The 72,089-nt window shown below is 38.0% G+C and overlaps 5 protein-coding genes, 1 non-coding gene and 1 pseudogene across 6 annotated transcripts; 4 read left to right on the forward strand and 3 right to left on the reverse strand.

Annotated features, from left to right (window-relative positions):
- Window positions 1–205: 205 nt before the first annotated feature.
- Window positions 206–11,173, reverse strand: LOC121238809 (annotated as a pseudogene).
- Window positions 11,174–37,110: 25,937 nt separating this feature from the next.
- Window positions 37,111–43,711, forward strand: LOC121239664 (cysteine desulfurase 1, chloroplastic). The gene is made up of 10 exons (XM_041136936.1): window positions 37,111–37,432; window positions 37,903–38,036; window positions 38,302–38,461; window positions 40,296–40,482; window positions 40,635–40,780; window positions 40,859–40,931; window positions 41,034–41,097; window positions 42,442–42,541; window positions 42,972–43,130; window positions 43,330–43,711. The coding sequence occupies exons 1-10, from the start codon at window positions 37,169–37,171 to the stop codon at window positions 43,498–43,500; spliced, it is 1,458 nt and encodes a 485-aa protein (XP_040992870.1). The 5' UTR covers window positions 37,111–37,168; the 3' UTR covers window positions 43,501–43,711.
- A 1,628-nt stretch (window positions 43,712–45,339) lies between these two features.
- Window positions 45,340–47,728, forward strand: LOC121238861 (feruloyl CoA ortho-hydroxylase F6H1-3-like). Its single transcript, XM_041135925.1, has 2 exons — window positions 45,340–46,031; window positions 46,780–47,728. The coding sequence occupies exons 1-2, from the start codon at window positions 45,535–45,537 to the stop codon at window positions 47,351–47,353; spliced, it is 1,071 nt and encodes a 356-aa protein (XP_040991859.1). The 5' UTR covers window positions 45,340–45,534; the 3' UTR covers window positions 47,354–47,728.
- A 1,526-nt stretch (window positions 47,729–49,254) lies between these two features.
- Window positions 49,255–51,195, forward strand: LOC121238860 (bi-functional coumaroyl CoA and feruloyl CoA ortho-hydroxylase F6H2-2-1-like). The gene is made up of 2 exons (XM_041135924.1): window positions 49,255–49,877; window positions 50,540–51,195. Exons 1-2 carry the CDS (start codon window positions 49,255–49,257, stop codon window positions 51,111–51,113), a joined length of 1,197 nt encoding a protein of 398 aa, XP_040991858.1. The 3' UTR covers window positions 51,114–51,195.
- Window positions 51,196–51,626: 431 nt separating this feature from the next.
- Window positions 51,627–55,824, reverse strand: LOC121238859 (translation initiation factor eIF-2B subunit gamma). Its single transcript, XM_041135923.1, has 13 exons — window positions 55,664–55,824; window positions 55,373–55,468; window positions 55,023–55,100; window positions 54,106–54,186; window positions 53,809–54,028; window positions 53,671–53,729; window positions 53,399–53,448; window positions 53,212–53,299; window positions 52,865–53,119; window positions 52,648–52,740; window positions 52,381–52,485; window positions 52,082–52,198; window positions 51,627–52,001 (listed from the first exon to the last, which is right to left on the reverse strand). The coding sequence occupies exons 1-13, from the start codon at window positions 55,727–55,729 to the stop codon at window positions 51,930–51,932; spliced, it is 1,380 nt and encodes a 459-aa protein (XP_040991857.1). The 5' UTR covers window positions 55,730–55,824; the 3' UTR covers window positions 51,627–51,929.
- Window positions 55,825–55,885: 61 nt separating this feature from the next.
- Window positions 55,886–55,958, forward strand: TRNAA-UGC. The gene has a single exon. It is a non-coding gene; the product is annotated as a tRNA-Ala (tRNA).
- A 7,029-nt stretch (window positions 55,959–62,987) lies between these two features.
- On the reverse strand, window positions 62,988–64,983 carry LOC121239596 (F-box/kelch-repeat protein At5g26960-like). Its single transcript, XM_041136871.1, has one exon. The coding sequence runs from the start codon at window positions 64,773–64,775 to the stop codon at window positions 63,489–63,491; it is 1,287 nt and encodes a 428-aa protein (XP_040992805.1). The 5' UTR covers window positions 64,776–64,983; the 3' UTR covers window positions 62,988–63,488.
- Window positions 64,984–72,089: the final 7,106 nt, after the last annotated feature.

The raw sequence follows: 72,089 nt of genomic DNA on the forward strand, positions 1-72,089 counted from the left end.
AAAACTAAAACTCGAAATGCACCTTCCATCGATCAAATAGCGTAACAAGTGCAAATCCCCCCAGATTCTCAAACAAGCCCACAAAGAGAGAGTATTGGTGCAAGCAAGTGCGTGATCACTTGCAATGAATAAGTTTAATAGTGAGTTTGCAAATTTATTATAGAGGAAGGGAATGCAAAAGAAAGATCGACATTGACAGCGAATGGAAAGGAAAAGAAATATTGACTCACGCATAAATACAATGAGAACTAGCACGTCCATACAAGCTTTTTACAAAAGGTAAGTTACAAGGAAATTTGGCAAGTCTTGACTCAACAAAAAGTGAACTAAAAAATTCAACTAAGAATACAGTTGACTGACACATCAACATGTAAAATCCTTCTATAGGATTCCTATGTAGACAAAGTAATTCCAAAAAAAAAAAAATGTTTTCAAAGAGTTGATACTGTCACAAGGAAAGATGAATCTATCAGATCCAGAATTATACATAAAAGGCTTAGAATCTGTTCCGGATGAGATTTATTTACATTTATTTCATAGGTACATGCCTTCAATGCTCATATTTACTTCATCTCAGCTTGAAGATCTTCAGTCACCTGAATATACCAAGGAAATATTATTAGTGACATAAATTGAGCACCACCAGAATCTAAGATCCTACCTTAACCAGTTCATATGGGAGCATTGGCATATTAATAAACAATATCTTCATTAGAAGGCTATGTTTTGCAGGAGTAGAGGTCATACAAATATGAGCTGCATATCGTGGACCCCAAAATTTAGTATGTTTTACATCTTGAGCACAGTTTCATGCATGAATGTTAAAAATAGATCTCATGTATCTGAAATAGTCATCACAACATGTTAGTATTCTACTTAAATTGAAGGGAAAAAAAGTGCGGAACATGGGACTTACAAAACATTGACAACAGCTGGTATCTAATCATTTGCCAATAAATAAATATGGTGCTTGAAACACGGCTGTGGATGGTATAATAAAAGCATAATTTACATTTTGCAACCTGAGATACCCTTCTTTTTCAATTTGCTCCCTAAACTACCAAAACTATCCATTTGCATAATCAATTAAGTTCTGACCATTACGAATATGCCACGTATCCTATTTTTCATTGATATTAAAGTTATTAACAATCAGATCTTGACCGATGAGAAAATTGTCAAAATTTGGTTGTTTAGAATGTAAATTTATAATTTTGGTAGTTTATGGTACAAGTTCGAGGGATAACTCGAGGGTAAAAAATTATAGTTTCACCTATAATGAAGGAACACATAAGTACTTTTATTAACATCTTTACATAGGAAATGGATGTTATAAGTTTGGCCCTGTTTGGACTTTAGAAGTCGTCTCTTACATGCATTCCTGCATAAAACCCATAATTCCAGACCAATCTCCTTCTGGCAGCATCAAATGGGAATGGACATTCAATCTCTCAACCCTTTATTTTTATTAACAGTTAAAGTCAACTAGCTGTCCTAAGAGATCCTATCAGGACATAATTGTCATTTTATGTATAAGGACAGAATTGTAATTTCGTTTATTTTTTACTTCTGTAATATAGCACACTTGCCGTATAGCTTTTTTCTTCCCTTTATTTCAGCTTGCATAAATAGGTTACTGTACATGAACCTTAATGCTTAATTCATTTTCCCACGACTCTTTTCTCCAGAAGCCTCTTTTTCTTTTTCGTCTTCTTGCTCTGCTAGGGTTTCTGTTATATGAGTATTTTCTACACTTTACATGGTATCAGACGTTTTATCTTCTTCTTAACTCATTTTTTTTTCATGGCTCCCGCTACTAAATATGTTTCTGAGGATGCAACTTCTCCTTATTTCCTTCATCCGAGCGATAGTTCTGGTGTCCTTTTGGTCACTCGGCCTCTTCTCGAAGAAAATTACCATGCATGGTCTCGATTGATGTCTCGATTGATGTCCATGGCTCTTTCTGCAAAGAATAAGCTAGGTTTTGTCGATGGATCTCTCCCTAAGCCTTCAAATCCGGCGGGATTCTCATTCCAATCCTTGGCTCCAATGCAACAATATGATGATATCTTGGTTTTTAAACTCTGTTTCTACTGAAATTTCTTCTAGTATCTTGTATATTGTAACTGTTTATGAGATTTGGTCAGACCTTAAGGAATGATTTTCTCAAAAAAATGGACCTCGCATTTTTCATTTACAGAAATCGATTTCCTCTCTTACTCAGGGTTCTCTTTCGGTGAGTGACTATTTTACTCGTCTTAAGGGCCTTTGGAATGAACTCTCTAATTACAAGCCTATTCCTGCTTGTTCTTGTGGTGCTGTACGAACGTTGAACTCCTATGTTCAACAGGAACGCATTTTACAGTTTTTGGTTGGATTAAATAAGTCCTTTGCACCAGCTCGCGCACAGATTTTACTAATGGAGCCTCTGCCTCCTCTGAATAAAGTTTTTTCTCTTGTTTTACAAGAGGAACAACACGAGATTTCCTCTATCTCTTTGCCTTCTGTTGATTCTCATGTATTTTCTTCTCATGTTGATAACACCAGATCTGTTAAATCCTTTTCAAGGAATGATAGACCAATTTGTAAACATTGTGAAATTACTGGTCACGTGATTGAAAAGTGTTTCAAATTGCATGGTTTTCGCCTTGGCTACAAGCCAAAATAGAGGCAACAGTCCATGGCTAATACTACTATCCTTAGTGATAGTAAACCCTCGGCTGTTTCTCCTTTTTCATTGACTGAGGCTCAGTATCAGCAGCTTTTGTCCATGCTACCTTCTCCTAAATCTGTTGATCCAGCTACTTCTACTGTCAATACAGTTGTTTCAAATAATTTTTCTGGTATTATTTTTCCTTCTAATAATACTCATTCTATTTTTCTGCTACTCAGTGTATTCCTTTTGATTCTAATTCATGGATTTTGGATATTGAGGCCACTAATCATATGGTTCCCTCTATTGATTGTTTTACTTCTTCTGCTTGCTCTGTTAATGCTTCTGTGAAGCTTCCTAATGGTCAATCTGTACTTGTTACACATATTGGCTATGTTTCTATCTCTGAGCATCTTGTTCTACATGATGTTCTATGTATTCCAACTTTTCATTTCAAATTAATTTCTATTAGCAAGTTAACAGAGTCACTGACTTGTTCCTTCTTATTTTCCTCTGACATTTGTCTCATACAGGACCTGATTCGTTGGAGGCTGATTGGAGTGGATAGATTGCATGGAGGTCTTTACATACTGCAACAATCAGGCTTTTCTAATTCTGTTTCTACTTCACATATTGCCTATTTACCTGAAACAATTTATACATTTGTTTGTTCCAATACCTCCAAATGCTCCAATTATGAGCTTTGGCATAATAGACTTGATCATCCTTCTAATTCTAGAATGCTGTTTCTGAATAATTTTGTTTCTAAATTGACTGCTCCATACCATCCTTGCATGATCTGTCATTTAGCTAAACAAAAAAAAAATTACCATTTCCTAATAATGCTCGTTTGTCTGCTGTTCCATTTGACCTAGTTCACTGCGATGTTTGCGGTCCATATTTAGTACCTACTGTTGAAGGTTATAAATTTTTTTACTATTGTTGATGATTCAACTCGTGCTACATGACTTTATCTTTTTAAACATAAATCTGAAGTGTCACATATCTTTACAGTTTTTTACAAAATGATTAAAACACAATTTTCCTCCTAAATATGATATCTTCAATTTTTTGTCTTATGCTAACCTTTCTTCTTCCCATAAATCCTTTGTCATGTCCATCTCTACCGATATTGAACTTGAGTTCTATCATCAAGCTATCAAGCACTCTCATTGGACAAATGCCATGTCAGTTGAGATTGCAACCCTGGAACTTAATAATACTTGGACTGTTATTTCTTTACCTCCTGGTAAGAAGCCTATTGGTTGCAAATGGGTTTTTAAAATTAAATATCGTACTGATGGATCCATTGAGAGATATAAGGCAAGGCTGGTTGCCAAGGGTTATACCCAAACTGAAGGCTTGAATTATTCTAAAACATTTTCCCCTGTTGCTAAAATGGCAACTGTTAGATCTCTTTTGGCCATTGTTGCTGTGAAAGACTGGCATCTTACACAACTTGATGTTAATAATGCATTTTTGCATGGGGATTTATTTGAAGAAGTATATATGGTTTTACCTCCTAGTTTTCACATTAAAGGGGAGTCTCAAGTTTGCAAGTTGAACAAATCACTCTATGGTTTGAAACAAGCCTCACAGCAGTGGTTCTCCAAGTTTTCCACTTCTATCCTCAGCTTGGGTTTTCAACAATCCAAAGCTGATTATTCTCTTTTTACCAAGATTGAGGGTTCATCTTTTATTGCCCCTATTGTCTATGTTGATGATATTCTCATAGCTAGTAATGATATGCAAGCTGTTGAGTCTTTAAAGTCCTTGCTTAATGAGAAGTTTAAGCTTAAGGACCTTGGCAAACTCAAATATTTTCTTGGTTTGGAAGTGGCACGATCTCTTGCTGGTATTTCATTGTGTCAGAGAAAATATTCATTGGAAATTCTTCAATATGCTAGTCTCCTTGCTTCTAAACCTGTTACTTTTCCTATGGAGCAAAATATTAAGTTGAGTAAGGATGTGGGAGATTTGTTGCCCGACCTTACAATTTATAGAAGGCTTGTAGGGCGCCTTCTTTACCTCACAATAACTCAGCCAGATTTGTGCTATTCTGTCAATAGACTTAGCCAATATATGGTTCAGCCTAGATAACCTCATTTACAAACAGCCTACAAAATTTTACAATATGTTAAAGGCACTCCTGGCCATGGACTTTTCTTTCCAGCTGACAATACATAGTCTCTTAAAGCCTTTGTTGATTCTGATTGGACTTCTTGTCCTGACAGGAGGAGATCTACAAGTAGTTATTGTGTTTTTCTTGAGAATTATTTGGTTTCTTGGAAGAACACGAAACAGACAATTGTTTTTTACATCTTCTGCCGAGGCTAAGTATCGATCAATGGCCTCTACTATTGGCCTCTACTACTTGTGATATCATTTGATTTCTGACCTTATCTAATTTTGGTGTTTCAGATTCTCATAGTGCTCAACTTTTTTGTGATAGTTAGACTGCCTTACATATTGCTGCTAATCCAGTTTTCCATGAAAGAACGAAGTATATTAAGCTGGACTGCCATTTTATTCGGGAAAAAATACAAGCTGGTGTTATAAAGACCTTCCATTTGTCTTCTGGTCATCAACTTGCTAATGTGTTAACCAAACCTCTTGGTTATCACCAATTTCATCATTTAGTTTTCAAGAGGGGAATACATTCTATATACTCTCCATCTTGAAGGGGGATATCAGGACATAATTGTCATTTTATGTATAAGGACAAAATTGTAATTTTGTTTATTTTTTACTTCTGTAATATAGCACACTTGTCGTATAGCTTTTTTTTCTTCCCTTTATTTCAGCTTGTATAAATAGGTTACTGTACATGGACTTTAATGCTTAATTCATTTTCACACCACTCTTTTCTCCAGAAGCCTCTTTTTCTTTTTCGTCTTCTTGCTCTGCTAGGGTTTTTGTTATCTGAGTATTTTCTACACTTTACAGATCCACAAGAAAATCAACACTACAAATCAAAACAGAGCAACAGTGTTCTGTAATTGATACCTAGCTAAGCAATAGAGCCTGAAGGGGCATCAACATTCAGCAATGAGATTGAGCTGCTGCAACTCCTTGAAGTTCAGCCATGGCTTCTCCCATATCTTGGCTTCATAAACTTTCTTCTTCCCACTATCCGTTGCCTCCAGTGTTATATAGTACATTGTTCCAGAAACCACCTGCTGTTTCGCCTCCACTACCCTTCCAAACTCCAGAAGTGTATTCTGCACCACAAAACAATAACAAAAGTTCAACAAAGAATATTCACACACGGATATAGTATTGCACCAGGCTTTTCCTTGAAATAAACGGAATTTTGGCAAGCTGATGAGAGGTTAATAACATGTTGTCGCAAAAAAATTAATCAAAAATTACCGTCAAAACTTCGTGCATATAATCATGGATGAAAAAAAAAACATTAAGCTCGTTTCCATTGATCTCAAATCCAAATTAGACATTAAAAAAAGCCAAATTTATCTAGAAATGGGGCCTAAGATTTCTACAGCTAATTCCATCACAGCATCCATCCACTCATGATTTATCGTATTTTGCAAAATCTTAAACCTGATAAATTTCCAATAATCTAAATTAAAATCAATCATCATAACTCAAGAAATCATAGGTGATAATTTGCAAGAAAATATAGAGCATCTTGATCAGTTTGACTTTATATGTAGTTCTCTAAAAATCAACCACAATTTTCTCTGAAAAAAAAATGAAAGAAAAAATGAAAGATTGGGGAATCAGCGAACCTGTTTCTTGTTGTGCTCATCGACGGCAAAACGAGCGAGACTGTCGAACTCCAGGCTGTTCTCTCCTCTCAAATTAACTTCCTTAATTCCTCCGAGTCTCGCCATTTTTGTGGTCCTGCTCAGCAGCTGTATCCGTTCATGGATACGAGGGGCTTTATAAAAGAGTAGGAGGAAGCGATTAGCAATCAGGCGGAGATAAGAGCGCGTGGGATTGAGGGCATCTTTAAGCGGAGAAATGCTTGATTTTCTTAACAAGGAGCGCACAACGCGTGGTCAATGTTTATGCATCCTTAGTGGTTAAGCATTGCTAATGGTCAATTGAAAGGACGAGGAACATATCCAACTGCGAATATTATTTTACGGAAAATGTCAGTGGATTCTCTTAAATTTATCGTTAAATTTTACCGTATATGTATTTAATTTTTTTTATTTTTGACACTAAAGAAATGATTATTAATAAAATTATATATATTTTTCTTAATAATTAAGAATGTTAAAAAAAATTGAAAAAAATTAAAAAAAAAATGTTATAACTAGTGAATAAAAATATTATTACTAAACTAATAACTTAATTAGTTGCACTCTTAAAATGTCTTGTAGGAAATTGAATGGATGTCTATTGCTTTATTAAAAACTAGAACAATTTATGAATTATTCCTATCTATGATATATGCCATATTTAAAAAACTTATGTTCTATTTATTTTATATATATATATATATGCATATATTGATGGTAATGAGACATTTTTGTTCAACATAAATCTATATATCTTTCCAAACAATTATATTATTTAAAAAATAATTTGTACAAGTCTCAAATAGATAAGTTTCATACAAGCTCTTATAAAAAAGTGGATCCTATCTAAAAAAATTGTAAAAAAAAAAACTATCATTTATTAATGAATCAATGTGTTTAGACATGTATATTAATGCCCAAGCAATGTCGATTACATAAACATGAAACTAACCATTCCAACAATCATAGCTCTAGTTTGAAAATCTTTGAAACCGTTAAAACTTACAAGTAGGGGGTACATATCAATGATATCTGTTGATGCGGTAAAAATCGCTCAACAGGTCGGAAGGGAAGAAAGAGTCATTCACGGCCCACTGGAGCGATTTGGGCCTCGTTCGGTGTTGTTTGGAACCCCCAGTAGTGTTTTGATGCGGTTGTATGGCGGAGGTGCGTACGTCCATGGCGGTGAATGGAAAATATAAGTGCAGAGAAATAAAGAGATTAACACATTAATTTACGTGGTCCAACATAATGCCTACGTCCATGGGCCTTTGGGGAGGAGAAATCTACTATAATATTCTTGTTTACAATCTCTCATGGTTTCTCATATCTCTTTGTACAATGGTGATGTTGAATGTAAATTTACTGGAGAAAGACATTCGTTGGAGCTCTCTCTGTTCTCTGGTTAAAGGGGAGGTCGAAGAAGAAGAATGAGAACTGAAGACGAAGAAGAAGAAGGAGAACTGATGACGAAGAAGAAGCAGACTTGGAAGAAGACCCTCCTCCTTTATTTATCTGAATCACTTTTCCCGCGTGCGCCTACCAAGCCTGTTTTGCATGTCTGACTGCGCCCCCTCTGCCAGCCTCTGCAGGTACGGCCAAACCTTCTGACCGCATGTCCCCTGACATGCCCCTGATGTCCCCTACTGTTACCTAGGCCTTGCTTTTAGCACTTTCCGCGTGCCTCCCTGCCCCTTTGCCCCTTACTGGGCCCAAAGCCGATATCTTTATTTTTACTCCCTCACAATATTATTCAAACATTTTTAGTTTTCAATTGAACAGTCCGTTTGGATTCAGAGATAAATTGTGATGTTTTATGAATAATAGTGAAATTTTTAATGAAAATTAGATAAGATGAGATGATATCACCTCTCAATCCAAATGGGCTCTAAACCAGTCTTTGAACTTACTCATGAACATAGCAAACTGTTTGAACAATATCGTATTTGTTCGAAAGATCACTCATTTATAACGTCTAGTGTTTCTTGCTAAATCACACTCCTTCATTGTTGACGGTGGCTTTTCTTGGATTGATATATCTATTTTTGTAACGAGAAACATCATTTTTTGTAATGACTGAATAACTGTCGCAATAAGATTTTTCTACAACAACACAAGTGAATCTTTGCAAATTTTGTGTTTTGTACAAACTACTAATAATGATTTAAAAAAAAAATATTGAAGCAAACTTTCCATCATTTTACCACGAAATTTGTTTTTCAATTAAATGAATAAAAATATTTAATTAGTACAAAAAAAGGATAACCATTTGGTGTTGAAAATAAGATAATTAGGATATCCAAGGGAGAATCTTGGTGCAAGCGAGTGATCACTTGCAATGAGTAAGTTTAACAGTGTGCTTGCAAATTTATAGAGGAAGGGAATGCAAAAGAAAGATCGAATTAGACAGGGAATGGAATGGAAGGGAAGGGAAGGGAAAAGAAAGATTGACTTACATATTGTATTCATGCATAAATACCAGTGTTCAAAGAGTTAATACAGTCACAAAGAAAGATGAATCCACCAGATCCTGAATTACATATAGAAGGCTCAGAATCTGATCAGGATAAGATTTATTTACATTTATTTCATAGGAACATGCCTTCAATGCTCATATTTACTTCTAATTCAACTTGAAGCAAAGCAAGATGCATCTGATCTTCAGTCACCTAAATATGCAAGAAAAATTATCAGTGACTTGAATTGAGCTACAGCAGAAACAGATTCTCCTCTAAGATCCATAAACAGTTCATACAGGAGCATTTGCATGTCAATAAACAATATATTCATTAGATGTCTCCGTTTTGCTTGCAGGAGTAAATATGCAAGGAAAAATTATCAGCGACTTGAATTGAGCTACAGCAGAAACAGATTCTCCTCTAAGATCCATAAACAGTTCATACAGGAGCATTTGCATATCAATAAACAATATATTCATTAGATGTCCCTGTTTTGCTTGCAGGAGTAAAGGTCATTTTCATGTCTGAATGTCAAAAAATAGATCTCAATGTATCTGAATGGTCACCTCAACATGTTAGCCTTCTTCTTAAATTGAATACAATAAAGTGCGGAACATATCTTACAAAACATTGACAACAGCCCGGGGCAAGGGGAGCAATTAGTTGCAAATTAATAAATATGGTGCTTGCAAACCTGGCTGTGGATGTATAATAAAGCATAAGTTACACTTTGCAACTTAAAATACCACAATTTTCTCAATTTGAACCCTAAACTATCCATTTGCATTCAAATTACCAAATTGTGGCAATTTGCATAATCAATCAAGATCGGACAGTTACAATCATTATGCCAAATATCCGGTTTTTCATAGATATTAATAACCAGATCTTGACCGAGGCACAAATTATCAACATCTGGTTGTTTAGAATGCAAATTTATAGTTTTGGTAGTTTATGGTACAAGTTAAGAAGATGGTAATAGCTCGAGGGTAAAAAATACCGTTTCCCCAATAATGAAGGAACACTTGATACTTACATTAACATCTTTACTCATATAGGAAAAAGATGTTATGATTGTTGGGCCCTGTTTAGACTTTAGAAGGCAATCTCGTACATGCATTCCAGCACAAAACACATAATTCCTAGACACAGTCTCTTTATGGCAGCATCAAATGGGAATGCGCATTCAATTCCTCAACCCTTCTAATCTTATTAACAGTTAAGTCAACTTGTAGTCCTAATAGATCCTCAAGAAAATCAACACCAGAAATCAAAATAGAGCAACAGTGTTCTGTAATTGATACCTAGCTAAGCACTCGAGCCTGAAGGGGCATCATCGATGAGCTTGAACTCCTGCAACTCCTTGAAGTTCAGCCATGGCTTCTCCCAAATCTTGGCTTCATAAACTTTCTTCTTCCCGCCATCTGTAACCTCCAGTGTTATATAGTACACAGTCCCAGAAACCACCTGCTGTTTCGCATTCAGCACCTTCCCATACTCCAGAAGTGTATTCTGCACCACAAAACGATAACAAAAGTTCAATAAAGAATAGTCACACTCGGATATATCTCACAACACGAATTTCCCCCAAATAACCAAAATATTGACGTGCTAATAAAATCCATTAAAATGTTTGGGCAAAAGACAAAAAATAAAATAAAATAACCCTAAAAACTTCGTGTATATAATTAAGGTTGAAAATGATTTAAATATTAATCTCAATTCAAATTATACATTGGAAGCCAACTTTAACTGGAAAGGGTCCTAAGATTTCTACGGCTGATTCCCACACAGCATCCATCAGCCCACGATTTAGCGTATTTTACCAAATTCTAGACGTGATAACATTAATTCGATAAAATTCCAATCACCTAAATTAAAATGATTCGTCATAAATCAATCAATCAATCTTTACGTGCTAATATGCTTGGAATTATAGAGCATCTTGATCATTTGACTATATAGAGTACTATAAAAATCACCCACAATTTTCTGAGGAAATAAAAATGAAAGATTGGGGGATTAGCGAACCTGTTTCTTGTTATACTCATCGACAGCAAAACGAGCGAGACTGTCAATCTCCAGGCTGTTCTGCTTCCCCTCATTAACATCGCTAATTCCTCCAACTGTCGCCATTTTTATCCTCCTGCTGGAATGTAAACACTCGTCGATAGGGGTGGGGTAGCTTTATAAAGAGGAGGAGGAAGCGATTGTCAAGCACGTTGGAGAGAGCAGAGCGTCGGATTGAAGGCACCTATGGGCGGAGAAATGTTTGACTTTGCTACGACGTGGCGTACATTGCTTGGTCAATGTTTAGGCACACGATAACTTCTCGGTGATCTTCCTTAATGGTTACGCATTCCTAAAGTCAAATGAATGGACGAGAGGAACATATCCACATGCAAATATCTAATATCTTATTTTGTCTTTTGTAATCTTTTATCTTTCGTGACGAATCCAAATCTCTCTTTTGATAATTGGATATTTACAATTTAATATTTTTCTTTACAAGGGAGTTTAGTATTATACCCTCCCACCACTTCTTGTCACTTGCATTCTTTTAAGATTATACAAAGATTATTAATAAAATTCTTAAATAAGAAGTTTGAACCTAAAAACCAATTTTGCTAATTCGTTGGAATTGGCTCAAGAAGGTGCAAATCTCGTTGGAATTGCCACCATCGATTCAAAACAAATATGGGCGGTTTAGGCATAATCAAGCATTGGATTGGTTGGATATTGCTAGTTCCGACACTGGTAGCCAAATTCAGCGTGAATCCGATGTCAAGGTGGCACAAACCAACCCAAGAGGGGTGGATTTAGCACTCCACCATCGGATCCGATAGCTTTGGCACTGAATGGCTAGGAAGACACTAGATTTGTAGGGTCTCGTGCCTCCTCAACGTCAGATATATCATTTGGGGAAGGTACTAGATTTATTTTCTGACACATATCCAACTACTCCCCACTGCTAGATGGTCTGTTTGGCGCCTCCCCGGCAATGCGAATGCACTAGATCCAACATATGTGGTGCTGGAGGTGGCTACCAAACGCTGTGATACCCCGTTTTGAGTAATAAGGGTATGTGGCATATGTGACCTTACATTGTTTAGAAAGAAAAAGTTCTTAATGAGGCTCTAATTATATCATTGACTAATTCTTTGGGAGTATAAGTTATGTGGCTTAGACCTTCCTGTTGTGAAAAACGATGACAATAAAGTAAATTCAAACACGGGAAAACAAGCAATCACACACGACACAGTATTTACGTGGTTCGGCAAATTGCCTATGCCCACGAGAGCTGCAGAGGATTTTTATTACTTGAGAAATCACAATACAATGTGTGTAGGACGGCTACTATTCACTATGTTACAGTACAAGTCAAATAATATCATATATATATGTTATGCGGCGGAAACCCTAAATTCAGCAGAATTAGTGATGTTCGCTCGAGCGGCGTGTCGAGCCCGCATCGAGCGAACCTGTTTCCCGCAATTGCTCAAGCCATGTGTCGAGAGGCGCCTTAAGCGAAGCTCTCTGACTTCCCTCCGCTCGAGCTGTGTGTCGAGCGGTGTCAAGCGAAGCTCTCTGACTTGCCTTTGCTCGAGCGGTCTGTCGAGCTATCTTTGAGCGAAGCTCTCTGACTTGTATTAGCTCGAGCGGCTAGACCCTACTCTCGAGCGGCGTGGACCAGACTTCAAATACTCAACAATTCTCCCACTTGGAAACTGGTACACCCACAGTATCGCCCTCTGCCTCAAACATGATATCCTCTACCTCTGTAACTCATAGCTCCTGTCTTCATGCAAGAAGACCAACTGAAGTTGCGCACAACTTCAGTTTCTCAAGTGTAACACCCTTTGTCAACATATCAGCAGGGTTCTTACTTCCACAAATTTTCTCAAGTAGCAACTGTCCATCATCTCCTGATTTGAATGTGCTTAGTCCTGGAATGAAATGCTGGGTTCTTGGCAAAGAATATGGCACTCTGACTGTCACTGTAGAGAGTGCTCTTCTGATTATTTTTACCCAATTCCTCCAAGAAGCCCTGTATCCAAACCATCTCCTTTTTTGAAACTGCAATATACTCAGCTTCTGTAGTAGACAAAGAAACTGTCTTCTGTAGATTGGAACCCCATGAAACTGCAGTATCACCCAGAGTGTAAACAAACCCTGTGGTACTTTTTCTGCTATCAGTATCTCCAGCTAAATCAGCATCAACATAGCCTTGCACCTCTAAGCCCTCTCCTGAGAAACACAAGCACGTTTCTGAGGAGCCTTTTAGATATCTCAAAATCCACTTCACTACTTCCCAATATTGTTTTCTAGGGTTACTCATGTATCTGCTCACAACTCCCACTGCATGGGCAATATTTGGTCTGGTGCAAACTATAGCATACATAAGTGAACCAATAGTTGAGGCATAAGGAACCTTACTCATATAGTCTTGTTCCTATTCTAACTTTGGTGTCTGGTCCTTGCTGAGTCTAAAGTGACTACCCAAGGGTGTGCCAACTGAGGTTGAGTACCTTTTTCACATACTCAGCCCGTGAGAGTCTCAACGTGCCTCTGACTCTGTCTTTGACAATTCTCATGTCAAGGATTTGCTTCGCAGCTCCTAAATCCTTCATTGCAAAATGCTCTGACATCTGCTCCTTCAGATTATTGATCTTATCAATATTTGCCCCTGCAATAAGCATGTCATCCACATATAGCAATAAAATAATGTAAGAATTGTCAAACTGCCTGACATAGTTGTAGTGATCTGCCTGACATCTGATGTACCCTGCACTACACATGAAATTGTCAAATTTCTTGTACCACTGTGTTGGAGCTTGTTTCAGGCCATACAAGCTATTCTTCAGTCTGCAAACTGAACCTTCCTTTCCCTGTACCATAAACCCCTCAGGTTGGTGCATGTAAATGTCTTCTTCAAGATCTCCATGAAGAAAAGCTGTCTTCACATCTAGCTGCTCAAGAAATAGATCTTCAGTAGCAACCATAGCCAAAACTAACATGATGGTTGTGATCTTTACCACAGGTGAAAAGATCTCAGAGTAATCAATGCTCTGTTTCTGCTGAAGGCCTTTTACAACAAGTCTGGCCTTATATCTCTTACTGCCATCATGCTCAATTTTTACCCGGTGCACCTACTTGTTGTGTAATACCTTATTCCCCGATGAAAGTTTTGTCAACTCCCATGTCTGATTCCCTAATAAGGAATCCATCTCATCCTTCATGGCCAACTCATACTTGCTAAAATTTTTATCTTGCAAGGTTTCTTTATAACTCTGCGGTTCTCCACCATCTGTCAATAGAATATAATTTAAAGCAGGTGAGAAACGCTGTGGAGGACGAATAGTCCTAACTGACCTGCGAACTGCAGCTGTAGGAGTGGAAGGTGCTGGATCTGACTGCGGAATAATAGGAATGGGTGCACTGGGCCTACTCTCCTCATCACTCATTTCTCTACATTGCATTTTGACCTCTGGTAGATCATCCAAACTCACAAAGTCAGACTCCTGAGGAACTGCTTCAGCAACTGTCTAGACTTGTCCTTGTACACAATCTTCTCATTAAAGATCACATTTCTGCTTCTTATAATCTTCCGACCCTGATCATCCCAGAAATGATAGCCAAATGCCTCGTCTCCATAGCCAATGAAATAACATTTTCTTGACTTAGCCTCAAGCTTACTACAAGCATCAGAATCAATAAGAACAAAAAAAAGACAGCCAAATATTTTAAGATGAGAAAATTTGACCTCTTTCCCGCTCTAAGCCTCCTCAGGCAATCCACAATCCAACAGAACTGATGGCCCTCTATTTATCAAGTATACTGCAGTGCTAACTGCATCTGCCCAGAAAGTAGGTGGTAGCTCAGCATGCAGCTTCATGCTTCTAGCACGCTCATTAATGGTTCTGTTCATGCGCTCAGCAACTCCATTTTACTATGGTGTCCCAGAAATGGTCTTCTCCATTCTGATACCCTAAGTTGCACAATACTCATTGAACCCACCATCAATATACTCACCACCATTATCAGACCTCAAACATTTCAACTTCAAGTCTGTCTTTGTCTCAACCATGGCTTTCCAAATTTTGAACACATTAAATACATCAGATTTGTGTTTCAAAAAATAGACTCATACCTTCATACTGTGGTCATCAATGAATGTAACATAGTAACGAGAACCTCCAAGAGATGCTACTGGAGAAGGTCCCCATACATCAGTGTGCACAAGATCTAGTCTCTCTGACTTTAGTGTTCTGCCACTCTTCAAGAAACTGACCTTCTTCTGTTTCCCCATAATGCAACTCTCACACATACTGAGATCAACTGACTTCAGTTCTGGTAGCTTGCCTCTAGACAGAAGTTCTTTCATGCCCTTCTGACTCATATGGTCAAGCCTGCAATGCCACAAATCTGCTGTGCTCTCTGCAACGGTAGTAGCAATAGTGTTATCCAAACCAGTAGTCATATAAAGTGTACCAGTTTTCTTACCCCGAGCCAGTACCGATGCCCCTTTGGTGACCTTCCAGGTGCTATTTGAAAACACTACTGAATGTCCACAATCATCAAGCTGCCCAACAAAAATGAGATTCTTCTTCAACTTAGGAATGTGTCTGACCTTTTGTAAGGTCCATTTATTCTTGTTAGGAAGAAAAATATCAATATCTCTCATCCCTACAACATTCAAAGCCTCTCTATCAGCCAAATACACCTTTCCAAAATTACCTGCAACATAATTCTGCATTATCTTCCGATGGGAAGATGTATGGAAGGAAGCCCCTGAATCAAGTATCCAGTCATCAACTGGACTATGAACTGCAAGTAATAGTGCATCCTGTACTTCTTCAGTTACCACATTAGCACTATCATTCTCGGTCTTCTTGGGATTTCTGCAATTCTTCTTTATGTGGCCAGCTTTGCCACAATTCCAACAAGTTGCCTGCTGACCAGACCTTGACTTGCTTTTTCCCCTGTTCTTTAATTTTGATCTGCCTCTGTTTGAGTTACTGCCTTGTGCTCTCCCCTGAGAGTCAACATTCAATGCTGAACTCAAACCTGAGGTCTTGCCTGAATCTTTCCTACGCACCTCCTCAGCCAAAATCAAATCACGAATATCATCATATTTCAACTTTGACTTACCGGCAGAATTACTAACAGCTATTCTCATGACTTTCCAACTATTTGGCAGTGATGCTAATAGTATCAGTACACGTATCTCATCATCAAATTCAATTTCAACAGACGACAATTGATTTGTGATAGTATTAAAATCATTCAGATATTGTGCAACAGACGTACCATCTTCAAATTAAATAACTTTTTCATCAGATGTACCTTGTTATTTGCTGACGGCTTTTCATACATACCTGACAAAGCCGCTATGAGATCCGCAGTCGTCTTCTCCTTGATGACGTTGTGTGCAACGGATCTCGACAGTGTTAATCGAATAACCCTCAGGACCTATCTATCCAACAGGGTCCAATCAGCAACTGACATGCTGTCCGGCTTTTTCCCAACAATGGAAGATGAAGTTTCTTCCCACGGAGGTAGTCCTCTATCTGCATCCTCCAGTATCCATAATCCGTGCCATCAAACTTCTCGATTCCCGATACCTTCACTTCCTCTCCGGCCATGGTTTTTCTCAGACTCGAACCTTAGCTCTTGATACCAATTGTTGTGAAAAAAATATGACAATAAAGTAAATTCAAACATGGGAAAACAAGCAATCACACATGACACAGTATTTATGTGGTTCGGCAAATTGCCTACATCCACGGGAGCTGCAGAGGATTTTTATTACTTGAGGAATCACAATACAATGTGTGTAGGACGGCTACTGTTCACTCTGTTACAGTACAAGTCAAATAATATCATATATATATGTTATGCGGCAGAAACACTAAATTCAGCAGAATTAGTGATATTCGCTCAAGTGACGTGTCGAGCCCGCATCGAACGAACCTGTTTCCTGCAATTGCTCGAGCCATGTGTCGTGCGGCTCCTCAAGTGAAACTCTCTGACTTCCCTCCGCTCGAGCTGTGTGTCGAGCAGTGTCGAGCGAAGCTCTCTGACTTGCCTTTGCTCGAGCGGTCTGTCGAGCTATCTTTGAGCGAAGCTCTCTGACTTGTATTCGCTCGAGCGGCTAGACGCTCTGCTCAAGCGGTGTGGACTAGACTTCAAATACTCAACACTTCTAACGTGATGTTACAAGTGGTATCAGAGTCTATCCTAATAAAAAATGTAGAACTTAAGTCATTCCATCTACGACGGACATACTCGACGAGAATGTCAGGAATATAAAAGGGTGGAGATCCTACCTTGTTTTGGAAATGAGAAGTTCTTATTTTTTTTAATGTTCCAATTAGCTTTCAATTGCATCATTAACTAATTATTTTAGATATCAAAGTTACATATGCTCACCAATTTTTTGTTTTTAAATCTTTGTTTAATTAGTTTATCACTTGTTAAAAAGTTGAGGTGTCACGTTTTGATCGGAGGGCTACATTTGGTATATAAATTCATCTCAACTCATCATTACAACTTTTTCAAATCCAAACACAAAATATAATAAACAATTCAACTTTTTCAAATCTCAAAATAATAATAATATTAAAAAATAATATTCTAATAATATTTTATCATCTCAACTCAACCCAGTTCAACATCCAAACTCTTATTTGAAGTTAAATTCTATTTGCAAACTAAGACCATAGTTTGATACACATACAATGGATGGATGCACGTGCTTGATCTTCCCACTTGATCATGATGTGTTGGATGATTTAATTTGAAAGATACTTTCATATCCAACCGTACATGAAAGAAAAATTAATAGATATTTAAGAAGTTTTTAATCAACTACATAAATTATCAAAAACTATTGCTATAAGAATAGCCAAATTTGATCAGACGCAGCTCTCAATTTTTGCGTGGGAAAATGTCCAATGAATAATTAGTACATGTTTGGGGTTGTTGTTGGTATTAGTGCTTTATTAAAATGTTCTAACATTAAAAAGTCATTAATTGTTCGGTAAACATACGCTTCAAACGCTTTTAAAGTTATTTAATTTTTACGTTAATTATAAAACTTTTAGACAAAAACTTAAATTTAGTACTTTTTAAAAAAGTTGATTTAAGTGCATAAAGTTTTTTTTTTAATTTTACCAAACATAACATTTTTCTACGAAAGTGTTTTTAGACAATTAAAATTACTTTTTTAGCTTCCAAACTTAAAATTAAACCGTTGGGTTTTGGCCAAAGTTGAGTACTTTTGCATAGTTTTTAGTTGTATGTTGCGATTGGTCACGGGTTGGAGTTCTTCTATAGAAACATCATTGCTAATGTAAGAATAGAGAGAGAGAGAGAGAGAGGTGAGAAGAAGAATAACAAGAGTGAAGGTTGATGAAAAGGGGCAACAGCTTTTCATTCATTGCGCATGATCTTTTACAGACTATTGCGATCTATATATAGCAAAAATGCAACCAGCTAACAGATTATGAATAAAAAATATTTGTACAATTCACTACCTAATTCTGTAAATATAAAATTCTACATGACGCCTCATCCATTTGAGGGACTTTCTAGTAAACTATTTACAATAGAATCACTGCTAATTAGTGCTGAATGCAAGGACAACTTCTGCAAGTCTGGTGCAATATTGTTGCCACATGTAAGTTGATCATCATGGTCTTGCAGCTCCAAGGTAGTGGGACATTGTGGTGCATACTGCTCCAATTGTGGTACATGCTGCTCCAATACCCCCTCCCCCTAGCGCGCGTGCAAGATGAAGAATAGAGATTTACTATTCCCATCTTGGAGAGGTGTGAGTAGAGAAGGTAAGAAGGCAAGGACTTTGCAAATATGTCAGCAAGTTGTGAATGAGTTGGAACATGAGCAGTTTTGATGTTGCCTTCAAGGATTTTGTCTCTGATCAAGTGGCAGTCCACTTCGATATGTTTGGTTCTCTCATGGATTATGGAAAACGGGGTTAGCTGCTATGTGAATTGCAGCTTGATTATCACATTACAAGTCAACAACTTGTGGATGAGAAATAGAAAGGTCAGAGAAAAGCTGTCTAAGCCAAGTAAACTCTGTGAAAATGGAGGCCATGGCACGATATTATGCCTCAGCAAAAGATCGAGAGACAATAGTTTGTTTTTTGGATTGCCAAGAGATGAGAGAGTGGCCTAAGAATATGTAATATCCAATGAAATATTTCCTAGTTTCAGGGCAAGAGGCCTAGTCAGAGTCACAATAACCTTTAAGGTGAAGTGAAGATGTTGAAGATAAGAGGATACCTTGGCCAAGAGCATTTTTAATGTATCGTAGAATTTTGTGGGCTGCTGCAAGGTGAGTGGAAGATGGATGATTCAAAAACTGACTAAGAACATGGGTAGGATAGCTGATATTTGGTCTGGTTAAAATAAAATATAACAGTCTGCCTATGAGGCGCCTATAAACAGTGGGATCAAGTAGAAGGGAACCATAGGACATGCTAAGCTTGTGATTTTGGTCCATTGGAATTTTTAATGGTTTGGAAGCTAAATGTCCTGAATCGTCAAGAATGTCTAATGTGTATTTTCTTTGGCAAAGATGGATATCAAATTGTGATCTAGCAACCTCAATGCTAAGAAAATATCTTAAGTAGCCAAGGTCTTTGATTTTAAAATGGTGATTGAGAATGGTTTTGAGAACATAAATTGAATGAAGAGAGTTGCTAGCCACTACAATGTCATCCACATAGACTAAAAGGGCTGTGAAAGTGTTAGCATTGATACAAGTAAAAAGGCTATAATCTGCATTAGATTGAGTGAAGCCAAATCGAATGAGAGAGTGAGAAAATTTGTCATACCATTGGCGTGAAGCTTGTTTAAGGTCATAGAGACTTTTGAGCAGTTTGCATACTTGAGTGGGAAAGCCGTTGTGATAGCCATGAGGTCTTTTCATGTAAATTTCCTCTTGGAGGTCACCGGAGGAAGGCATTGTTGATATCAAACGGTTGAAGGTGCCATCCCTTGATAGTTGCTAAGGCAAGAAGTGTTCTCACAGTGACCATTTTGACTACTGGTGAAAAGGTCTCATGGTAGTCTATTCCTTCTTATTGAGTGAAACCTCTAGCAACCAACCTAGCCTTCTTTCTCTCAACAGTACCATTTGAGTGGTATTTTGTTTTGTAAACATACTTATAATCAATGGGGACCTTGCCAGGAGGTAGATCAGTGAGGACCCAAGTGTTGTTTGATTCTAGAGCCTCAATCTCAGTTTCCATTGCCTTACACCAGTCAGGATCCTTCACAGCTTGTTGATATAAGTGTTGGGATCAGTGTGTGAAGAGATTGTGGCAGAAAAGAATGAAAATTCAGGTGACAATTGATCATAAGAAATGGATGCAGACAAAGGGAATGATATACCTGAGAAAGAAGGTGATGAGACCAGAGATTGAGTAGGTGAGACAGAAGAAATCTGCTGGCGGTGGAAGTCTTGGAGATATTGGGGAGCTTTTCTCATTCTTGTTGATCTTCTGAGAGCAGGTTGAGGGGAAGAACCTAAAGGTGATGACAGAGTGGAAGGTGATGCATGAAGGATAGGTTTAGAGGATGGAGATTGTAAGGGAGAGGATGAAGGAAATGATGGCATAGAATGGGTGGTAGTTTGTGGAGAAGTCGAAGAAGAATTAGCAGGCATAGTAGGATAGGAAGGAGAAAATAGAAAGTCATGAAAATCTGGCAGCTGGGAAGTGGGTGAGGGAAGAGTTTGATGATGGAAAGGAAAGACATGCTCATAAAAGGTGGCATCTCTGGAAATAAAAACTACATTAGTATCAAGGTCAATAAGTTTATATCCTTTGACTCCAAAATGGTACCCAAGGAAAAGGTACTTCCTGCCTCCAAGGTCAAACTTTTTTCTGTTCTGAGATAAGGTTGAGGCAAAACATAGACAATCTAAAATTCTAATGTGGGAATAAGTTGGGGGGGGGGGGGGTGGGGAGCTCAAAAGAGGTTTTGTTGGAAAGCAATGGGCTAGGGCCCTATTGATAATGTAGGCTGCAGTGAGGATGCAGTCACTCCAATATTTTTGTGGAAAATTGGATTGTATTTTAAGAGCTCGGGCAATGTTTAAGAGATGTTGGTGCTTTCTCTCGAGAATTCCATTTTGTTGTGGGGTCTCCACACAAGTTTTATGGTGTATGATCCATTTTTTATTGAAAAAACCTTGTCATCTGGAATTCAAGTCTATTATCACTTCTGAGAATTTGGACTTTAGTGTAAAATTGAGTTTCTACTAAGTTGCAGAAAGCTTCCATACAAGGTCTAGTATGTTATTTTAGCTTTGAGTAGATAGATCTAAGTACTTCTTGAAAAATCATCTACAATGGTTAGGAAGTACTTGGAACCATCATAAGCTGTAATAGAGTTGGGTCCCCACATGTCACAGTGTATGAGCTCAATTTTTTTTTGCTTTTATGAGTGCTAACGGGGAAAGGGAGTATATGATGCTTTGCAATGGGACAAATAAGACAAGGTTTATCACTAGAAATAAAAGATAAGTGATTTTTTTATAGAAAGATCTTAAATTACATGTAATTTTGAAATGGATGTGTGGCCCATTCTACAGTGCCAAAGATTTGAAATTAAATTAACAGGTTTGAAAGTAGTGGAAACAAAAAGACTTTTAGGCAAAGCAACAGAAAAATGATGAAGAAGAGCTGCTGGTGAAACTGCAGCAACGACCAAATTATATTGGCCATTCTTCATCTCACCCATGCCAATTGTGGTCAATGACAAAAGGTCCTGAATAAAGCAATGTTGTGAAAAAAATATGAAACATCAAGAAAGGGAATTAGTCAATTGTTTTGCTGAGATCAAGTAGAAATTGAAAGATGGAACACAGAGCACATTGTGTAGTACCAAGGTGTTGGTGAGTTTGACAGTGTCTATGTGAGAAACAGGTGTTGTGTTACCATTGGGAAGTCTTACTACAAAAGAAACATGTGAAGTAATGATTGAAAAAAATGATGTGCTACAGACCCAGTGTCAATTGTCCAGGGTGTTTGAGGTGTTGTGTTGTGTGCTTGAGTGGATGAAGTGAGGCAAAAAATAATACCATTCATGAGAGAAGGAGTGCAATCTGTTTAGACATTGTTAACTGAGTGGTTGGCAATGGAGGCCTCCTTTGACTGCAATAGGGACAACAAATGCTGATATTGGTCCTTTGTGAAGGTCAATTTCCCATTTGTAGAGGCTATTGGTTCAACTGAGGTGAGATTGACAGATGAAAAATCAAGAGAATTATTCTTAACATGCAGTTTATGCCCAAGTGGGTAGCCATGAAATTTATAACACTTATCTGTTATGTGACCTATCAAGTGACAATAAGTGCAGGGGTTGTGCATTGCCTGCTTTGAAGTAATTTTCGAGAATATGGCCTTGTATTTGTAATGTGTACAAAACGATATGTCACGTTTTTGTGAGGTGGGTGGTCCTAATGATGTTTTGAATGGGTTGTATGGCTGCCTAACAACAAGTGCCATAGAATCAAGGGAAGGCAAACCTAGAAGCATAAGGTTCTGCATTTCTTGCTGCTGAATCATGGAAAACATTTTGTTAATGGGAGGCAATGGGTCCAACAACATGATTTGGTCACGAGTGACTTATTGAGACCCATGAGAACCTGTATTACACAATTTCTTTGATATCTATCAAAGAGAACAGTTAGGTTACCACAAGTACAGTCAGGCAAAGGGTCATATATGGTGAGTTCATCCCACAAGGTCTTAAGTTTGCCAAAGTAAATACTTACATAATCATGTTCTTGGTGCAAACCTATCAAGGCCTTTTCAATTGAAAGATGCGATTCCAATTTTGCCAAGTAAATTGATCATTAAACTCAACCCAAATATGTCTAGCATCATCAACTAGTGCAATGCTTAATTTTAGATATGGACTGATTGAGTTTTGGAGCCAAAAAACAAAAAGGTCATTACAACGTTCCCATGCATCATATAGAGGGTCAGTGGGGGTTTGTGGTTTTAACAAAGTACCATTGATAAAATCAAGTTTGTTTTTGGCTCGGAGAGCTCTACACATAGCTCTTGACTAGGTGGTGTAATTTTCTATGGTGGTTCATGAATAGAGGGGTTGTCCCCATGGTCAAGTCGGTAAGGGTTGATGATGTTGATAAAGTATGTAAATAAGGAACTGTTTGAGTCGTCAACCATGGAGGAAGAAGAATTTCACTCTTATGGCTCTGGTACCATGTAAGAATAGAGAGAAAGGGGGGAAGAAGAATAACAAGACTGAAGGTTGATGAAAAGGGGCAACAAATTTTCATTCATTGTGCATGATCTTTTATAGACTATTGCTATCTATATATAGCAAAAATGCAACCAGCTAACAGACTAGGAATAAAAAAATATTTGTACAATTCACTACCTAATTCTGTAAATACAAAATTGTACATGACACCTCATCCATTTGAGGGACTTTTTAGTAAACTATTTACAATAGAATCACTGCTAATTAGTGTTGAATGCGAGGACAACTTTTGCAAGTCTGGTGCAGTATTGTTGCCACGAGTAAGTTGATCATCATGGTCCTGCGGCTCCAAGGTAGTAGGACATTGTGGTGCATGCTGCTCCAATAGCTAATGTAATTTGAAAAAAACAATTTTAGATTTTAGATCTAATTAGGAGATTTTCCCCCATTTTTGCACCACAACACCCCCAAATTCTCTCTTGCAATGTCACTACTTCACAAGCTCTTCGTCATTCTCAGCCATTTTTCGACGGCCTCTCTTCCCTTGGCGACAATATATATTCTCTTGACGTCGATCGATTGATTGCCCAAATATGCAAATGCAATGATGAGTAATTAGTGGCAATACAGTAACAACATTGTTATGCTTTTCCTAACTCCTCCAAACAATCCCATCCCAAAAGGCCATCCCACTCTTTCTTCGTTTTTTTAGTTTTGTTTGTCTTCTTCCATTCTCCTTCTTTCTTTCTTTTTTTTTTTTTTTTTTTTGTGTGTGATTTTTTTTTGGTTTTCTCTCCCCCCTTCCCTTTCCACATCGATGTATTTATCATTTTTTAGCTCATTGTTTACAAGACTTGGCATCATGTATTTCCCATTTTTTGAAGATAATGACACTAAAAAATTTGTGTAATAAAACAAAATCGTTATACCTCAAACTACCGCTTTTCATCAATAAAATTATACCTACTATTAAGATGGACAAAAATATTTGACGAGGCATAATTTCCATGAACAAATATAAAGGGAAAATATTTTATATGCCAAAATGTGAAATGCTATATATATTTTATAGAAAAAAGAGTTTTACAATTTGTTGTACTACATCAAGCAACATTAGTTCGTGCATTTACTTTTATGAAGCATGAACTGAACATTTATCCAAAAGTTTTCCTTGAAAAGAAGATAAACATAAATTATACATCTAAAGTAAAAGATAAATAAGTAAAGTGGGTAGTAGTCCCTTAGAACACTAATATTTTCATATCATCTTTTCTTAATGTCGGAGAGATATTATAAGACCAACTTCAAAGTTTCATCCGATATAACTATCTCCTAAAACAACTCAATCACACCAACATTGCCCTCATCTTAAAAATAGACACTCTCATCCAAGTCGCCCACTTCATACCAATAAGCCTATACAATATTGTATACAAAATTATTTTGAAGAATGTGGTAGGTGTGTGGCGCCCACGACCCCCATGTAAGGAGACACGGGAATCGAGATGCCGGGATGATGACAACAGGGTCACACATTCCAACGTTAGTGCCAAGTGTGTGTACATGTAACAGTGTACAAAAACAACGCAGCGGATAATTAATATAACTAAGTATCGGAATTGTTAATATAATTTAAACAGTCTAGTAAAAATGTTTAAAAATTATACAGTCATCCAAAATAAATATTTTACAAGTCTCAAACCAAAACGAGTGATCCCAGATCACTCCTCGGGCGGAGCCGAATCCTCAGGCTCACCATCAGCCTCATCTGCACCGAAATCTGCGTTACCACAAAATGGTACCGCAGGTAAGTATAAACCAAACAACTACGAGATAAAAGTACATTAATGCGACCAACATGCATGCATATGATGAAATATGCATTATTCTCAAAAATACTATTTTTCCTGAAAATATATATTTTCCAACACATGCCAAAATCTCATTTTGGCCCAAAAAGAATACTCCGTCATTTTCCCAGAAAATGACCCAAATCAATAAAACCTCATTTTTCCCAGAAAATAAATTACATAAAATCCTTTTAATCAACACACGCTATTTTTCCAGAAAACAGCCCATTATTCCATTAACCAATGCACAATGATCTCCCCTAGGGATCATCCGCACGTCCTGGCTTTGTAGCGATGCTCAGTTCTGAGCCCAGCGCGTTCATGGTCAAGCACTCACTACGCAACGAGCGATGCCCAGTTCCGCGCCTAGCGCGTACGTGGCCAAACATCCTCTAGCCCCCGCCAGCAGAGGGGCCACGGAGTCGGCACGAGTCCATTTCGTCCAATCCCGTTGTCGCCCAGCGACAACCCAGGGACGTCACTCAGTATATTCCTCTCCCGAGTGACCAGAAGAACTCCACTGAGATAATGCCCCATCTCGGCTTGGGGTCGTGATACACACGCACCTAAAATCCTTTAACACATGAAAACTCAGTTTTCATAAAACACATGAACATGAATGCATGTACATGAAAATCCAGTTTCCTTTACAAACATGATCATGCGTGCAATATGCCATGTACATGAACAACACCATACCAATAACCAACATTTCACAATACCAACCAAAAACACAATTCCGTCCACAATCCATCCGACTCCCGAACTTCTCGGACTCAGTCCGGCATGTCCAACCAGTTCACAATAATATGAGTTAGTACAAAAATATATTTAAATCACAATAGTTCTTTGGAAAAATACTTACAGCGCTATATAATAATTTCTAAAGGATCATGGAACTGCAAAAGGTGGCGACACAGCAACGTAACAGTATAAAATACATTGTGGCCGTGGGTCTCAAAAACTCACTTTTGAATGGGGACAAACTAAGACCCGAAATTGATAGGGTAGGGCCTAGAGAGGTCGGTGAAGCCAATGGTGGTGGTGGTGGTTTGCCGTGGGTGGCGGCGCAAATGGTGGTTTTAGGCCAAAAATACCCAAATCGGAAATGAGGTTGGATGTGCTTCACCAGTGACGGATCGGAGCTAGGGTTGGGTCCATTGGGTTGCTAGGAGGTCAAGGATGAAGTGGTAAAGAGATGGTGGCCGGAGGTGGCGTGACGGCGGCGCTGGAGCTCAAGATGCGCAGCGGCTTGGTGTGGTGCGTGGGGGCTATAAGCGGCAATGGAGGAGTTGGAAATGGAGGGAGGTGGTCGCTGGCTGGTGGGGAAGCTGATGGGAGGGGCGGTGTCGCGCACGGCGGCGCGACGGCGGTGGGTTGGGTGGAAGGAGAGAAGCGCACGGGAGAGGAGGGGAGAGGGTGTCACGTGCGCACGGGGAGCAGCATGGAAAGAAAGAAAAAAAAAAAAGAAAGAAAGGAAAAGAAAAGAAGAAAGAGGAAATAGAAAAATGGAGGGAAAGAAATGAGGTCCAATCCTCACATCTTGGGTCACAAAAATGATCCAATGGAAAAGATTTTAAAACTGCAAGTCAATTAAAATAATTTAAACGTAATGATAAAATGAAGATAAAATAATTAAATGCAACAATCAATTAATTTAAAATAAAGAACAATTTAAATGCATCACAATAATAAATATTAAGAAAACATATCAAATTTAATTTTCACAATTTAAAGATCATAAAAATAAGCCATTTAAAATATCCGATAATTTTAAAATAAGAGAATAAATTTTTGAATTATTAAAATAATCCTTCAGTAAAAATACACTAAAATACGGGGTGTTACATCCTTCTCCCCTTAAAAAAAATTTCGTCCTCGAAATTAGCAAGGTCAAATATAAGGCTAAGACAGGAATAAGATTCAACTAGAAGCAAACTTAAGAACATACCGCCAGAATCAATCGAACAAATACGAGTACTGCTCTCTCATATCAGCTTCTCTCTCCGAAGAGAAATCCTGAGCCATCGAATCGCCCCATGACACCTTCACCAAAGGTATTGTCTTAGACCTTAACCTTTGCTCTTTCCCATCCACAATCTGCGTCGGTGCAACTTCATAAAAAAGATTAGGCCGAAGTTCAATACGTTCAGAGTCGACAAAACGCGGCTCTAGCTGTCCAAAACTCTTCTTCAAAGACGACACATGGAGCACATCATAGACATCCCCAAAATAATCCGGCAGGGCAACTCTATAAGCAACTAGCCCAACTTTCTCTATAATCTGGAAAGGACCAACATACCTCGGACTAAGCTTTCCCTTCTTGCCAAAGCGCTTAACCCCATCATAGGAGAGACTTTAAGGTAAACCCAATCACCTATCTCAAATGATAAGTCTCTTCTCCTTGTATCTGCATAACTCTTTTGGCGACTTTGGGCTTCCGCCATTTTAGTCCTTATAAACTGAACTTGATCCTTCATTTCTTGAATTATCTCAGACCTAATCAATTTACTTTCGACTACTTCATCCCAACACAACGGTGATCTACACTTCCACCCATACAAAGCTTCATACGGGGCCATTTGAATAGAGGAATGAAAACTGTTATTATAAGCAAACTCAATTAGCAGCAGGTGATTCTCCCAACTCCCCTAAAATTCCATGACACAAGCACGCAACATATCCTCAAGAGTCTGGATAGTACGCTCTGATTGACCGTCTGTCTGAGGATGATATACAGTACTAAACTTCAACTTAGTGCCTGCACACTCTTCCAAAAATGGGACGTGAACTGCAGGTCCCCATCCGACACGATACTCTTGGATACTCCATGCAAACGCACTATCTCCTTAACATACAACCGAGTCAACTTACTCAAAAAGTCAGTGTTATTGATAGGCAAGAAATGGGCACTCTTGGTCAACCGATCAACTATCACCCAAACTAAGTTCTTTCCACTAGGAGTCCTCGGCAAACCCACAACAAAATCCATAAAATATGATCCCACTTCCACTTAGGAATAGGGAGAGGTTGAAGTCTACTAGCAGGTCCTTAAAGCTTAGCCTTAACTTGACGGCACGTGGCACATTTCTAAAACAAAAAAAATATAGCGATATCCAACATACTCGTATTAGTCCTCCAGGGCACATCATGACCAGTATTCCTAGATGACTATGCTAACCAAAATCTCATTTTCCACAAGAACCTTAATACAATATCCAGAAAATTCCAATGATCAATAGCTCCAACAATAATCCATGCTAACCTCAATCAGCTCTTATGCTACAACTTCTAAACCTCCATTGAATTCTACATTTGGTAACCTAATGGCCACTTCCAAGGTTAACCATCAACAACAAATTGCACAACTAAAAGATTAATCTCCAACTGCAAGCATCATCTAAAAATTCAAGTCACCACTAATTCCTCAAGATCAGTACAAAATCCGAACTCCTAACTACAACCACAAATATCACGCTTCTGCTGCACACTCTGATAATTCGTCACATGCATAAAATTTATGTCCTCATAAAAACTAGCACCATTGAGTACAAGGTGGCTCTATACCTACTAACCAGAAAACTCTTACCACCTTTTGGTAGAAAATACTCATTTTCCCAAAACCAGGAGTTATCACTCAGATTCCTCAATTAACTCCCGCTGCCTTGATCAAAATCAATATTCCGTAAAATACATTCATGATCATAGACAGAAAACTAACCTCAGCATCTCAAATTAAAAATAAGCAACCTCAACCCAAATTACATCCATCTCATCTACAATAAGGAGCATACTTTAAAAAGATTCGATTCCAACCCGACCAACCAAAAAGAGCACCTATAAACTTCTATCCAATAATTTAAACCCAAAAACTCATTACCGACATTCAGAATAACATCTACTCTAGCGGTGACTAAACTCATTACGAACCATCATTGACTTCACCAAAACATTATCAAAACCTATTTGATAACTCGCCCGCCTACTTCTACTCCTATAAGCTAGTATTAGTACGACTAGTTCCTTCAATAACACATCACTATTAAACCTCAAGGCCAGCCATATTGCTTAAATCATCAATCCACCAAAAGCCAATGCAAATCACCCAAGGATCCTAATGCTTGATTAACTCACATACTTGATCATATTATTCATCGCTAATGCCTAAACTTCAACTTCCAAGATCTTATCATACACCAAACATGATGACCCATCAATCTCTCTTCAAGTTAAATAACAATGTCCTTAATTCAACTAGCTGGATGCTCAATCTCCAAAGAAAGTATAACCTCAAAATTTAAATTCCTAGGTAACCTCAAGTCACAATTAATTCCTATAGATAATCACAATAATTATTATCAAGTTATCAACCGTCATTCCATTGACTAATCCGTTTCGACTACACACTCCGATTGACTCATCAAAAACTCCAAACTAAAATCTCTTGAATTTAATAATATTGTATTTATTCATCTTCAACACCTACCCAAGACACTTCTTCCAAGCCAAAAATGAGACAATGACCCCTGTACTCTCCGAAATGCATACACACTCACCACTACTACGCATCGATCTCATGCACACTTAGCCAGAACCAATAATCCTCCAAACATGCAAGTGATCTGCCACTACCATTTCCATCATCTGGGCCTATATCCTCGAAATCAATAAGAATCATTTCCTACGTCCGCACCATCTATTATTCCTTAAAATTGATATGTATTAAATCCTCAACCTGTCACTAACCTCGAGTTAAAAAACAATCATTATCTGAATTAGATCAACATCTTCAATCCTCGAAAAATACACAAACTAGATCATTACCTTCCATCTCCAAAGAAGTTCTCTCCTAAAAAAAATTCTCATATCAGTAACTCAACTCAGATCAATCCTAATTTAATGGTTACCAACTAATCAATTGATAAAATAGACCAAGCTAGCGTACCAAGTCTACAAAACTAAGAACTCAAATCCTATTATAATTCAATCCTTCAACTCTGCAATTCTAAAACCTTAAACCAGATAAAAATCATTTCCCAAAATCTTAAAGATCCATGACCTTAAATCTAAAACATTCACCTTATAAAACTTGTAAATTCTAAAACCCCAAATGTTATCAAACTGCTTATCAAAGTCGGCAAAATCGAAAACTTCTAATCTAACTAATCCTTCGAATGCTTGTTGAACCTATCACCTTAAATCCAATAAACTTATTTCCTAAACACTATAAGCCTCAAATCTTCGCTGACCTTCTAAAAAATCTAACCTTGGAATTCATTGATCTTACAACCTTTACTCCATAAACTCGCTACATAATTTCTACGGAGGCTACAACCTCAATTAACCAAAGCGATTTAAGACTATTTCCCTCCTCAGTTGCGACTTGAGTTCCTACTCCAAAGAGTTCACCCAGATCATGCCATTCCCTTCAAGCCTCGATATTAAAACAAACCAGTTGCCAAGAGTTCAGGCCTACTACACTAAGTGTTCAAGTCTAACAATGACATTCACAATCGTACCATCTTCCTGCCATAGCACAACTCTTAACCCGCTTTTTAACTCCGAACAAAAAAAAAATAAATAAAATTTCATAAATAAATAATATACAACAAAATGAATGAAACCAACAATAAAATATCATAAGATAAAATGAATAAAACAAATGAAGTAGTGCACAATAAAATAATTAAAAAAATAAATAAATAAAATAACCTACCATAAAATAAAACAAATAATATAAAATAAACAAACAAGTAGTATACAATAAAATAAATAAAACCAACAAAATATAAAAATATAAATAAATTAAAACCATTAAAATAACATACTTCAAACCAAATAATTTCAAATAATAACTTTAAAACTTTCTGGTACTCCACCTATGGGACATGTGGTTTTACCCAGGGCCGAACTGCTCTGATACCACCTGTGGCGCCCACGACCCCCATGTAAGGAGACACGAGAATCGAGATGCCGGGATGATGATAATAGGGTCACACATCCTAACATTAGTGCCAAGTGTGTGTACATGCAACAGTGTACAAAAATAACGCAGCGGATAATTAATATAACTAAGTACCAGAATTGTTAATACAATTTAAACAGTCTAGTAAAAATGTTTAAAAATTATACAGTCATCCAAAATAAATATTTTACAAGTCTCAAACCAAAACGAGTGATCCCAGATCACTCCTCGGGCGGAGCCGAATCTTCAGGCTCACCCTCAGCCTTATCTGCATCGAAATATGCGTTACCACAAAATGGTACCGCAGGTAAGAATAAACCAAACAACTACGAGATAAAAGTACATTAATGCGACCAACATGCCTGCATATGATGAAATATACATTATTATCAAAAATACTATTTTTCCTGAAAATAGATATTTTCCAACATACGCCAAAATCCCATTTTGGCCCAAAAAGAATACTCTGTCATTTTTCCAGAAAATGACCAAAATCAATAAAACCTCATTTTCCCAAAAAATGAATCACATAAAATCCTTTTAATCAACACACGCTATTTTTCCAGAAAACAGCTCATTATTCCATTAACCAATGCACCATGATCTCCCCTAGGGATTATCCACACATCCTGGCTTCGTAGCGATGCTCAGTTCTGCGCCCAGTGCGTTCGTGGCCAAGCACCCACTACGCAACGAGCGATGCCCAGTTTCGCGCCCAGCGCGTACGTGGCCAAGCATCCTCTAGCCCCCGCCAGCAGAGGGGCCACAGAGTCGGCACGAGACCATTTCGTCCGATCCTGTTGTCGCCCAGCGACAACCCAGGGGACGTCACTCAGTATATTCCGCTCCCGAGTGACCAGAGGAGCTCCACTGAGATAATGCCTCATCTCGGCTTGGGGTCGTGATACACATGCACTCAAAATCCTTTAATACATGAAAACTCAGTTTTCATAAAACACATGAACATGAATGATGTATACGAAAATCCAGTTTCCTTTACAAACATGATCATGCGTGCAATATGCCATGTACATGAACAATACCATACCAATAACCAACATTTCACAATACTAACCAAATACACAACTCCGTCCATAATCCATCCGACTCCGGAACTTCTAGGACTCAGTCCGGCATGTCTAACCAGTTCACAATAATATGAGTTAGTGCAAAAATATATTTAAATCACAATAGTTCTTTGGAAAAATACTTACAGCGCTATATAATAATTTCCGAAGGATCATGGAACTGCAAAAGGTGGCGACACAGTAACGTAACAGTATAAAATACACTGTGGCCGTGGGTCTCAAAAACTCACTTTTGAATGGGGACAAACTAAGACCCGAAATTGATAGGGTAGAGCCTAGAGAGGTCGGTGAAGCCAATGGTGGTGGTGGTTTTGCCATGGGTGGCGGCGCAAATGGTGGTTTTAGGCCAAAAATACCCAAATCAGAAATGAGGTTGGATGTGCTTCACCGGTGACGGATCAGAGCTGGGGTTGGGTCTATTGGGTTGCTAGGAGGTCAATGATGAAGTGGTGAAGAGATGGTGGCCGGAGGTGGCGCGACGGCGGCGCTGGAGCTCAAGATGCGCCGCGGCTTGGTGTGGTGCGTGGGGCTATCAACGGCGATGGAGGAGCTGGAAATGAGCCAAGATGGTCACCGGCTGGTGGGGAAGTTGATGGGAGGGGAGGTGTCACGCACGGCGGCGCGACGACGGTGGGTTGGGTGGAACTGGAGAAGCGCACGGGAGAGGAGGGGAGAGGGTGTCGCGCGTGCACGGGTAGCAGCAGGGAAAGAAAGAAAAAAAAGAAAGAAAGGAAAGAGAAAAGAAGAAAGAGGAAAGAGAAAAATGGAGGGAAAGAAATGAGGTCCAATTCTCACATCTTGGGTCACAAAAATGATCCAACGGAAAAGATTTTAAAACCGCAAGTCAATTAAAATAATTTAAACGTAATGATAAAATGAAGATAAAATAATTAAATCTAACAATCAATTAATTTAAAATAAAGAACAATTTAAATGCATCACAATAATAAATATTAAGAAAACATATCAAATTTAATTTTCACAATTTAAAGATCATAAAAATAAGCCATTTAAAATATCCAATAATTTTAAAACAAGAGAATAAATTTTTGAATTATTAAAATAATCCTTCAGTAAAAATACACTAAAATACGGAGTGTTACAAGGTGTGCTACCCGCACCCCCCGGCTTAGAAGAGGCGGAGAAGAAGAAGAAGGGAAGAGGCAGAAAAAGAGAAACAAGAGAAAAATCGAGGATGATGGCCACTAGCACTGGGGCGTGAAAGCCTAACGGACGTGGGAGAAAAAGAGAGGAGAGAAGAGAAGAGAATAAGAGAGAAATCAAGAGAGGGGAAGGGAGGATGACGGTCGAGAATGGGAAGGAGATAAATGAGAGGAGGGAGAGAAAATGTGTTATTTATAGTTAGGAACTTGGGGTTTTGTTATTTTTTAATATATATAATATTATGATATATATATATATATATTTAACTCTATAATGAAACGACATCGTTTTAATGACATCCAAAATCTATTATATATATATATATATATATATGGAGGTCAGACTAGGGATATCCTATGCATGCTTGGGACCCAACCCAAGACTTGTCCCCGCTTCCTTCATAATGTGCAGGGCCCTCGTTCACACCAAGCGGGGATCGGACATGGGGAGTGGGTGGGGGTGGGGGTGGGGGTGGAGTGGACAGGCGGCCTGCCACCCACCCTTAATTTTGGAAAGAGAAATGATATTTGTAGTGTTGGAGTGTCTAGTCCTGATTCCTTGTGTACTCTTTTTGAAAAAAAAAAAAAGTAGGTAAATTTAGGACAAATATGAAAAAATTATTTTTTTAATGGTGACCCACTCTTTTTTTTTTTAAAGTGAGTACGCAAAAACTGCACACTCGAAGACTGCATATAACATTACCCATCCCTTGACCCCGTTCTTTAAAACTTGAAACTCTGACATAATAATATAATTGATTTTAGATGTTTATTTCTTGAAGGTATAAAATATTTTTCTTTATTTGGTTCTATTTGTCTACTAGTCGTTCAAGATGCAACAATTTAACTATTATTATATATACATAAGCAAGTTGGATACATACAATTAATGTGTTGATGAGAGAGTCCTTTATACTATAGAAACAACGAAAAAGAGAGATAGCATGAACTTTGGACAGTATCCCAAAGATGAGGAGGTGGTCTGTTTTGTCAAGTCACGTTAGTTTTGCTATCATTACAATGGATTCTATTTGGTTTCTAAGAAATCAAGTCATTCACCATCATCCTTGTCAATCTCCCATCACTTTCACACAATCACTGATCAAGATTTTCAAAAAACACCAACTCGTGTGGAATACAAAGACCCAAATGAAAACAAACCTACTTGATTGGATCCCTCCCCCAGTAGGCAAACTTTCATTATTGTATGATGTAACTGTAAGGAACAATGGGTTTGTTGCAACTGCTATTTGTAGATCAAATTCAGGAGACATCATCTTTGCTGCTACCCAACATATAGATTCAATTAATCCAAACTTTGGAGAAGCCATGGAAGCAAAAGTGGCATTTTTTTTTTTAATGAAAACAGACTCATTTTATTAATGAACCGAAGTTACAACTGTGACTTATCAATACATGAAAAAATCCAGACTATAAACCAAACTACACATCAGCACTGGGGCTTCCCCACACACAAATTTTTTGTGACGGACATTATCTTAACTTCTTAACAAACTCTCTCGTAATAGAGAAGCGCTCTGCAAAATAGAACTTAAAAACCCCTTATGTCCTTTCTGAGAGGAAGAATAGGGGATACTGCTATGGACACTAAATCCAATAGCCTATTTCTATTGTATTAATAACTAAAATAACAAAAAACTACAAATAAAACACATTAACAATTACCAACTACAGAACCACAAGCACCAGTGTGACCCCAGACGTCATGCCTACTGCAAGCATTGGCATCTCGAACCCTGACGACAATGGCACCCAGCTCACACATGGACAAAAGCAGCCTCCACTACGCAGGCATCACCTACACACGAGCACTAGCCGTATGGTCACCAACCATAGCATCACCCATCACTCTCGAACAGCTCTTGCCCTAGATTACGTCCGATCCAAAGGATCAACACCTCACTCGTGTCAACAAAACAACAAAAATGAAAAAACATACAACAACAAAAACAATGGAACGGAGCAACAAAAAAAAAATGAAAATCAAAAGCAAATGAACAATGCACGATTTGTCGGTAGAGGCATGCAGGGCACTGGTCACTTGGGGAGGAAAGCTGACTGTCAATCTTGAAACCCCTGGAGCCAGGGAGTCCAGAGAAGCCGAGCGTGGCGTCGGCAGAGGGCTCCTCGGTGGTGCTTGATGGCCACGCACCTACAAGCTTCGAAACTTCATCCCGCGCGTGCGGGCTACGCTCCATTCCGATGGATGTCATATTTGGTGGTCTTGAAGATTGGCGGCTGGGCATCATTCCGGTAGGGCGCGTGTAGACGGGCGACGGCTGGAAAGATCCGAAAGGCGATTCTCCCTTATTTGGCCTGAAAAAACAAAAACAAAACCAAAAAAATACTACACAGAAAATAAAATAGACAGAAGAGAAATGAGGGAGAAGGAAAGAAGAAAGAGGGAGAGGAGCCGAAGCTCCCACTCCTTTCATTTGATTTGAAATTTGAGAAAGTTTAGAAAAAAGTACGAGGATTTTTCCCACAGAGAGTTTTTCGGTAAGGTATAAAAGTTTAGATATCAAGCTTGTTGCTTTACTCAGCAAGACCTCTTTTTCAGCAAAACTGGCAATTGAAGAAGCAGCTCATCGACAATTAGCCAACATCATTATTGAAGGTGACAACCAAGTGGTTATATCTCCTATAACAAGTCGTTCAACATCCCCTGACCAGTCCATCTTCAACATCTTCACTGACATTTCAAGCTTACTGAATTCATTCCAAAAATGGTTTATCCAAAAAATTTATAGACATCAAAGTCAATGGGTGCATCACTTGGTGCTATGGACCCAACAAACAATGTATTTCCCTTTTATATATGCTACTTGCTGAGGAAAAAAAAAAAAAAAAAAAAGGTGCACGCTAGTAATTGCACTACGTAAAACATTTGTGGTATTCCAGTCCACATGCTCCAGTTTTGCCGGGTCGTGTACACACAGCTTCAACCACTAGTTTACTGGATTCTAGGAATGCAACAGTGCAATCACTATTGTATCGAACAGTTTTTTTGTTTCACAAACTCCGATCAAACACTGAGATCATAAGCTTTGTTCCAAGTTTGTAGTTCCTTCTCCTACTAACAAAATGCCGGGTTCTGTCATGCCCATACAACCATATATTAATATGGTATAAACATATCATGAAACATAGCAAAATAATAAGGATGGTGCTACCGTTCTAGTGGGCTACCGCTAGTTATAAATTTATTATTTTTTTTTAAAAAAAATATTTTTTTACATTTTTAATCATTAAAAAAAATAAAAAAATATATATAATTTCACTAATAATCAATTTCTTAGTCATTAAATAAAAAAATAAAAAAATTAAAATACATGAGTAGTAAGATTAAGCGGTAAGTTTGAGGAACTCCACTAACATTTTTCAAAAACTAAAGATTACCGCGAATATATTATCATAACTTGAGAAACAAATCCTATTTCACCAAACCACAAAGGTTATCGATCGATGTCTGGAATTGTGGAGATCTGAAATTGCATCTGACAATTCTAAAAGATTATAAAGTGCACATTTTAAAAGTTATTTTATAATAACTTAATTATTTTAGAAATAAAATATATTTTGAAGTTCTTAAATTTTTTCAAATATTTTTTTAGATTTTTAATTTTAAATCTTGTTTTTGGATTCTTAATTTTTTATCAAAGATATTTATATCAAATTTTACTTGGGGGTACATTGCAATTTTTTAATAGTTCGAGAGAGTAATCGTCAAAACTGATAATTTGAGGGGATGATTGTAATTTTCTGCAATTTCGGGAAAAAAAAATTAGAGGAAAATTGAAATTTAGTTTTTTTTTTTTTTTAAGAATTTATATTAAAAATGACGTGGCGCCTAATCCTTATGGCTGAAGCCTAAAGGACGGCTGCGGAAGCATCTCGTTGCTGAATGAATCGCCGAAGAACGAATTTTCGGTCACATGCCGTCTACTCTTCTGCAACTGTGCTGTTCTGCTATGGAAACCCTTGCTCCTAAGCTTCCATCTTTGAAGGTCCTAAACCCTAGTTCATCCTCTTCCTCCCCCTCCTGCTCTACAGCTCGGAGCTCCTCATCTCTGCGGGCCGGGTTACGCAGGCCTTTTTCTCTTTCCATATCGGCTTCAGCAGTCCGAGAAGGCGACCCGGCTGTCGGATCCGTTTCGCTTGGTCACGTCACTCGAACAGATTTCCCCATTCTCCACCAGGTACTCACGCGGATTCTTCGTCAATTTTATGCTCTGTTTGGTTGCTAAGGAAGTTCGAAATTTTATATTTTAAAAAAAGAAATTGATCGAAATTTGGATTCTATGGTTTTAAATAGTTATTGGTTTCTTAGTTGACAAAGAAAAAAGCTTTCTTTTGCATCATTTCATGCCCTATTGTTTCTTTTTCTGTGTTGAAATGATGCTGTTTTCACTGTTTTCTTTGCACGTTGATGAACTTTCAGAACTATAATCACTTTGAGGCGCTATTAAGTATTAACTACAGAACTCAATTGTATTAACTGAATAAAATGCTGTTCGTATGGCTCTTGTTTATTACTCATCTAAACTCCTTACCGTATTCGGATTTAACACATAATAGACTTCTTGCTTAGACTCCGTGCAGTTTCTTTCTAGTTTTACATGACATACAGAGTGAGAAGTCTTAACTTTATTATGTTTTTCCTTTTCAGGAAGTCAATGGCTCAAGACTTGTCTACTTGGACAATGCTGCTACTTCTCAGAAGCCGACTGCTGTTTTGAAGGCTTTACAGAATTATTATGAAGCTTACAATTCAAATGTGCACCGTGGGATTCATTTTTTGAGGTAATTGATCATAATTTTTTTATATACGTAGTGGGTTTTTCAGAGAGCTGGAGTTCCCTTTTCTTGTTTTCTTTTTATTGATGTTATAAAGCTTTCAATGAGATTTTCCATCATGTGTTGATGCTCTTGGTAGTGTTTTCTCAATATTTCACTTCAATGTGATTTTATGTGTCCTGTTTCCATTTTTTTTTTCTGGGGTGTGGGGAGGGGGGATATTTTTCGGTCCTATATGATGCAAGTTACTCACTGGATCTTCTGAATAAAGTTCGAAGGCAACAGATGCGTATGAGTTAGCTAGAAAGAAGGTGGCAGCTTTTATCAATGCATCGGAATCTACAGAGATTGTTTTCACGAGGAATGCTACTGAAGCCATCAATCTGGTAGCTTACTCTTGGGGCCTGTCAACTTTAAAACCAGAAGATGAGGTTTATGCTTTTTCTCTCATATTTAATTTCATACATTTTTTTTTTTTCATTTTCTATTGTACAGAAAAACGAATTTAACCTCATTTAACCTTCTATTCCATTTAGCTTGCCATAATATATGAATTCAAAAGGTTTGCATCCAACCCTTATACAGTCCTTGTTAGGAAATTTAAGTGAGTTGGGTTGCTATAGCGGCACAAGACTGCTGGAAGCAAATGTAATTCGTTTTGATAGGGTGACTATTGCATGGAACTTTAAGATTAAAGTTGGAAAATACAAGTATGGAAAGATTGAATATTGATGGGTTATTTTTCTGGCTAAAAAGTATGATTGAAGTTGCAGGGTTTTAGGGGCAGTCCTTTTGGGGCACTGTATTATGGATTTTATAGTCAGAGAAGTGTTGCTAAGATTTGGATGTTCTGGGGTTGCAAATGGAATAATAGAAAGAAATAAGTTTAGAATGGAACTATGGTGAGAAAGGGCTAGAATTAGGGGCTGTTTTGGCTGCACTTAATGCTATGAAGTAATTTTATTGTTTGGTTGTTTGGGAGCTTTGTGATTAGAAAATGGCTTCAGTTTATATCATTTGGGTTTCAGGAAAATTAAGTCTAGGTTTGACTGGAATTGGATGGAAAATTTCTAAAAACATTCAAGGGAAAAAAAAAAAGGAAGAAGAGGAAGAAAATTAGGATTGCTATTAAATTGGAAGTATAATGTCAATATATAGAGGCTACTAATTTCTTTATCGATGGGACTTGGGCCAATAAAATTTGAACACTAAACCCTAACTAACAACTGGTATGCTTTGGAAGTAATATCTAAGAATTTAAGGAAAACAATAATCGGACCAATGGACCAAAAATACAGAAACTATAATGTCACCTTTCGTTCGATTAAATTAAAGGTATTATGTCAATAAATGAAGGCTACTAACTTCGTTACTTCTGATAGATCCTAGACTCTATAAAATTTAACTACTAGATGCAAACTAAAGTACACACATCCAAATTGGACCCATGGACCAAAATTAGAGCCAATGTCAAGAAATCGTTTGGTTAAAGAAATGTCCCAACTTAAAAATAAAACTAAAATTTAAATGAATGTAAAAATGAGTTCTCAATGGTAACTGATTTAGCTGAAGGAGGGTGCCAATTAGGCCTCGCATTGAGTTTAATCCAGACATAACTTTTTTGGAGCTTATCGCTTGCCATATCCAATGCGTTTTATGACTTCTGGACTTTGGCTTCATCAATTTCCTGCACTTGGTTACTCCAACATTGTGTATCCAATGATTACTGTGAAATAAACAGTGATTATAGGAACACGTTGCTGTTTTAGTGCACAAAAGTTGCAAAAATTGTGGTTTTCATGGGATATAGTGGTTACCATTTTTTGCAAAAGAAGTACAAAGTTGCCTTCAAATATATGGAACAAAGGCCTTAGATTTTCATTACGTGAACAGATGCATAGAGCTTTTGTGGGCTGGAGGATAATTTCTTGGAGCTAGGCTAAAATTAGTCCTCTCATCTGAATGATAATCTCCACACTTTCATTACCTTTGAATCATATGATGATCATTTATATTATTGAAGAAAGATAATGTGTTTTTATTTTGGTATCCAAGCTTGGAAATAAAATCCCAATTGACTAAAAGTATATCATTGTATTACAAAATTTTATTTAATGTAGCTATACCATTATTCTTCAATTTAGTCTCTCCTTTTTGTTTCTTGGAAAAAAAGATTAGGAAGTTGAAATAATTATCATTTCTCGTGTTTTACATCGTCAATATTATTATTCTTGTACTTATAAAAAAATATTATTATTCTTGCAGGTAGTCCTCACAATTGCTGAACATCACAGTGCCATTGTTCCTTGGCAACTTGTAGCTCAAAAGACTGGTGCTGTTTTAAAATTTGTGAATTTAGATGAAACTGAATCTCCCGATATAGAAAAGCTAAGACAAATGCTTTCGAGGAAGACAAAAATTGTTGTTGTTCATCATGTCTCAAACGTGCTTGGTATAGTTCTGTCTTGAGCTTCTTCAATTTGATCCTTTATGTTTCCAAATTGAAACTTGAGTAGTGGCTCGTGCATGTCGGAAAAAGATGTTCAAACTCATTGGATTTTTCTGTTTTTAAAATCAAATAAATTTATATCCGTTATTATGTAGCTTCTGTTCTTCCAATTGAAGAGATTGTGGGTTGGGCACATGATGTTGGGGCAAAAGTTCTTGTGGATGCTTGTCAGAGTGTTCCACATATGGCCGTCAATGTCCAGGATCTTGATGCGGACTTTCTTGTTGCTTCTTCTCACAAGGTCAGGGTACTGCCTTATATGTGAGTTCTTATCCTTATGGTCGAGTAGAATGAGTTTTAAGAAATAAACATTCTTCAGATGTGTGGGCCTACAGGCATGGGATTCTTATATGGTAAGAGAGAGCTCCTGTCGGCCATGCCTCCATTCCTAGGTAAGTAATTGGGAATTAAATATAAGGGTTTGTCTGTTCTGCTAGTTTAATTCTTATAATTTGAAGCTGATACTAATACTGGTCCTTTCCCTCTCTTTCTAGGTGGTGGAGAAATGATATCTGATGTATTTCTTGATCATTCCACTTATGCAGAACCTCCGTCCAGGTTAGTGAGCTTATTCATGTCTAGACCAAGTTCATGTTTTTAAATGAATGTTTGCATCGAGTGCATTTGGGTTTAAGTTGGTGGACCTTAATGGCAATCTTGATGTACAAGATCATACTCAGTTTCATGAAGACTAATTAAGCAATTGGCATGGCTAGCTTGGAGTTTTCTGTGAAGTTGAGGTTTGTGATGAAATCCATTTGCATGGCAAATATGAGTTAGTTGCCATAAAGTGGGATACGTCAGAAATACTTTTAGAAGCATGAGGGATGATTATGAAGCCCGTGGATAGCATGTGGGGTCTGGAGACCCAGAAAATTTGAATTCCCCTTTTTTCTGGGTTTTGTTTTTTTCATGTTGCCATTTGAAAAAACTTGTAGTTACTCTTACTGCTTTCATCTATTCACTTTTCCTCTCTAATACTTTTTATAAGTACTTTGCCCCTATTATTTTTAGCAATTGATGTACTCCTTTTATTCTTTGGATGTTAAGTTTTTAACAATATTGAAATAGGATGAAGATGATCAATTTTTGCTGGTATTAATATCTGCTGTGAGACATTATAGGTCATAGAGATGTCTCCTTTGTCATGTCCATTAGTGAATCTTAAATTTGCCATTGCAAAAGTGATTATTTTGAAAGTATGGTTTCTTTTCTTCTTGTCAGAAAAAAGATAGTAGGCTTTCTGTTTTAATTTCCCTTGGATTGTTTTAGGTTCTGCTTGGATTGTGTATTAATAACTCTGCAATATATTCAATCTATTTGGGCATGGTAAGCAACCATTACCTTGCCATGGGTCCTATGGAGTGCCAAATGGTATTGCTGCCTTTTCAATCTCCATGTAGCTCCTTGATCTTGAACCGGTTCAATTTGTAAATATGCAGTCATTACTTCATTGTCCATGTAGATCTTGGATTTTTAGTCAAAAGAACTGGTCACTAATATCATTGCATGCAAGCAAAGCATCTTAATCAACCCTCACATTTTGTTAGACTTCTTATTAGATTTCATTCTGTAAGAAATTCTTCTATTCTTGCATCCTATTGCTACAAGTGTCTTGGGCTTTTATTTCAGGATAATTTATATTCACGTTGTCTCTTTTCTTGATTAATTCTATGATATATCACTAGGTTTTTGCCATTGTTAGGCACTTTAGAACTGGTACCTATACTAATTGAAATTTCAATTTTATTTGGAGTATGCTGTAATAAAGTTACCAGAAGTTGAATCCCCCCCTGGCCCCTTCTTGTTTCTTTACCCTTGGGATGGCTGTGTCAAAGTTTGAATGCCGTATTCTATAACATTACTTGTCTTTGTGTATAATCTATTCTTTGACTGCATTAGATTTGAGGCTGGTACACCTGCAATTGGGGAAGCAATTGGATTAGGAGCAGCAATTGATTATTTATCAGGAATTGGCATGCAAAAGATACATGAATATGAGGTGAGTTGAACTTTGATGCCATATTTCTCTCTTATTTTAAAATTAGCAAATAGGAAGCAGAAATATGTCTGCTGTATAATGTTTATATAGATACTTGTCAAAAATAGTTTTTTTTCTTTTAATTGGCACTGGGTGTCCAGGAACAACGTCCTGACTAATCCCAGGGGTGCACAAGCTCTCGGCAAAGAGTTTCCCGCAAGTGCACCTCAGGTGATTCAAGGGAAAAATCCCTCAGTCTGATAGCCCCTAGAGATTTTTTGCACCCAAGTTGATTTGAACCTTAGACCTGGGGGAGCATACCCCCAAGCCCAAGGCCTTTACCTCCTGAGCCAACTCTTAGGGGTTGTGAAAAATAGATACTTTTGACAAGTGTACAATGTGAATGTATATACTCCCAATAATTATTGTTATTATTGTTTTTTTTTTTCAGTTGGAACTGGCTAAATATCTGTATGAGAACCTTCTTTCAGTCCCCAATATTCGCATCTATGGCCCAGTACCGTCGGGAAATACAAACCGTGCTGCTCTCTGCTCTTTCAATGTTGAGAACATTCACCCTACAGATATTGCAACTTTTCTTGACCAACAGGTATTGGAACTGGTGTAACCTTAGAAATAATGGTAGATTTGCAGTCTTCCATAAATGTCATTTCTCCTCAGCGTTTTTACTATGTAATTTTAAGAATAATAGCTTGTAGAAGCCTAAATGTTCAAAAACTTATAGACCAATTCTTTTTCTGTTATAGAAGAAAATTATATTGGAATGAATCTAACGTATTTAGTTTCAGCATGGAGTGGCTATCAGATCAGGTCACCATTGTGCCCAACCCCTTCATCGTTATTTAGGAGTCAATGCAAGCGCACGCGCTAGCCTCCACTTCTATAACACTAAAGAGGACGTTGACGATTTTGTCCGGGCGCTCAACGACACAGTCAGCTTCTTCAATTCTTTCAAGTAGAGTTGATTGTTCTGCTCCCTGACCGGGTTTAGATTTTTATCTCAACTATCCTGCTAATACAACTAAGTTTTATAGGTGGGTCTTTTTAGTTCTGTTTCACCCTCATTTAGTATTGTATCTGCATCCCTCACCCATGATGTAATCTATTTTATAAAGTGGGACCAAGGCATAAGATATTTGATATCCCAATATAATACATGATTTATCTTTATATCTATCGTCTAATGGCACCCTATTTTATGAGGGCTATTATGAGTTGTGTGGATTTTGCCAAAGAGAGTGCTTTTGAGATCGAGATCCCATTTTTGGAACATTGGACTTTGAAGTAGTTTGTTGAAATTGATTAGGGGTCATTTGGAGATAAATTGCAGTTTTAAGGATTCTGATTATGGAATACTGAAAAAGGATTTGAACGTAAATCAGATTAGGACTGTGTTTTGCAATCAATCTATGTCATGGGGTAGAAATACTTTATTTATTTAAATTTGGTGCACAATTAATATATCTTAATGTGATTATACCATTTATAATTTTACTTAATAATATTAAACCTATTAAAAAACAGTTACATTACTCGTAGCAGGTTTTTCTTGTTCTATTTTCTCATAATGTGCACCTCTCTCCATTCCATGATTTATCGAGTGAAACTAGAATTACTGGATTGTGATAAACATAGAACTCTCAGTCTTGTAAACACGAAATGGTTAATAATCTTTGGGAATGCTTTTAGCCATCATAATTCCACATTCACAGTGAATGTAGAGGAATTATGATGCTAATATAAACTCTTTTGTTCAAAGCCACTTTTGAATATTAGGACACATGAACAACTTATGAAAAGAAGTTTCAACTTCATCTTTGACTTGCTTAACCTTTAATAAACAAAGGAAAATACTTTAGTCACAAAGGAATTATACAAAAATAAACTTACAAACTGATGTGGTTTGATATGATACGTCAGATTGTAAAATTATTTTTATTATAAGTAGATCTAACGAATTCTATGAAATCACATCAGTTTGTAGATTTATTTTGTGTAATTTTTTTGTATTTGTAGCAGTTATCATCTTTAATCCCAACATTTTATATGGGCCAACTATATACCAACTTTGGATTTTGATTATATGTAAGTCTCACTTCAATGTATCTTTCTTCTTCTACTTGTTCTTCTTCTTTATTTATTATTTTTTTCAAGTATATTATAGATATATATAACAGTTATAAGATACAAGAGATAACAGAGTGAGAGGTCCCGACATTCATCCCAAACCAACTGGTACAACATAGGAAAAAAAAAAGGAGAATTTGGGGTTAAGGACTTGACCTCCCCCCATTTTTCATAAGGGGAAGCTGCTTGAAATGATTTTGATACAGTCTGATAAATAAATTATAATATAGGAATCTGTGCTGCATGTCGCTGATCTGGACTAATTGAAAAAAACTTTCATTACTTTTTTCTCACAATCCTTAGTTAGAATGAGCAATAATATAAGAAAATAACAAGTTAGAGAAGCGTCGAATCGCTAGCAGGGGATTGCCAGGAACTGTGCATGAGGACTACTCGTCACTTTAAGAGATTAGACGTTGGTCGGATCTAAGAGATCTAAGCCGCTGACTCCAAAAATGCCTGATGTGTTGGCAGCAGACTAGCCGCGGTGTGGCGGGTGTGAGATCCACACACGGTTTGGACTGCGCGTCACTCTTTTCGACCTTTTTTTTCTACCATCCCAAAGATCGGTGGCTGGCAAGTCTTGTATTGCGGCAAGTGGCGGTCAGAAAGCAGTAGATCAGTACTTTTCCATTCTATGGTCAGAAAATTTAAAAATAAAAAATAAAAAAATATAGCAGAACACTATACCTAATACAGCCGACCCTCCCGCCACAGGTATGATTTTTTGACCTTTGACGGCGTTTTCGCTGGAGAGAGAGAAAACGAGGCGGCGTGCGATATGTCTCACTTCAATGTATCTGAAGACGAATCAAGGAATGCAATAAAATCACCTACCTTCCACTCTTTTTCCCACAACTCAACTAATGTCGGTAGCCATGATGTCCATCTCCTCCGATGTCATCGATTTTGTAGTGCACAAAGGGAACGGAGTTACGGGTCTGGCAGAGATCGGCCTTCAAATCGTTCCTGATCAATACATCCAACCTGTGGAAGAAAGACTCGACCCAAGCAAAGTCGAAACCGACGACTCCATACCCATAATCGATGTCTCAAATTGGGATGATCCCAAGGTGGCAGAATCAATCTGCGATGCTGCTAGCAAGTGGGGCTTCTTCCAGATACTCAATCACGGGGTGCCCTTGGAGGTTCTTGAGGCCTTGAAGAATGCTGCTCGTACGTTCTTTGAGCTGCCAGTTGAGGAGAGGAAAAAGTATCTGAAAGAAAATTCGCCATCGCAAGTCGTGTGCTTGTCTACGAGCTTTAGTCCTCAAGCTGAGAAGGTCCTAGAGTGGAAAGATTACCTTTCACTCTTGTGGGTGTCTGAGAATGAAGCTTCTGCATTTTGGCCTCCTGCATGCAAGTAAGCTGAGTTTTATTTCTAAATATGAAAATGGAATCTATATATCTACATGCACATATATAGGTTCGTAAGCACTCGAAGCAAGACACCCAAATGAAAGCACTCTGTATTTTTTTCCCCTATTGGGTAACTTGAAGACACACATTTAATTATGTGCTATAATCATCACGGTCCGGATGCTGTACTAACTGCTAGATAGCACCAATGTGTGGGTGACAATGAGAGTTATCTAGTTTGGCTTCAATTTTCGAAGATAAGCTTTGAAATTGGCTGGAGCAGCTTCATACTTTCAAGAAAAATTAATTCCCCTTTCCTTTCGTTTCACAGTGAGAATTGATCCCAAATATGAAAGATAATGAATTAAATCAGGCTTTTTGCCAAAGACTTTAATGAATGAAGAATTTTTTTTTTTTTTTTTTTGAAATGCATGGCTGTTCAAATCCGTTACTTTGATAGGAAACTAGGTGAAGTTCTCTATATTTCAAGGGTTTGTTAAGTGCTATAGTGTCAGCAAGAAGATCAAAGTCGTTGTTTACTAATGAACACGCTTTGTTGATCAGATGCGCAAAACTTCAACTAGGAATATGATGATTCTGTAACTTGATTTTAACCGGAATTCGTTAGACTGAACAACTCACAACTGGACCACTCAACTGCATAAACACCAGTGTTCTCGCACATTAATTGGTACTGTTATAATATGTGTTTATGTAGTATTTTCTACATGACTAATACATGTTTTCCATAGGGATCAAGCAATAGAATACATGAAAAAGGCTGAAGTTGTGATCAGAAGGCTGTTAGAGGTACTATTGAAGAGACTTGACGTTAAAGAAATTGACAAAGCAAAAGAATACATGTTAATGGGTGAACTGAGGCTTAGCCTCAATTATTACCCGAGATGTCCAAACCCCGACCTCACGGCTGGAGTAGGTTGTCACTCTGACATATCGGCAATAACCGTCCTCCTTCAAGACGAGACTGGTGGGCTTTATGTGCGAGGAACTAAAGAGGATAGTTGGATCCATGTTCCCCCGGTTGAAGGGGCTCTTGTCATCAACATTGGGGATGTGCTGCAGATACTGAGCAATGACAAGTACAAGAGCATTGAGCACCGGGCATTTGCAAATAGAAACAAGAATAGAGTTTCCATCCCAATTTTTGTGAACCCAGGATCTGATGCCATTGTTGGACCTTTGCAGGAAGTGTTGGAAAGTGGACAGAAACCAATATACAAGCAAGTTGTCTTCTTAGATTACTTCAAACATTTCTTCAGTAAAGGTCACGATGGAAAGAAAACCATGGAATTTGCCAAAATATGACATGTACACTTTCTATTGCACTTGAATAAATACATGCAGGCAAGTATTGTCTTCTTAGATTAGTTAAAGTTTATTGTCTGCATTTTTTCTTGTTTGACTCGAATAAAAAATACATGCATTCACACAAGAAGTAGCTAGATGCTATGCAATCCACTCATTGAACAGAACAGGAGCAGCTGGAACGGTGGGAACATTCTAAGCGCATCCATTATTCTTTTGGAAATAGAAGCCAATTCTTCACAATAGGGAGCACTTAAAGATTGATACCCTCTGAACCTCCGGACTCAGTTTCAGGACTTCAATTGTAAAATTCAGTACTATTACTGGTGGAACATATCAAGCAATATCAAATAATGGTGAAACTTCATTTTGGCATTCTGCTACACCTTACATACAGAAGCTCACTTTCGGTTGTCCTGTTTCAGCGATAGAAAGAGATTATCACAGCATCTCTTTAATTACTGAACCATAAAATGATGCTCGAATCACGTAAATTGTTGAAGGAAGTTAACATTCATTGAGACTGAACTTTTTATTCGTCCAGAAAGAAGAAAATAAGCCTTTCATTGATTCCGGGTTTCATGTCGTACGGTTGGGTTTACCTAAGTAGTACTAGAATACCTCACTACTATTTCTTATTTTATTATTACTATTTATTACTTTTTCACTACTATTTAATATTCTCATTACTTTTTTATTACTTTTTCACTATTATTCATAAACATTATCAATTTGGCCTTACTCTGCTCGGCTGGTTTGGATAATAAAATGAGATGAGATGGTTTTAGATGAAAATTAAAAGTTGAATAAAATATTAGTAGAATATTATTTTTTAATATTATTATTGTTTTGAGATTTAAAAAAATTGAATTGAGATTTGAAAAAGTTGAATTGTTTATTATATTTTGTGTGTAAATTTAAAAAAATTATAGTAATAAGATGAAATACTCTCGAGACCTTAATCACCCTACTTGGAGCAAATTTCTACTACTAGCTTCAGTGAACTTTTTACTACAAGCTAATTCATAATTCTTTACATTTTCAACGTAAGCTAGTATTCAAAAATATAATTGAATTACTTCTCACCTTCCAAATTCATATCTAACATGGGACTACATTTTATAGAATTAAGCATTAAATTTAGTGATCAACATTCAACAGCATAGCATTCATCAACAAGCTAACACCATTCAAGGTCAACAGTTATCTCCTCGATATTTACAACGACAAGCATACATACCTGGAGATTATGGACACGGCGCTGCAGAGCTAGGATGGAAGGATACCATGATTCAGTTGAAGCTGTTTGGCTCTCAATAAAGGACTGGCTTCGGAGGATGGCAGAGACCCTTTCGGTGAAGTGTAGGCTGTCGAGAACGGACCAAGAGCTGCTTCAAGCTATGGAAGTGCCTTTTAAAATTTCCTCTGAAAGGAGCCCTCGCATTATTTATTGGCAGCGACCGCCGGAGGGTTTGGTTAAACTCAACGTTGATGGAAGTTGCAGGGGAAATCCCGGGCCTAGTGGAGAAGGGGGGCTGATTCGTGATCGCTTAGGTGTTGTCCAAGCTGCTTTTTCAGTAAAATTTGGTGTTGGGACTAATAATGAAGCGGAACTTAGAGCAATCTCACATGGTACTACTGTGTGCAAAGAACTGGGTTTCATTAAAATATGCAACGTCAAACTAGTGTAACAGAGATGAAAAAGCCAAAAAACTCCTGGTGAATACTAGCCCTGCTCTATTTCATTAGGGTAGGCATGCTACAAGCCTGCAACATCAGTCTGGCGTACCATTCGTTTCTGTGAGTCACAGACAAACCAGACAATATTCAATTGATGTTCAAAACGTGAAGGATTAAATAAAATAACATTTGCAGGAGATTAGAATATAACAAATGATTCCATGGGCAATACCCACCGTTTCGAAACAAGACAACTGCAAGCAAGATTCCTTACTTTCTCAACAACGATTACAGATACTTGCATCCTCCGATCACCCAGCATGAGTACTTCTACCCCAAAAACTCAACCAATGTCGACAACAATCTCCTCCTCCTCTGATGTCATTGATTTTGTGGTGCGCAAAGGTAACGGAATAACGGGTCTGGTAGAGTTGGGCATAGAAAGTGTTCCCGAGCGATACATCCAACCCCAGGAAGAAAGATTCGATCCGAGCAAAGTCGAGACCGATGAATCCATACCCAGCATCGATGTCTCAAACTGGGATGATCCAAAGGTGGCAGACTCGATTTGTGATGCTGCTAGCAAGCGGGGTTTCTTTCAGATCATCAATCATGGGGTACCCTTGGAAGTTCTTGAGGACATGAAGAATGCTGCTCATAGGTTCTTTCAGCTGCCAGTCGAGGAAAGGAAGAAATATCTGAAAGAAAATTCGCCATCTGAATCTGTGTGTTTGGTTACCAGCTTTAGTACTCAAGCAGAAAAGGTCCTAGAGTGGAAAGATTCCCTTAAACTCGTATGGGTTTCTGAGAATGAGGCTTCTGCAGTTTGGCCTCCTGCATGCAAGTCAGTCTCTTGAGCTTTCTTTCTGAATAGTCTAATTTCGAAACTCATCCGATTTTGTTGATCTCTTTTGCATAAGCCTAATAGATTCTTTTATTATTATTATTATTTTATTTTATTTAAAGGAACATGACCAAAGAAATCACAAGTAATTGCTTGATGTTTAAAATGAATCACAAGGGCTTTCTACTTATAAGTCAGTGTATCTCTGCATTGCTAATATAACAAGATCCGATAAAAATTTCAAATTTCTTTGATAAAACAAATACTACCATGTAATTCAACGCCGGTTTACAAATGTAATTTTTCAAGTTAGAAAAAAAAAAAAAAACATAATAATATCTTACTATATATGACCTCCTCTCGTTCACTAGAACCGTGTGACCAAACTCTTACAGCTAAACAAAACATCATTCCGTGGTAGCTTTACTTTCCATTGCTGGCCTTATCCGTGTGTTTTGCATCATCAGTGACTTGAGCATAGTATATTTTTGGGAGTACATAAAATGTCTTTTCGAATTTCAGTTTTCTAGCCGTCTCATTCTCCTATTAAAACAACACATTTTCCATGGAGGTCATTTCCCCATTCATCTTCCAAGAGTAGCAACTCAAATTAATGGGTTTTAAGTAGTATTTCTCCAAGGCTAATTGGTGTTTTCTTGTAGGGATCAAGCGCTAGAATACGTGAAGAGAGGTGATCTCCTTATCAGAAGGCTCCTAGAGGTGCTCTTGAAGAGACTTGGCGTGAAGGCACTTGACGAAAAAAAAGAAAGCATGCTAATGGGTGGAATGAGCATTAACCTCAATCACTATCCTTGTTGTCCAAACCCCGAGCTTGTGGTCGGCGTAGGCCGTCACTCCGACATATCAACACTAACCGTCCTCCTTCAAGATGAGAGTGGCGGGTTGTACGTCCGAGGAACTAAACATGATAGCTGGATCCATTTATCCCCAGTTAAGGGGGCTCTAATCATCAACATTGGGGATGCATTACAGATAATGAGCAATGACCTATACAAAAGCATTGAGCACCGGGCATTTACAAACAGAAACCAGAATAGGGTTTCAATTCCAATTTTTGCAAAACCAGGACCTGATGCCATTATTGGACCTATGCTGGAAGTGCTCGAAAGTGGACAGAGACCAATGTACAAGAATGTTGTCTACAAAGATTACTTGAAGAGCTTCTTCGGTAAGGCTCACGATGGAAAGCAAGCCGTCGAATTTGCCAGAATATGAAATGCAGACTCTCTTTTGCATTTGAATAAGTACATACAGCAATGAGAAACCAGTGTACAAGCATGTTGTCTGCACAGATTAATTTGCCAGAACATGAATGTATACATTCTATTGCATTTGAATAAATACATGCAGACAGTAAGGAAACCCAATTACTTCCAACATCGAATGTCAAAGAATGGTAGAAATATTTTAGATCCATCCATTCTATTGGAATAGAAGCCAATACTTCATACAGATTCCACAGGTAACACCTTAAGATTCACGTTGTTTGAACCTTCAAACTCAGTTTCAGGAATCAATGGCAAAGCATAAGATCCATCTTATAATTCTCACAACCCTGGCCAGTTCAGTATATTTTAACCAATCCATTACAACTGGTGGACATATCAAGTAATATGAAAGATTGGTCAAACTTCACATTTCGTACATACATAGCTCCAGTTATTCTAATTCAACAATATTCACTCCATCTTCTGATCAGGAACAATTATTATAGGCAGGCAACATTCATTGAGAGTGAAAAACTTTCTTCAACCTACTATAAAATCAAACAATAATGCTATCTATTTGGTCTTGTTTAGTCACAGCAAAAATACAGGTATTGAGGACACAACCATAAGAGCACCTATCATACAAAAATGAAGGAAAATGTGAGATGATAGTACACTCGTGCAGACCAGCAATCCCCACTTCTTGCCAAGGGCATCACCTTGTACTCTCTGCAGCAGTTACCACAAAATCTGCTCCAACCTACAGTAAAGCACACTGCCAAAAAGAAATTACCAAATCTGTTCCCAGGGACTTCCCTTGTACTCATTTCTCTTTCTTTGCCAAGGCCTCCCCTTTGCACTCACTCCCAGCAGTAACCACAAAACCAGCTCCAACCTAAATTGAAGTGTAATTTTATAATGAGATAACCACATGCAGGAGAGAGAGAAGGAGAGAGAAAGACAGAAAGAGATTACTTGGCAATCTTTCAATACGACACGCTCTTGGAGTTGTACATTGCTGCAAATCACAGAACCTTGGATCGAACAACCATCCCCAATGGTGACATGATTCATGATAACTGAATTAGCAACCTGAATAAGGGCATAAAATCTCAGTCTGAATCTCTTTGCATCAAAGCCATGGAAAAACAAAGTATAAAAGAAAAATCTGGAGATGCTATTGTGACGATCAGTGCTACTGAAGCTGAAGAATTAACAAAAGGTTGATATTATATACTTTCTTTTAACTTATCCGGATTGAAAATTAATGATACCTTCACATTAGAACCTATCCTACAGTGACGGCCAATAACAGATCGTTTCACGCTACATTTGTCACCCATCTGTGAACCTTCCCCAAGCATACAATGTGGTCCCACCTACATCCATCAAACTACTTGATGAGTACACCAATAAATGAACTTAACAAGAGATATAAAGCAAACGCTTGAACATTCTACTACATATAGAGTAGGTAACATAAATTAAATCAAATTTGATAGTGGCAGTGTACAACTGTGTTGGTAGAGCATTCAACTCACAGTTGTTTTTGACCCAAGCTCTGCTGAAGGATGGATGATATTGTTTTGAGCAGAGAAGGAATACCCAGACAGATGACTAGCCTCACCAGTGACCTGATCCGTATAGAACAGAAAAAAACTCAACCGGATTAAGGCAAAGGAGCTCAAAAGAAAAAAGCAAATTATATAAATCTAATGAGGACCCAACAAAGGTTTTTTTAACACTGTATTGACTCACATCTCGATTGATGTCACTGAACGCTTGAATGGAATTTAAGCGCGCACAGTACTTGCTGTTGCTGGCAATGTAAACACAGCATTTATGGGTTCGTGGAGCAGAACCATTGGTTCCCAGTCCAGAGAACTCATGAAAACTTGGAGTAGATGCATTGGCCAGGATTCGAGACACGATGACTTGGTTCTTCTGGAAATTAACCCTCTCATTTCCATTCTCTTCTGCTTGCGATGCACCATTTAACAAAACTTCTGACTTCTAATGTTCATATAAGCAATATGAACCAGTTCAGAGACTATAAGAAAGGTATTCAATAGTAAACATATAGGCTGTGAGTGTATAAAACTAACCAGCTGGCTCCGGACAAGATAAGGCAGTACATCCTGCTTTAAGCTTTGAAATGTATCCTTTTGATCTAGAACTTCTTGTAGAACAGACCTAGAAAATAATCACGTAACATAACACAAGACTAGAACACCCAGTTTCAAAAGCAAGATGAAAAAATCATTGAAAAGAAAAGATGATAGCATATCAAACCTCTTGAACGCATATAAATGAGCATCCATGAGATCAGCTCGAATTTCCATCTATAAGAACGAAAAGAAAATAAAAGGAAAGTTTCAGAACAAGCAGAATGCTGAAAACCTATCTCAATACAGGGCATTTAACTTGAAAAGTTCTCTCCGAAAAGAGGGGGAAGGGCCATAAAACATTGATACAGTCAAGTTTACCAAAAGCCCATTTGTAATTAACTTCTGGAAAAGGTTTACCAAAAGCAAAATGAAAAGAAAAGTACTCAAATGCATTACCTGGCCAACTGCACGGAGTATGCTCTTCTGTATTCGAATATCTTTCTCTAGCTCAGCACCTGGTAAAGGTTGCAAGATGATGCATGAGGAAAACATCAGGCAGCATCCAAAAGAAAAGACAGTTTTGAAGATCTAAACCTGTAGCTATATATAACAAAAATTGTTTAGTGGGGTCCAGCCCTATAATATTGTAGCGTCCTGGCTTCTTGGTTTTGTCTTTTCCACCAGAGGAACCAGACTCTGAAGGCCCACTAACAGGAGCAGAGCAGAGCATTGCAGTCACTGCTGCATCATGTCGTCTATGAGCAGCCGCCACTGCACCAGGAGGAACATCAGAAACAAGATCACCATTTACAACCTGGAGAAACATATGAAACAAACTGTTGTAAAAAAAAATTACAAAGTTCAAGTGCTTAACATTATATGTATGCCAACCATGATGTCCTTTGCAGTCAGGTGGCGAGCAATAGCGCGAAGTGCACCAGTCGTTCCGACATCCTCTGGGACTGCAGCAACCTGCCATGTAAGAAAAATACATTAGCCCTACCAATTTGGAGTATCATGTTAGGTTAAGCAATACATGATGCGGTTAATACAGATGACTTCCAAATGTTGAGGCAGTCTGCCGCTCTGATAATACTGACAACTGCAGTTTCATGAGACAAAATAAGGAGTATACAACCATCATCTTCCAAGAAATAGTCCAGAACAAACAAAATTGCATAGTCTTAAAGCCTTCTTCCAAAACGTATCCCTGCTTTAGAATATTCTCAAACGGTTCTTCCATTTCTAAATTAAATACAAGGCAAGATTTTTTCCTCGAAAGACCATAATCAAGACATTCTGGAGGCAAGAGCTTCAAGATTCAAGTTGATGGAATGCATCCTTTCTACCAATAGGGTTTGCAGCATCAGCTGCATCCTTTCCCTCTACTCTTATTACTAATTGGTTATTAGTTAGCCAATTTAATTACTTGCCACAAATTAAAAATATTCAGCTTAATCGCCCCAATTTGTGCACTTTTTACTACTAGCTTCATTATATTTGACAATATCAACACAAGCGAGTATTGAAAAACTGGGATGCCAAAGATCATCTCAATCTTCAAATTCATCTTCCAAAAGGACTACATCTCGTAGAATTAATGATGGAATTAGATCAATGGTATAGGTTTGAACATCAAGCTATTTTTATTGTCCTGTACACCCTTCATCACATTTAGCAATAGAATTAAATATGACATGAACCAAGGCGGTACATTATATTCCTGATCGAAGTTCTTTTTTTTTTTTTTTTTTTTTTCATTCTACAAGTAAGCACCAGAAAGTAGTCGTTCTTGAATTGAAAAATACCTCAACATGTAGACGATCAACATAAGCCCCTGAGATCCAACCACCAACCCGAACAGCCGCATCTTGCCCTTCAACCACCTAAACAACGATGAATAAAGCAAATCAGCGACGCCCATAAACGTTCAGAGGTAGTACTCCGTTTGCTAAATGAGAAAGTGACGTTTAAGTTCATGCGTTTCTGATTAGAAATTAAAATACAAAATATGAAACACTTTATTAATTTTGTTTTCTTCAACTGCTTTTTTAATATAATTATTTCAAAGAAAATAGACCAAACGGAAGCATAGTGAGGCGAAAACAAAAGGCTGAAAAAGGAATTAGGGCAAATATGGAGTAGAATGGAACCGTACAACAATGAGATCCTTAAGGTTACTTTGTTCCAATAGCTCCAGTACGTACGAGAGAACCGGCCGGTTCGCCACCGGAAGTAGAGCTTTCGGAACCTCCTGCATTCAAGGGAAAAAAATGCATTAAAGATTGTAAGAATTTCCTCCGAGAAACTAGAGGATGTTTACAGGTAACAGATTACTTATATGACCGTTTGGTTTGGGGAAAATCAAGCAAGCAGTTCCCTTTCTCTCGAACTTAAATAATTCCACACAAAAGAATAAAAAAGCAGAGGAAAAGTAGAGAGGCGGGACCTTAGAGATGAGAGGGATGAGCTTCTTGGACGCCCCGCCGGCCAAAACTACCACTTGGAAATCCATCGGAGAGGAGCAGAGGGAGCGAGAGTTTCGTGGGGTTTCACTCTCTTTTCCTCTCTCTTTCCATTTCTTCCTCTAGTACGGAAAGCGATGTGGGTACAGTAGTAGGGTATTATGTTTAGATAAAATAATATAGCTTACGAGAAACAACGAGCCATTGGGGATGTAGCTCAAATGGTAGAGCGCTCGCTTTGCATGCGAGAGGTACAGGGTTCGATCCCCTGCATCTCCACCAATTATTTTTATTTTTTTCCTTGGCCTCTTGACGTTCATCTCTTCTCAACCCTTCACAAGTTTCTGCATCGCGTAGCAAGTTTGGTTTATCCATGCCCACACCCTCCTTGATACTAGAATTACCACTTTATTTTTAAATAGAATGAGTTATGCATTTATCATTTTTCTTTCTTTAAACTGGGCTCGTATGTTTTCGGATATGAAATGAGATCAGATAAGTTGAGATTAAAATTAAAATGTTGAATAAAATATTGTTAGAATATATTTTTTAATATTATTTTTGTTTTGAAATTTAAAAAATTTGAATTATTTATTTTATTTTATATTAAAAGTTAAAAAAATTATAATAATTAAATGAAATGAGATGAGATGAGATGAAATAAAATATTTTCTGAAAGCAAACGAGGCCTGATGTTATAATTGGAGTATAACGGAGTACGCGGAAACAACCATGACAAAAGTCTTACAATTCTATACAAAAAGACATACCTTGTACAATAATAATACCTTTTTTATGGAGAAGCCATAAAGAAGCAACTCTTCTAAAAAAAGACGACATTATTTCTGAAAGAGACTCCAAATCACCCCTAGTACCAATGATAATTGCTAGCATCTTTTCCAAAATTTATATAGTGATCTTTGGCTCATGTTTTTAGAAGTAAAAATAAAACAACACCCACGAGGGGTTGCTCATGTGTGGCTACCGGCAGTAGCCCTTTGCGCGCCACGGGAAAATGATATTTTTTTTTTTATTTAATAAAAAGTCTGTACATGCAATCTCTAATTGAAGACTATAAATAAAAATTTCTCTTATTTTTTATTTCAAATTGAGATATATATTTTAAATTTTTACTTATCTTTTAAAATAATAAATATAAAATAGTAACTGGTACTAGGGCTATTTGTTAATTGGATTTGCTAATCCTCCCTACACCCCTTATCCTTTGGGCGTAGGGTGGATAGCAGATCCAGTTATTTGGCCCGAGTATCCAGATTTCTATGTCGGGTAGGATAAAAACAGACCATGTACTCTTTTAAATGTCGCCTTTCAAATTGTTAGTAGCTCTAATAACCCGCTTCTTTTCATAACTTTTTATATTGCAAACATGTGGAGTTTTGAGTTTTTAACCCTATGATGTTCTCATAGTTACTCTTTTATAGTCTCAGTTTCTTGTCATAACATCTTTTCAACCTCTTATCTTTTGCTCGCTTGTGCTTTTGGGTTCCTATTTCCATAAATAAGAATAGTGTTTTGGTAGGGAAAGATCGTTGATAATCAGATTTGGTTGAACACTAGAGTTGAGTGTCAACTGCTACATTTGTCAACTGCTACGGTCCATTTTTCAAATGAAATGAAAATGACCTTCTTCCTACATCTTATACTTCCTAAAGGTAGGTCATTCTTTTTCTTTTCTTTTTTTTTTGTGTAATCAAAGTGCATTAAATAAAATGAGAGATACAAGAAGAGAGTCGAGTCTCCATAGAAAAGTATCATTACATTGACTGCAATGCTTAGAAGGAGATGGGGTAAAATATAAAAAAATGAAATCTCAAAAGAACCATATTTACGGGTCATGTTCTTTGCTTAAGCCAAGAAGAGGATAGTCAAAAGAGATTTATTTGATCCAACAAATGGATCAATTAGTCATGGCTTAACAAAAGAAAGACTGTTAGTGTTAGGAGCCTGAAGTGTTTTAGCCGTGTACATAGATGGGCCTGAAGTGTAATTATGGGATCGTTAGTGTTAAGAGTCTGCTTTGTCAGTTGTTATTTCATAACTGGCCTTCGGCCTTTTGTTTGCTAGCCCATGGCCTTATGACATGTTGCTAGCCCTTGTTATCATGCCTGACAGAATATGTAGTTGGGGGAGGTCTGGTAGAAGGATATTCTGGAATGTATAGTGTCTGGAATTACTGGAGGAATTGGAAGCCTCGAACATCCCAAGCCGTAGCGAATTTTTTGAATTCCATTCCCTGCATTTCATCTCCGTTATTGTCTCTCTTGTGTTATTAATTTCCATTTCTATCTTCTCCCTCATGACTCATCAAGTAGGTCCATAACAAGTGGCATTGGAGAGCCCAACGATCCTTCGTGGAGAATGGAGTGAGATTCAAGAAACAACAAGAAAATTTGCTGCTTGTGGGAAAAATTCTTGAAGTGATTCAGCAACTCAGGGATTCGGTCGACCGATACTATGAAAATTACAAGGTTCTCAAGCAACAAGTACAGGAATCCTTCCTGGTGTGGAAAGACCAAACTGTGGAAGACGAAGTAGAAGATGTAACAAAGACCAAACTGTGGAAGACGAAGTAGAAGATGTAACAAAGGGTGAATATGCAGCAAATGGTGAAGAGGAAACAAAAGACACTACCATTCTAGAGAATATTCGTGAAAGTGTATAAGATTTAAACGAAATCCCCAACAGGAATGCAGTGGTGGTCGTAGAAAATGCTATGGAGATGGAAGAGATTGTTGCAGTACCCACAGGAGTTTATTCCAACAAAATCTCCCTCTTTCCTCCCCATGCCCAACTTCAAATCCTAACCCCAGAATAATCCTCTCCAATGGCAAGAATCGTACTGCCCCATTCACAGTCTTAAACCTCATTAAGTCCCTTAATTCCATGTCTACATTCATTTTTTTTTTCAAAGGCATTCCCGAAGATCTGACCCATTCACCCTCACTCTTGGGCAAATTACTGACTAGGTTGTGGATTCTCTCTCTCAAACCCGCAAAGGATGGGACGACATACGAATGATGGGAGCCGCCCTAGTTGCTCGTTGAACCACCGTGGGGTACTCCAATACCTCCATAGGCATTGTCGTAGGGCCTGGAATGCTGGGTTTGTCGATGGTCACCATCAGTTCAGATCTATTTCCCTCGACCATTGTCATCCTCCTCTCTTGCCTAAACCACTACTCCATCTCTTCAATTAATTTTTTTGGGGAGCTCAGTTCAACAGATAGAGAGGGCTCGGACAAAGGAGATGAGTCTTCGTCTTCATCATCTTTGATACCCTTAATGCCGGCAAAGGTGTGGCAACTTGGTCTGGACAAATTGGAGGAAGGCGAGGAGATTCAGTGTGACCCTCGGCCTATAATTCCCTTCACGCCTTCCATATTGGCTAGCCCTATCTTAGCTTTGATATTGTACGCGATATACGGGAGTTGGTCCGAACGGAGTTCCCACAAACAATGTATTTTATCACGGGTACTCAGGCTGAGAAAGCTTCTTGGAACTCTATTGGGATATTTAAAATATCCCACATCACAGGGAAAAGACATGAGTTATTGCCTCCCAAATCTGCAGTTGGAAACTCTGACATGGAGAGTGACAGTAGTGATAGTGTTGGCAAATCTAATAAGAAGATGGTTGAGTTCTTACAGAGTTACATAGGAATCATACACAGAAACCATGCAGAGTATAACTACATATATCAAAGTGAGTGTTGATGAAGAGTTGAAGGAGAACAGTTCAAACTCAAATGTGAAGCCAGTGCAGAAGAAAAGACTTGTGAGCTCTGCAAGTTTCCATTGCCTGTTATTGATATGGTTGAACATCAGGAAGTATGTGGAAATCGAAGAGAGCTTTACAAATGCAGTGGTTGATATATTGCCACTTTGGGGCATTTATGTTTTTTTTAGTTATGCCGAAGCCGATTTTGGTGATCTAGTTGTGAAGGATCAGGAATTTATTGGGGCAACTAGAGAGCCTAGGATTAAATTTTTAATGGCAAGGTTTGATAGTACATTGGGACTTGGATTTCAAGAGATTTTAGTTGGGAATTCTGCTCTTGTGTGGTACAACATGGTTGAACAAGGTCTTGTTAGAGAACAAGTGTTTTCATTCTAGCTCAACCATAAAGCAGAGGAGGAAGATCGTTGTGAAATTGTCTTTGGGAGTGTAGTTCCAAATCACTACAAGGGCAATCACACACATGTTCCTGTGACACGCAAGGATTATTGGCAGTTTGACATGGGTAATGTTCTTATCGATGATAAACCAACTGGATATTGTGCTGGTGGTTGTTTAGCTATTATAGATTCTGGCACTTCCCTGTTGGCAAGTCCAACAACTGTAATTACTATTATTTTTGCTACTGACTTTGCACAACATACTTTAGACCAGGCGGAACCAATTCGCAACATGCTTGCAACTCTTATTCCTTCAAATATTGAAATGCTCATACACATATATTTCCTATGGAACCACGTGGATATATTACTAGTGTATGTTATTATGGTTATAATTGTGAAAACAATTGTTACCACTATGGTTACTAAAGCTTTTAGAGATAGCACCAAGTCATCATTCGTTGTTGGAGCCTTACTTGTTCAAATTGGAGAAGTTGCTTTTATTTTCTTGAGTCTTGCCTCAAACCCTCATTTTGTTGCTCAGAATGAGTTGGCTTTAGTCTGTTGGTTCTGGTGGCAGTTTGGCGACAACACCTTGCATGGTCTAGAGTATGGAAAAATGGTTGACTGGTCTTGCTACAATATGGACGTCAATCCGCTAGCCATGACAGTTATTTTCTTGAGTCTTGCCTCAAAACCCTCATTTTGTTGCTCAGAATGAGTTGGCTTTAGTCGGTTGGTTCTGGTGGCAGTTTGGCGACAACACTTTGCATGGTCTAGAGTATGGAAAAATGGTTAACTAGTCTTGCTACAATATGGACGTCAATTCGCAAGCCATGACATAATTAAGAGTTGTTTGCAATGATGTTGAGAATACCACTACTGCAATTGACACGAGTGTTGGGTATTAGAAAAGGGTGATCATGGCAATTCAAAGGAAGAGGTTTGCTTAATGGTTTGCAGCAGAATGGAAAGAAATGAAACCTCGAGTTGTATTAGTGTTCTTAACCTTGAGGACAAGGTTCTTTAATGGAAGGAGAATGTTAGGAGCTTAAGATGGCGGGAGGAATTGGACTGAATAAATATTCCCCGTGTCTGTGCCAAACTGATGAGCTCATGTTATGTAATCTTTAGTTTTGTAGCCGTGTTCATAGATGGGCCTGAAGTGTAGTCCTGGGACCGTTAGTGTTAGGCTGCGTTTGGATGTTGAACTGAGTTGAGCTAAGTTGAGTTGATAAAATATTATTAGAATATTATTTTTTAATATTATTATTATTTTGAGATTTGAAAAAATTGAATTGTTTATTATATTTTGTGTTGGGATTTGAAAAAGTTGTAATGATGAGTTGAGATAATTTTAGTTCGTTTGGTTACCAAACTCACCTCAACTCATCTCAACTCATCATTACAATTTTTTCAAATCCCAATACAAAATATAATAAACAATTCAACTTTTTCAAATTTCAAAATAATAATAATATTAAAAAATAATATTCTAATAATATTTTATCATCACAACTCAACTCAACTCAACTCACTTCAACATCCACACACGCCCTTAGAGTCTGCTTTGTCAGTTGTTATTTCATAACTGGCCTTTGGCCTTTTGTTTGCTGGCCCATGGCCTTATGATGTGTTGCTAGCCCTTGCTATCATGTCTAACAACATATGTAGTGGGGGGAGGTCAGGTAGGGGATATTCTGGAATATATGTTGTTTGAAATTACTGGAGGAAGTGGGAGCCTCGAACATCCCAAGTCGCAGCTAATTTCCTGAATTCTATTCCTTGCATTTCATCTCCATTACTGTCTCTCTTGTATTCTTAATTTTCATTTATGTCTTCTCCCTCATGACTCATCAAGTAGGTCCATAACAAAGACACTACGATTGTATGTTCTGGTGTATTTCGTAGGAGAACACCAGATCTACTACCTCCAAGCTCTTATTCGAAGAAAGCAAGAATATAATCCGATAGCTAGGGACAAAAAAAGCTCCTTTTTTTTTATAGTACTAAAAGAAAACCTCTGACTCTACCTACACGTGATGAGGGGATGCAATGGGGTGGACACATCTTGAAGCTCTATAAGAAAGAATTCTGTTAGTGTTACGCGTGTAGTTCTTGGAGTCACTGAATTGCTGTGGCATGTGGAGGAGCTCACGCGGGGCGTTGGCAGCACTTGAGCCTCTACACGCGGGTCAAATGACTTCGAATCTTGGCTCATCTTTCAAATTAGATACTGAAGAATGCAGTGACATATATATATATATATATATTAGTCAATTTGGTGGCCAAAGAGTGGTAAGTTGGATATTTTCCAACCTAGTAGAGAGAGAGAGAGAGAGAGAGAGAGAGAAAATAGCTATGCACAATGGTGTGGAGGAAGGGGAGAAGCAGCTCCACCCACCACTTGGAGTCTTGGACAGCAAAGCTGCAAAAGGATAATAGCATCTTGGTTTTTAAGTGAAAAAGGGAAAGGTTAAGTCACGTCGTTCCTAGTTTAGTTACTAAATAATTATTATGTCAAAATAATCCAAAACATGATTTTAAAAGGAAAAAATGTAAAGTCTAGGAATTGATGAAATTTGAACATCATAATTTTGTGTTTTTCTTTTGATGACGTGAAAACTTATCAAAAGAATAGAAGGTAAGGTGGATGCTTGAGAACTCTCAGATGGTGTTTAAACTACAAAAGATGAAACTGTCATCCAACTCACAAATAATGGTACACGTTTGTATAGTTTCCACCTTAAAGAAAGTGAATATTTTTTTTCATGTACTTTTCACCGAGTTTTTTGTTGTTTGGTGTCAACATTTTGAGGAATGTAAAACTTGCAATCTTCGGATGCAAAGAAGAAGAAGAAGAAGAAGAAAGAATCATCATCATCTGCACAGGAATTAATGAATTGTAGAACAAAGTTTGCAGAAGATTAATTAAATAAACTGACCACATAGCTCAAATGCATCCTCCATAAATGGGAGGGACCATCAATTCTACAAACGAGCGACAGTACTATACAGACACCACCAACACAGCAGATAGCAAACTCTAAGTGGCAATATCAAGAGAAATGGATACTAAAGCCAGAGCCACAGTATACGAGCCATTTGGAAACCAAACCAGAACAGATTACTATACAGACAGACACGGCACCGAAAAATACAAACCCAAGCACTGCACATGTGGCAACCAGCAAAATAAGAAACAAGAAGCCAGCAACTAAACAAACTGCCATTCCTCTCTCCTTAGTCCTTTCAAATGATACATTTACAGAATTCTCCTTTCAAATTAGCAAGAGAATTTTTTTTCAAACTTCCAACATCGGACTTAAAAAAATAGGACTGCCAATTAAAGAAATGCACCACACAGTTAACCAGATGAAGAGGACAGAAACATAGACAAATTTAAGAATCCTAAGCCACGCAGAATTTTGTCCAAACCCCCATGGTCCCATGGATCCTATTCCCGAAAACAACAACACCAATCTTTTGATCCATGCCAAAACTAGCGCAATCAACAATCGTTTCTTCTATAATAAAATAAAACGCCCAAAATGACGCTTTTCCTCGCCTTATGCAAACCGTGTGCGTAACGATCACGATCACGATCACGATCACAATCACGTGCACTCCAGCTCGGGAAGCTCCCTAACATACGCCACTAGGGAGAGCGTAACTTAGCACTCCACACACACGCAGGCGGTGCGTTGAATCACCTCCGGCAGATCTGCCCCTCTATTCCAGTCTCCGGAGGCGGAATCGTAGAGCAGAACTAGCCCTTCTCTTAAATCTCTCAGCCCCCTCCCGCTCCGCCTCAACAGGTCGTCGATGCAGCCCTTGACTTGAATCAGCACCACCTTCACTCCCACCCCTACGCAGCTGAACCTCACGGTGCTGTCGAACCTAACCTGCGCCGGCAGAGGAGGGCTCTTTAACCTGCACCATTCTCCAAATCCACTGTTAACGATGCTTCCCTTGTTACTGTTACTAGTGCTTCTTCTTCGCGCGTCGAATCTCCAGAACGAGAGCTCCACGGCGTGGCTGGCGAGGACATACACGTACCCGGCGGCAGCGCAAGCTGCCACTACGCATCCGCCTCCGGGGATGGCTCGGCTTCTCATCCACGTACGGGCCTCCACGTTGTACAAGTCCATCGAGCTCGCGTACACGTGAGCCTCCGCGTTGGCGGCCGCTCGCGAGGGCTCATCCACCGAAGCTCCAATCTTGAGCCCTCCGATCACGTAAAAGACACCGTCCACCGCAGCCCCAAAGCAACCGTACCTCCTCCTCGGGGCGTGTGCAACCACGCGCCACGCATCGGAATCGGGATCGTACTCCTCCACCGCGCTGGTCCTCGGACCGCCTCCAGCAGCGTATATTTTCCCAGAAACGACGGCTGTAGCGAACTTCTTCCTGGGGAAAATCATTGCCGATCTGGCTACAACCGTCCTGGACCACGTGTCGTACCGCACCATCGAGTCCCGACCAATGATGAAAATTCTATGGCCGACAGCGGACAACCGGGCGTGGGAAAGCAAGCCATGGAAACTGCCGAGGGAAACGGCGTCGTTGGGGAGGAAGAAAGCGACCTTCCAAAGAGCATCGGCATCGTCATGGAAGCGGAGACTAGCAGCATAAAGGCCAGAGTCGGTGGCAGAGACAGCAAACACGAAATTCTCGAGGCGACCGAGGCGTCGACGGAGATCGAAGAAGTAAGAGGACTGGAGGAGGCGGGCCCAGCGGAGGCAAACGAGAGAGAGAGCAGGGAGAGAAGAGGGAGGGACACGGGAGAGGCATTCAAGAAGAAGATCATCGGGGAGAGAGGAAACAGTAGTGGAGACGGAGCAATGATCGGGGACATTGAGGGGAAGGCGAATGAAGGAGTTGGGAGAAGTGTTGTTGGGATTGGGGAAGCAGGATTTCATGAGCCATGAGAAGTGGCGAGAGTTGCAGCTCTCTGACATAATAAGCAGCTGCGAAAGAAGGAAGTGGGCTGCAGTCTAGAGAGAGACAGAGAGAGAGTGTGTGTGTTTATTAATTACTACAGTGAGTGAGAGTCTGCTGAGACCGTGAGAGCGAGCTTCTTGCCCGACGGATTCATTCCTGGGTTAAATGGGCGGATTTTGCCTTTTGGGAGATCCAGGAGAATGAGGAGGATGAGACCGGTTTTGACTTGGGACTAATTTTTTTTTTTCACTTGTACCAGTTAATAACTTAAGGAAAATGATAGGAATATGCGGGAGATCCCGCTGGGCTGCTCATCCTCCCGCTTACTTTTTTTTTTTTTTTTTTTGAGTAATTATGAAAATGTTGTTTAATAATATTATAATTTTTTTTTTTAAAAAAAATTTTTTCACCTTAATTTTTTAACACTTTTAAATAATTTTAAAAAGGAAAAAAAATTACAATATTATTAAATAACATTTTCTTAATCACTATGTAAAAAAACTAAAAAGAAATTAAAAAAAAAAAGGGAACAGGAGCATGAGCGGAATCCTCCAATGGGATCCCTAGCATTGGCCACATGGTGGGTTATAAAAATTATATTTATCATATTTTTAACATTACGACATCATTTAGTTACACAGTTCAGATGAGATGAGATGAAATTAGATATTTTATTAAAAATTGAATAAAATATTATTATAATATTATTTTTTTAATATTATTTTTGTTTTGAGATTTAAAAAAATTGAATTATCTATTATATTTTGTGTGGGAGTTTGAAAAAATTATAATGATTATATAAGATATGTAATAGTTTAGAATTAAATGGAAGAAGATTGATATTGGTGAATACAGATAACTGTATTTTCCTCAAGGGAATGGAATGGAAAGATGAACAGTGCCACGCTTTCTTCGAGGAAAGGCACCTCCAGAGTCTAACAGAATAATATTCTTTTGATATCTCCCCACTACTCCCGTACAGGGTAATATACTAGAATAGTGAATTACTAAGAAGTCCTTACTTTAAATGGGCTCATGACCCTTACAACACTAGATTAACTGAAATAAAAACAAGATAGATGTTAGGCCTTCAGACAGCCCACGGCCCAGGTTTATTCTTCATTTGATGACCCAGCCCTCCACTACTCACGGCCCATGCTTCAGACCACCCTTATTAAGTCCCGACAGTTCCTTCCACTTAGGGTTATCTCACAACACTACACTTCACTTGAGTTACTTATGTTCTTCTCCCAACCGCCGTATCAGAACTCTCCTCCACTTCAGAAAACCTTGCCCACAAGGTGGGGAAAGTCTTTGCACAAACGGTGATGCAGCTCTCACGAAGCCTCTTCTTTATTCTGTCCTTGCCACCGAACCAACACTTCTACCCACGGTTTGTTTTTTATTTTCTTAAACCTTTTTTCCAACACTTCCTCGGGTTCGGGCTTAATGATTCCACTGTTGTCTACAGGGGCAGCGTTGTAAGGGGTAAGACTCAATGGTTGAGTTTCGGTTTGAGCTGGGAAACGTGAAAAACGTTATGGATCTGTGCCGTTGACGGGAACTTGAAGCGATACGCCACTTCACCGATCCTTTGCTCTATCTGATACGGACCATAGTATCTCGGAGAAAGCTTGTGGCTTTGGCGACGGTTAATCGAAGACTGATGGTAGGGTTGTAGTTTGAGGAAGGCCCACTCTCCGATCTGGTAATTCCTTTCCTTTCTCTTGCTGTTCGCATATTTTCTCATCCTCTCTTGAGCTCTATTTATGTTGTGCTTCAACAAGCCCTATAGTTGATCACGGTTTCTTAAGGTAATTTCTACCTCCTCTAGCCGTGTTGTGCCTGGAACATAATTGGTTAATTTGGGTGGACTATATCCATATAATGCCTCGAATGGAGTTATTCTTGTAAATGCATGCATGCTTGAATTATAACACAACTCTGCCAATTCGATCCACTGGGCCCAATCCCTTGGTCTGTCACCCACATAATACATTAAGTAATTTTCCACCCACTTATTGACCACCTCTGTTTGTCCATCCGTTTGTGGATGGTAAGCAGTACTAAAAACCAGTTGGACCTCCTGTAATAAAAATAATTCTTTCCAGAACTTACTTGTGAAAGTAGGGTCTCAATCAGACACTATGGAAACTGGCATGCCATGCAGCTTGAATATATGCTTCGTAAAAAGTTGAGCCACCACCTTAGCATTGTAGGGATGACTAATAGGCACAAAATGACTGTACTTGGTAAATCTGTCAACAACAACCCATAAAGCATTAAATTTCCCAGAATTTGGCAACCCTTCAACAAAATCCATCGTATATCTGTCCATGGTGTCGAAGGAATAGGCAAGGGCTGTAAAAGCCCACTAGGCAGAGAGTTGTCAACCTTCATCACTTGACATATATCACACTCTCTTAAAAAAGCCTTAACATGAGCCTGTGTAAAGTCTTGTCAAAACCCATATGCCCGCCTATAGGACTACAATGAATTAACTCCAGTATCTTCTGAATGAGGCCCTGATTAGCTGGTATATAGATTCTGCTCTTGTAGAAAAGCAATCCATTCCTTTCTGTATAGTGGCTATTCAAGTCACCACTTTGATGTTTTTTCCATAACTCTTGTAATGCTGGGTCCTCTTCATACAATGCCTTAATGTCATTAACCCAGTCCCAACTAGGTAGGGATATCACAAATAAAGTTGTTGTAATATCTTCTTTCTGCTTAGACAAGGCATCCGCTACAACATTCTCTCTACCCCTTTTAAACTCCACCACAAAATCGTATCCCAACAATTTAAAAATCCACTTCTGCTGTATAGTGGTTCCAATCCTTTGTTCCAACAAAAATTTAAGGCTTTGATGGTCAGTTTTGACCACAAAGGCCTGGCCCAGCAAATATGGTTGCCACTTTTGCACCGCTAAAATAAGTGCAAAAAGTTCCTTCTCATATGTAGACATCCCTACAGCTCTACCCTTCAAAGCCTTGCTGAAAAAAGCTAATGGCTTCCCAGCTTGCATCAAAACTGCACCAATCGCCTCACCCGACGCATCACATTCGATAATAAATGGTGACTGAAAATCAGGTAGTGCCAAGACAGGGGGCTGTGTCACGGCTTCCTTTAAAAAATCAAAGGCAGCCTGGGCTTTATCCGTCCACTTAAAACCTTCTTTCTTTAATAATTCTATCAATGCCCCTGCATCAGCTCCGTACCCCTTTATAAACCTTCGATAGTAACCCGTGAGGCCCAAGAAACCTCTCAGTTCCTTCACTGACCGTGGAGTAGGCCAGTCCAACATTGCTCCCAGCTTCTCAGGGTAAGCCCTTACTCCTTTTCCCGAGATGAGGTGGCCCAAGTAGGACACCTCTTCGCACCCAAAACTACACTTGCTCAGTTTAGCATACAATTGGTGCTGCCTCAAAGTATCAAATGTGCTCTTTAAATGATTTACATGAGCTGTTGTATCTTGGCTGTAAACTAAGATATCGTCAAAAAAAATTAAAATGAATTTTCTGAGATACGGTTTAAAAACCTGGTTCATCAAGCTTTGGAAGGTTAAAGGAGCGTTAGTTAGGCCAAATGGCATAACTAAAAACTCGTAGTGCCCTTCATGAGTCCAGAATGCAGTCTTTGGAACGTCATCGGGTTTCACTCTTATTTGGTGGTAGCCTGACCTCAAGTCCAGCTTTGAAAATACCTTAGCTCCATGTAGTTCATCCAGCAACTCTTCTACCACTGGTATAGGATATCTATCCTTGATAGTTGCACTGTTTAGTGCTCTGTAATCGACACATAAACGCCAAGTGCCATCTGCCTTTCTCACCAACAAAACAGGTGATGAATACGGGCTTTGACTGGGTCTAATAACCCAGAATCCAGCAACTCCCTGATAATTTTTTTCAATTTCATCTTTTTGGAAGTAAGGGTAGCAATATGGTCAAACTGAGATAGGGTTGGTTCCAGGTTGTAGGGTAATGGCATGGTCATGGGAACGGGTTTGGGGTAAGCCTTTTGGGTTGGCAAAAATGTCAGGATAATGGCTAATGAGTTTCTAGACAGATTCTGGAATCTAGTTGTTTTGGTGTTTGGCTGTATTTTCGATAAATTGTCGTAATATTATATTTATCATATTTTTAACATTACGACATCATTTAGTTACGCAGTTCAGATGACATGAGATGAAATTAGATATTTTATTAAAAATTGAATAAAATATTATTACAATATTATTTTTTAATATTATTTTTGTTTTGAGATTTGAAAAAATTGAATTATCTATTATATTTTGTTTGAGAATTTAAAAAAATTATAATGATTATATGAGATGAGATAAGATGGTTTGATTTTATGTAACTAAACCAATCATACATCGACCTCAATATTTGTATTAAAGGATTGTAAAACATAATAAATAGTTTTTAATTATTAAATATTATATCATAAAATGGTAGAATGATAATAATAACAGAGACGGAATATAAAATTACTTGAATCTTAAGATGTGTAAATTTTGCACACTCTTTTTAAAAAAGTGGTTAAATATAAAATCTACATGGGAATTAATTTTTTAATGGTAGATATCACTCTTTTTCGAATAAAACGGGATTTACCCACCTTAAAATTATATCTAGCATTACTTTATAAAAAAATATAACTCATATATGGAAATGGGTTGAAACACACTTTCCTTTAATTGAGTATAGTTTATTTGACATGATAATAAATAAACTTTTAAATAAGTTTTAACATTAAAAAAAATCTAAAGTGACTTATTGAAGTTTTCGCTAATTACGAATCTCATATATTATGGTTCTCTAAAGTTGGCCGTATAATTCAAAGTAAAGTTTGAAAAATTATAATCAGGATTAATTGATTTGATAGATTTATGACAAGTTTAAAATGAGAATTTTGATATTAATAAATAAATATATATATATATATATATATATATATATATATATATATATACACACACACACACACACACAAAATACAAGTTCGGATTTGAATTCGACTGATTTGAATAAGGAGATGACATGAGTCCAGATAACATTAATAAGAATACAATTCATGTAATTAACCTCAAATCGCTCTTTCCTTTTCTTTTTTTTTCCCTTTCAAATGTATCCTGTTTACAAAGAAGATAAATACCCAACTTCTTAGAGTTTTTTTTTTTTTTTTTTTTAAATAAAATCTATCTTCATTCATCACTGAGTGTTAATCATTATAATAACTCTCCCTCCCTACAATTCTTTGAATGCAATCAAGTATGTCTTCTATCCATATCAATTATGATCGTAAAGTAAAACCTTTTTCAGCTAAAGTGTGTGCTGCTTCATTTTCTATTCTGTGAGTATACTGTAGTAACTGTACTACCCGATGTTTTAACAAATGTTTCATGCCATCAACTAAATTGCCATAGAATGATAAGTCTTCACAGCTTCACTTGCATTGTTAATGGCTTTGACAATCACTTGTGCATCACCTTCAAACATAACCTTTTCCAGCCTTAGTTCTCTACATATATCCATTGCCTTCCACAGAGCCTGAGCTTCAACAACAGCAGGTTGACCAGTATCAAACTTCTGTTCTTCAACATCAACTAATAATTCCCCATCTTCATCTCGAATTGCTACCCCTATACCCACCTTCCTTTTTTTTTTTTTTTTTTTTTTTTTTTTATCTATTGCTACATCCCAGTTAGCTTTTTCAAAACCTGGTATTGGCTTTTCCCACCTCATGGTTCTGCTGCAACTCCCATCATTCCTTCTCAAGCTTACCCTATCAATCTGTTAAGCCTGTTGGAATTATATCAAGTCACTTTTAGCAATTCTGATTACTAGGCTTGGAGATTTAAACTTGTCTTAAAAAATACTCTCATTTCTTCCCAACCATAAACCTCTCATCACCACAGCTACCTCCTATAGTTCTGACTCATTCAGCTTCTCTGTAAGTTTTTCCCATAGGGTCAATAAATCAGGTTCTTCACTCTTCATCTTTTGCATTACACTGAAAGATTTTGACCACACATCACCAGCTACAAGGCATTGCCAAACCACATGCATGACTGTCTCCTCATCTCGTTTACAAATGGGGCATAGAGGGTTGTTTGTTATTTTCTTCAGAAACAAATTTTTCCTGGTGGCAAGGAATTCATTGACAGCTTTCCAAAGAAAAAGTTTTACTTTCAATGGAACATTCATCCTCCATATACTTTCCTAGCATTTAAACCTCTCCTGATGCCTTGAATTTTCACCTTTATTGGCCTGCTTTCTTTCCATTTTCAAGTGGTATGCACTCCTGACAGAAAACAAACCTTTTTTTTTAAGGTTTCCGTATCATTTTATCATCCACCTCCATCCTACTTAATAGGATACTACCAATCTGGTCAGCCTCCTCTTTACTAAATATACTTCAAATCAATGGTACATTCAACTCCCCTCTACATTGCATCAGCTCACATACTCTCTTGCTTCATTATCCAAAATAGAAATTGGAGATTGCACAGAAAAGGATGAGGGTGTTGCAAGCCATCTATGACCCCAAATTTTAATTTTTTTTTCTCATTCCCCACCTTCCATCTCAAACCCTCCCTCACTAAACTCATTGCATTCCACACACTCCTCCACAAATAAGAAGGTATGTGACCCAAGTTAGCTTCTATAAGTGACTTATTTTTTAAGTATTTCTCTTTCAGGATCTTTGCTGCTATGTTTGTCTCATTCTGGAGTAGCCTCCATCCTTGCTTAGCCAAGAGAGCCAAGTTGAAGCTCTCTATGTCCCTGTAGCCCAGCCCTCATTTCCCCTTCTCTTTCCCATTCTCTCCCAACTACACCAATTCCCTCTTATATGATTACCTCACCAGAATCTACCAAGCATGACATTAAGCTCTTTACACAATTGCTTTGGAAGTTTAAACACACTCATTGTGTACTTAGGCATAGCTTGAAATACAGTTTTGATTAAAATCTCCTTCCCTGTTGCAGACAGAAAATAGTTCTTCCAATTGTTGATCTTTTTCTATACTCTCTCCTTAATGCCTCTAAAAGTATTGTACTTTGAATTCCCTACAACTGCAAGCAGCCCCAAATATTTCTCATAATTCCATTTCATCATTGCTCCACCTCCCTCCATGATCGTCCTCTTATCTTCCTCTTTTCAATTAGAACTGAAAAACACAGTTGTTTTGTCCTTGTTTAGGAACTAACTAGAAGCTTTTTCATATTGCCCAAGCAATCCTTGAATCTTATCCTATTTCTCTATCTTGGCTCTACAAAAAAGTATGCAATCATCTGCAAAAAGTAAATTATTTACCTGAGTCCCT

The sequence above is a fragment of the Juglans microcarpa x Juglans regia genome, chromosome 7D (assembly GCF_004785595.1).
Source record: "Juglans microcarpa x Juglans regia isolate MS1-56 chromosome 7D, Jm3101_v1.0, whole genome shotgun sequence".
In the NCBI taxonomy this organism is placed as follows: Eukaryota; Viridiplantae; Streptophyta; class Magnoliopsida; order Fagales; family Juglandaceae; genus Juglans; species Juglans microcarpa x Juglans regia.

Coding starts and splice junctions, on each gene's coding strand:
- LOC121239596 (XM_041136871.1), bottom strand. CDS start 64,775: ATGTCAGAGAGCTGCAACTCTCGCCACTTCTCATGGCTCATGAAATCC.
- LOC121239664 (XM_041136936.1), top strand. CDS start 37,169: ATGCCGTCTACTCTTCTGCAACTGTGCTGTTCTGCTATGGAAACCCTT. Junction 38,037..38,301: donor CGTGGGATTCATTTTTTGAG/GTAATTGATCAT, acceptor TTCTGAATAAAG/TTCGAAGGCAACAGATGCGT. Junction 43,131..43,329: donor CAACTTTTCTTGACCAACAG/GTATTGGAACTG, acceptor ATTTAGTTTCAG/CATGGAGTGGCTATCAGATC.
- LOC121238860 (XM_041135924.1), top strand. CDS start 49,255: ATGGGCAATACCCACCGTTTCGAAACAAGACAACTGCAAGCAAGATTC. Junction 49,878..50,539: donor GTTTGGCCTCCTGCATGCAA/GTCAGTCTCTTG, acceptor GTTTTCTTGTAG/GGATCAAGCGCTAGAATACG.
- LOC121238861 (XM_041135925.1), top strand. CDS start 45,535: ATGTCGGTAGCCATGATGTCCATCTCCTCCGATGTCATCGATTTTGTA. Junction 46,032..46,779: donor TTTTGGCCTCCTGCATGCAA/GTAAGCTGAGTT, acceptor TGTTTTCCATAG/GGATCAAGCAATAGAATACA.
- LOC121238859 (XM_041135923.1), bottom strand. CDS start 55,729: ATGGATTTCCAAGTGGTAGTTTTGGCCGGCGGGGCGTCCAAGAAGCTC. Junction 53,449..53,670: donor TACTCCGTGCAGTTGGCCAG/GTAATGCATTTG, acceptor TCGTTCTTATAG/ATGGAAATTCGAGCTGATCT. Junction 52,741..52,864: donor TCAGTGACATCAATCGAGAT/GTGAGTCAATAC, acceptor TATACGGATCAG/GTCACTGGTGAGGCTAGTCA.